Here is a 68102-nt window from a genome sequence, read left to right as displayed (position 1 = left end):
GAAAGTCGTTGTGTGAGAGACAGCCATATCTGTCAAGGTTGGGCAGAAGATGTTTCTACTGTGTACAGTAAGCGCACCCCATCACACGGTGAGATTAGCAGTCCGAACCGCGGAGCAATGCACTACGCGGCACTCTACAGGGGTCATTCCTGCAGCCTACCTTAAATTTACTGCCTCTTAATATTCTGTCATAGTTAAACATTTTATTGCTCTTTTTTTATGACCATATTCTTATGTCCCAAGCTTATGAACTTTTCTATGCAAATCACTGACTTCTCTCTCTGTCTCCACAAAAGTGGTGGTGGAAGTGTCTTCTGGCGTCCCTTTTGTTTAGGAAGGAAATTAGTCATTCTGTGAACGGAGCTGCTCTTCATACAAACATATCATTCTTTATTGTGTTTTCCCAAATCCAGTGGTGTAGTGCTGGTGTAAGCTGAGCAGAGCAGAGAGCTCTCCATTTAACCATGGGAAGTATACTGTGTGTTCCTGTTCCAACATATTACTGCTTTGGTGGAGTTCATTGCAGCCTACATAAATATCTCCACCTCATTTGTCAAACTAAGTCTTTCCTTTAACTTTGTCGATTTCCTCTTAACCCCTTGAATTAGAGGCAGCAAATGCCCTCACAGGAAGACAGAGGGAAGAAGGGACAGCTGTGGTCGGCTACAAATGACTGAAGAAACTGGTGCCTGCCTCAGCCATCAGGAATTCATGACCTCACGTCTCCACTGTGCCCGTGTGCCCTTTGTGTTGGCCACGGTCGGCTCAGAACAGGCAGAGGAGAGGAGCTGTTATGTGTAGACTACTGTAACGCTAGAACATTGTGGGGAGAAAAGAATCAGGAACTGATACTGTTATTCTAGCCCTGTTTTTATTTGTCTTGAGTTTTCCTTGTGATTCTACTGCACTGCACTGCTCTGGACTGTAACACACAGGGGACCTTGTTCTAAGAATGAGATCAACACTCACTTCACCGCTCTGTATTTTTACACTCCTCTTCCTCTAGTCCGCTTTCTCCATGTTTGTTTTCCTTTCTTATACCTCTGAGGCCAGACAAGCCAGTAGCGAGAGAGAGAATGGGGGAGAGAGGATGAGCAGGAGATGTACAAGTGTGAATCTGCCACTTTGGGGAGGGGTTTGTGAATACATTTAGATGTTGTCCTGTGAATTTGACTCCCAGTGCAGTGCTCTCCCAGAGCTACACAGAGAGAAGAGAGCGGGGCTACTTTTTAAGATGAAGCAGTCATGATCATTCCCAGCCATTTTTTGTCTACAGATGTATGGATCCTTTAGCGACAGGCTAGTGGGGGAGGGAGAAGCTCCATGGAGAGCAGAGAGCCTCCCTACAGGCTACCAGAGGACAGGAGAAGAGAGGACTGACCAGTGGCCAGGGGCCCGAGCTATTGTCCTGGTGCCATGGTGACTGTCTGGGAGTGATCAATATTATAGTACATTAGTGAAATCGGGCTATATGTATTCTACTATCTCTCTCCCTCTCTGCCCTCCCCCTCTCCCTCTCTGCCCTCCCCCTCTCCCTCTCTGCCCTCCCCCTCTCTCTCCCTGCTCTCCCCCTCTCCCTCTCTGCCCTCCCCCTCTCCCTCTCTGCCCTCCCCCTCTCTCTCCCTGCCCTCCCCCTCTCCTCTCTGCCCTCCCCCTCTCCCTCTCTGCCCTCCCCCTCTCCCTCTCTGCCCTCCCCCCCTCCCTCTCCCTCCCTGCTCTCCCCCTCTCCCTCTCTGCCCTCCCCCTCTCCCTCTCTGCCCTCCCCTCTCTCTTCCTGCTCTCCCCCTCCCTCTCTCTGCCCTCCCCCTCTCCCTCTCTACCCTCCCCCCTCTCCCTCTCTGCCCTCCCCCTCTCCCTCTCTGCCCTCCCCTCTCCCTCTCTGCCCTCCCCCTCTCCCTCTCTGCCCTCCCCCTCTCTCTCCCTGCTCTCCATCGCTCTCTGTCTCCTGCATGCTTTGTAACGGTAGTTATTTGATTGGGGAAGGTGCTTTCAGGAGAGAGCGGCCTGGAAGAGGTTGATGTGGGGAGGTGCAGGGTAAGTGTTCCTGAATGGTCCTAATGAAGGTGGCAAATGGAGACATAAAGAGGGAATGGGTACACTTTTCATTTTGCTCTGACACTGTCGCTGCCCCCCAAAGCCCTTGAGGGGGCATTTGGAGAGGGTGCGACCATGCTTAAAATTCCCTTCCTCCTCCTCAGACTCATTGTTGAGGATATTGACCTTGGAAAGGGGCGAGTATTGGAGTGGGGGTTGGGTGAGGGCCGGGGTAGAGGTGGCTCTCTAGGTAGAGAATATGCACAGGTTAGTTGACCTACAGAGAAGCCACCCCCTCATACAGTACAACATGCCTGCATGTGGCCAGTCTGAGCCTACACACGGACATCTCACACATGTTGCTCACACACAGGAAGTCAGAGGAGAAATCGAAAGGCAAGTCACACAAATCAAAAAGCGTCAATGAACATGGCATCATAACTGCTGGAATCAATCACTCCAATTTCAGGAGTCCATGGCCCAGAATATGGGGGTCTTATGCTCACCCCTTCCCAATGTCCCTCTCCCTGACCCCAATCTATGTTAGACAAGTTCACCATCCTGTTCTTTCTCAGGCCCCAGTCAATGGGTGTCAATATTGTGGATTGGCTCAGCGACAGAGGCTGGAATGGGAGTCGATGAGGTGCTGATAAGCAAGAGGCTGCTTTGTTTTAGTAATGACGGCTTAAACGAATGCCCCTGCCCCTTCCCTTAACCTGCAGCAACACCTCAAACATAACGGAGCATCAACAAAGGGCTGCTCGACACAAACCCTGATCTCTGTGTTCGATCAGGCATTCTGCATGTCCACAGAGCAAACTGTATTGGGAAAAGAATGCGTTTTTCAACTCTAAAGACTATACAATGGAGGTGATGGATAAGATACTGCATGGCTTGCAGGTTATTTTATTATTCTGTAGTTTATGGTGGTTATGGGACATGAGGCATCCTCAAAGGAATGTTTGTAGGATTCTGTTAAAAATGGTGCTGAGCGGAAATCCCAAGTGGGAGTAGTACTACAGAAGAATCTGCAGGGATTTATCCTGCAACACTCAGTGGAATGAAGAGGGTAAAAATGTATAGAATTTGGGGCTGTAAAATGGTTAATTTTATTTTTTTCACACTGATTAATTGCTAGGTTAATGATATTTTATAATGTTACATTAACACGATTTAATACTCTTGGTTCTGCACTGCAATATCCAAAGTTCATTAGAAATTAATCATATCATACTGCTGACGGTGCAGCAGTCATTACATTTGTTGTAAGTATGATCTACTTCTCGATAAGACAGTAAGTTTGGAAAAAATAGTGGTGCTTTGACTTTATTTTGGACACGCAGTCATGCGCACAAACACACACACTCAGACACACACACACACTCAGACACACACACACACACACACACACACACACACACACACACACACACACACACACACACACACACACACACACACACACACACACACACACACACACACACACACACACACACACACACACACACACACACACACACACACACACACACACACACGCACACGCACACACACATGCACACACACACACATGCACACGCGCACACACACAAACTCAGACACACACACACACATGCACACACATACACACACTATACTGTACACTAGAGACGGCACAGTACAAACTGAAATCCAAATAAATGTTTTGCTCTCCACAAGCATTGATTCACTCTGCTGCTTGTCTGGTCTGCTCAATCCCTTGTCCCCATAACCAACCAATCATATCTCGATATATTTCAATGTGGCCACAAGAGACCCACAGTGCATGCTGAAACCATGCAGACGACTATTGCTGCCCTCTTGGCCAAACATTCTTGATACAGTACCATACAGTCACCAGTGCTGCATGCTTCCTCTAGTGTTAGGGGACAGAAACGGCATTGTCTCTGCTGTTACTAAATAGGAGTATCTATGATTTCATTGGAAGATTCACACTATGGGTGCATGAATGATAATTGAGGAAATGTGTCCAGTATTTGATACAGGAGAACCATAGTATATTCGGTACACAAAAGACTGAGACAGTAGAAAAACACAAGGATCTTCTCAACGGCTCATTGGTTCTGTTAGCATTCTGCTGTAGGACGGATTCTCCCTTTGTCTAACCAGGTTCTTCAAACGGTGTTAACCTGCTAACAATACAGTCTAACAGTAGAGTCCTCCTCCTCTCCAATGTCAGGCCTTTCATGGCGTGACAGTTGCACTATACCTCTGCAATTACTTTTCAATTAGCACGATGAACATTTCCAACACTGCGGCACAATTATTTTATAGCCTAGTGTCTTTGCCCATTAATGGTGCTAGCAACAGCACGGGAGTGATAAACCATCTGGCCAGGCTCCCAAAGAGATAGAGCACACTTAATGGAGTGAAAAAGTAAAAGCAATTAATGTCACATTAATATAATGATAATAATGCCTTCCCTTGCAGCACTGGTGAGCAGGGGGCCTGGGACAGGGCTTCCACTGAGTCTGCTGCCCTGCTAAACAGAGGAGAGATGACCCATCCCACCAGACTGTTGGCCCCAAAACAGCTCTCACTATGGGTTCAAGGAGGCCAAACCAATCCCCCTTAAAGCTGAAAATGGGGCCAGTTTTGGGGGGGTTTACCTGTGTTATATTGCTGGTATGTTGGTGCTGAATTAATGGATGGCTGGTTGAATGGCTGAATGATTGCATTCAGAGTACATAAAGTAATGTATTTTAGAGTTTTGGGTGATCACACTGTATGTCCTCTCTGTGTGTTGTACGGCTAGTGAGTTCTGGAGTAGTGATTGTATGCAAGGCATACGTTCTTTAGGGACTTAATTGCTATCAGTCCTATGGGAGTGTGTGTGTACACCCGTACGTGCATATATGTGTGTCTGTGCGAGCGCATGTGTGTGCCGTACAGTATGTGCGTGCATGAGTATGTGTGTGTGTGTGTGTGTGTGTGTGTGTGTGTGTGTGTGTGTGTGTGTGTGTGTGTGTGTGTGTGTGTGTGTGTGTGTGTGTGTGTGTGTGTGTGTGTGTGTGTGTGTGTGTGTGTGTGTGTGTGTGTGTGTGTGTGTGTGTGTGTGTGTGTGTGTGTGTGTGTGTGTGTGTGTGTGTGTGTTTGGCAGCTCCTGTCTCCTGAGTGGCTCCCCTGTCCCCTCCTATCTCCTGACCCTTCTGTGTTCCCGCCGCCCTGCTCTGTTTGTGTTAATTCCTCTACATCTCCTGGGTGGCTTACATTAGAATATCTTAACCACTGGGCTGCATTAGCATAGCGTGATGGATGCCGCTGAATCTCCGTGCCAGATAATGTCCACATTTTGCATTTTAAACTAAGCTACGCCATGGACGTGCTATCCATTTTCACAGGGGGAAATTAGGCCCTGGTGGGAGAGCGCCTGGCACTCTGTCATCCCAGGTAAAGCTCCCTGCCCAGGTTTTATGACACCACTGGGGCACCATACTGAAACAGGTTGAGGGTCACTGACTGTCCAGAGCTGGACATCTATGATGTCAACAAAAAAAACATTGAATAAACTTTCAAATGATTGTTGTGAAGACTGAACAAAGTAAGAGACGCTGGGTCATTTCAGGTAGAGAGATTCTTTAGTTAGGTCTATGTGTGCTGAACTCCTATAGCAGTCTATAGCAGTCTATTGCAGTCTATAGCAGTCTATAGCAGTCTATTGCAGTCTATAGCAGTCTATTGCAGTCTATAGCAGTCTATAGCAGTCTATTGCAGTCTATAGCAGTCTATAGCAGTCTATAGCAGTCTATAGCAGTCTATTGCAGTCTATAGCAGTCTATAGCAGTCTATAGCAGTCCCATTCAACACTGAGCTGCCTACAAGCGAAGCGTCATGCATCATGCATCATGCTCTATTTAATCTGTATAATTCTCCAGGCATCACCTGTTCATAAGTCTCAATGCATTCAGACTCCATCTCCTGTGTGACTGTGAGAGGCTGGGTGTTGATTCTCGCTACAAGGCTGTCACGGCCCCCGGCAGCTGATCAATATGAAGAAATCAGCCCGCGTCTTTATGTGACATGAGATAGTTGTACATTTATAAGCCTCTTCATGAGATAAGACCGCGATGCTTGAGCTAACGTCATACACAGTGACACTCACCACCCCAGCAACAGCTGAAAGGCGCTGAGATGCTTATTAGGCAATAGAGTGGCAGAGTCTATATCCTCCGCTAAGGAGGAGGAATTGAATGTTAACGTACAAATAGTTTTTTTTTTATCGTACCAATGCCATTTTCAAGATACATTTTCGTCTTATTATTTTTTATTTTATTGTCTGAAACGACATAAATACTATATGTAGAAATCTTGCCTGGCAAATGTGAATGCATCAATTTTAAACACTACACTATAAGCATTATAGAATGAATGTGACTCTTGAGATTGATGAATTGCTTTCTCCTTATAGAAGCATGAAAGGCATTCCAAAACAGCCCAGTAATTCTGTAATGTTCCGCTAATTACGTTTGACTAATTACAATTCTTTTACGTGGCGATATTATATGCTGGGAGTTTCCCCCCCTCATAATGCTGTAGCCCCTCTTTCTGCTTCATTGATCATGATTGGATACGAGGGCCTCCGTTTTTTTGTTTATTCTCTAATTAAATATTAGCTTTGACCACTTTAGGGGTGATAATTACACTATTAATCCCCACTCATTGACCGCCCAGAATATGATCAAGTAAGACTTGGACATTAATGAGATGACTGGACATATTCGTTATTTTTCTTCCCGGTTAGGAAAACCCAGACAGGATGCTTTCAACGTTGAGGACATTGACTGGGATCAAATTACATCCGCTTCTAAGTACAAGATTGATCTGAAAGAAAAGCCTGTCTTTATGACCTAAGTGTTTCTGAATAAAGCACCACACATTGCTCCCCTCTGTCCTCTCACATGCCCCATAAAGACAGATCCTCTGGAATGGAGTGTGGGGTATGTGAAGAGAGAGAGAGAGAGAGAGAGAGAGAGAGAGAGAGAGAGAGAGAGAGAGAGAGAGAGAGAGAGAGAGAGAGAGAGAGAGAGAGAGAGAGAGAGAGAGAGAGAGAGAGAAAGGGAGAGAGAGGGAGAGAGAGTGGAATGGGAGGGAGAGGGGAGAGAGGGGGAGGGAGGGAGGAGGGGAGTGAAGAGAGCGCGACTGTGCTCTCCTCTGATGATGGATAGCAACAGTGGGGAGAACAAAACCAAGCATTCCTCATGCTGTCACCACAATGAAACAGGAACATAACAGGATTTGGTCACAATGCGAGCGGAGCACTTCAGAAAGATGCCAGGCCATCATGCCACTTCTACTGGAAGTCAAAGACTCCATCCATCACACTGCATGTCCTCAACATCTGACTTCTTGGTCTCGCCTCTCCACTCCTCACCACACTGTCTGTCTGGCTTTCCTGGGATTTCCCAGAGCTCCAGAGCCTGTGATTAATTCATTTGTGTGGCCATTGTTTCGCAGTTGTTGTTATTCCATTGAGGTTGAAGGCAGGCAGGGGGGAGAGGAGTGCTGGGTGTAATGTACTGTATGTGTATAGCTGGCTGTGGTCTGAAACAAAACACATCTGGATAGATTAGTTTTGATGGTTTAAGCTGCTCTCATCAGAGTCCCTTTTCCAGTACTGAGATCATATCTGTTTCTCTAATTCAGACAAATCATGCAGAACACGGCTGCTTTGCCTGCCTCATATTCAGACTAGCTCGGGCCAATCTATTCCTCATTCATCCAGAAGTTCTCAAACAAACAAGGCAACAGTAAACGTCGTCCCCCTTGGGCCAATAGATATATCTCATGTGACTAACAACTTTCAGTTAATTAATATAGCTCCCGCCTTGGGCCAATGAGTGTCATTCTGTAAATGCCAGATATTTTTGACAAGACTCATCATTTACCCAAGTTTAGTCCAAATCGGGCCAGGGATGTCTGAGATATCATGTGACTAATGTACTAACTGATGGAGACAAATCCACAGTCCCCTCCCCGATTTCAATGTGGGGACAAAAAAATGGGATAACTATCTTGAATCAATTGTTTTATTACATAAAATGTTTAATAATGTTATTTTATTGCATTTTTAACTTTAGTAAGAGCTGTAAAGAACATGTGTCACGTACAGTGCATCCAATGATTTGAATTGACTTGTGGACAATCCATCTGGAGAGCTTTGTGATAGCTGATTGACCCCTCAATGTCCCAAGGTAAGAGGTCAGCTCTATCAGTATAGAGGGTGAGATCCCCTCTGTGGGGTGTAGCCCCCTAGTCCTACCATAGCAGAGAACAACAGGGTAGGAATAACACTTCTTCACAGACCTGAATGGATGCTGGTTTGTGATAAACATAATTGAGTAATGCTCCTATGTGATATGTGAATATTGTGTTCAGGGTAGAAAATTAAGGATTGGGGAAGGGGGACATTCTCAAAATTAAAAGTTGTAGCCTATTAGTCTGTGTTTGGTAGCTGAGCACGCTCCCATGCCTAGCACAGCAGCTAATAGGAAAAGATGTGTGGAAGTGTATGATTTATGGTTGTACGCAGGCAGGGGTGGAATAATTTGGTGCAGAACGGGTACTTACTGAACGGCAACAACTCGGCTACTTATCCGTACTTTCTGGTGATAAATTAGCTCTTGTTTAAAGCAGCCAGAGACCCATTTTTCATTTTGATTACTACACTTGATATCTCTTTCTTTCTTACTCTTTCTTTGTCAGCAGTGGTCCTTTGCATTTTTTGTGTATTGAGGCAACGTGTTTCAGTAGCTCTGTGCGCAGCTCAGGGCTGGTTCTCAACCCTTCTCTGTCTGGAAGCTGCTGTGTGTTTAATTAGCTTTTCCCCGCATGCCATTTTTAAAAGCAGTAATTCTGTTAATTGTGAAGCGGTCCAACATGAGAATTAAGCAACATGGCTTCCCTCATTGACCGTGGGCTGTCCTGTCCTGCTGCCAGCTGGCGGCTGGGGTCCTGTCAGTCACTGGGCGACCCCTGTCAGGACCTTTCCCTGCTCAGACAAGGTTCCCATTGATCCCCCCATCGGCCCTCTGACAGGAAGCAGCTTCGGCAGGGGAAATAAGCAGGTGAAATATTAAGTTATAAGGCAGCTTCCAATCAATAAACAGGGCATGGACCGGGAGCGGCAAGGCCAGGTCCCACAGCAACAGCTCCAGTGGCCTGGTGTAATGCGATTGAGGACTGTGGATCACCCCAAAGACCTGCAGGCAGAGCCCCCCTTCACTGACTGGAACCATAACGCTCTGTCCATGGCCAATACTTTGTAGTATCCTGGCACCTGCTCCTATTGTCCTCTCCCTGGCATTGCCAGCCATGCCCAGGCCCAGCCTATTGCTGGCAGAGCTGAATACTCTACAGACAGCATAAATAAAACATATGAGAGCCGTAATGAGGACAAAGCTGCCAGGCCAACACAGCCAGAGAGCTGCAGGGACAGCCACAGACAGGTGCAGGGTCCACTGCAGGGCCAACACAGCCAGAGAGCAGCAAGGACAGCCACAGACAGGTGCAGGGTCCTCAAGTCCGTTGTCCAGTCGTGGCTTTGTGATTCAGTGTGGTTCTTGACCCCAGGGTGCTAGAGTTTGGCAGGTGTCATTACTTATCTTAGCCTTTACTCTTTGAACAGAACAGCTGAAGTGGGGGAATGCACCCTCCTGTCAGGCCTGTCTCCTGTCCCTGTTAGCCCCTGAGGGGGCAGGGGCCAGGCCTGCGAGGCAGGGCCGGCTCACTGAGAAGACCCTTGGTCCTGGAGCGCTGGGCCTCCGGGGTCTGTTCCTCCCACCCCTCTCCCTACCTCACTGCTGCTGACTGACAGTTATCTTCCAGCTGCGGGACACGCACCCCAGCAACCCAGCACTGATAAAATGTTAATGTAATTAACAGATAATGGCTGTTGTTTTTAGCTGTCAATACTCGGACCAGGAAGGGATAAAGGATTGGATCTCACAAAGTCACATTCAGATATCTGCCAGCCATTGTAGAATTCAATTATTTTGCCAACACTACCCCCACCTGTCTCCAGCCCCCCTCCACACCTCCACTGGTCTTTATCCTCTGCCTCCCACATGTAATCATCCTCACGTGATATTGACAGCATCTCAGGTCCAGAACAGTCAGACTGCTGTGGTTGTGTGGACAGTGGACAGCCTTCTCTCTGCTCTCTGCCCAGCACCTTTTGCCTGACGACTGAAACAGAATTCTTCCTGCTGCTCCACGTTCGCTACATACCTCAGTCAGACTGTCATCGTTGGAGTCGTTTGTGTGGTGATGTCAAAATGAGGGGTGTAGTACAAAACAAAGTCACCAGCGATTGGATCTTCTCTAACTAATTAGAGTATCAAAGCCAATGACAAATGTTCCAACCGCTGCTATACCCACGTGTATTATGGCTTTGGCCCAGCCCATCAGTTTCTGGCACCAATCAGACGGTCTAGAATTTCCATTCTAGAACTTGTCGGGGAGGTACTCAGATCCAGACTCATTGCGGAGAAGAAAGGTCTGAGGGCGTGGTGTAGAGTTTGGCCAGTGCAAGGAGTTTGGGTAGCCAGACAATAGCATCCTGCCCTGCCTCAGGAACTCTTTCATATCCAGCCACGTCTCAGAGCCAGAGTCAGTACAACTGGGATCATAAATCATGTGACTGAGGCAGGCATGCAGCCACTGAGCCCATCTCATCTCAGACACAATGGCGGGCGGACGGCAACGCTGCCAGCCACAAGACAAATATATTTACCTTAAACCAAAAACACAACGCCTATCAGGATGTGGGCAGTGCTGCTTTGGGCATCTGTTCCCTCACTATTCTCGTATTTTAATAAGTATCAAGCCTAAACAAGATTAGGCGCTTCCAGTTTATGAAATGTCAGGGAAGGCAGCGCTATCACTCATAATAAATAGGCTTATGCAAACAATGAGGTTTTTGCCATGTGCATAAGAGCTTGTTTGGTGCGAGCCGCGGTGATGCTGTGTGCTGATATGCAATTATTCTAAAGAGTATGAAAGTTCAGGTGTGAGTCTGCCGTCTTGATGGAGCAGCCAGGGATGTTCTGAGCAGCTACAGATTACCACAGGAATATTTTCATTTATAAAGAGGGCCAGGGGGAAATATCTGAGACGATAAGAAGAAACCTGATAGCCTGATAAAACACATTCCATAATGGATGATTCTCTGTGTATTCACAAATAGATTATGTTTTGGTAACATTTACTGTACAGTAGCTGATTGAACTGATTACAGCAATGTGTTTGTGTTAGATTGGATTACCCTTAATGACGGTAGACCTGAACTTTGATCAGTCCTCCTAAAGTGTTTGTGTGTCTGCTCTCTAATTAACCCAGTGTGTATGTGCTGCTAATGACACCTTAATTATCATTTGTGTAACAAGATTGCTCTCATTGCCATAATGAGAAAAACTCCTTCAAATGTTTGGCTGCTTATAACTGGCTTTCTTCACTTATTAGCAGATAATGGTTCATTGACATGTTAATTCAATCAGAAATACTATTTTGCTAAACAAAAATGTGAACACCACAAGTGCCAGGAGTTCTGTGTACATAAGAACCACTCGAACCGCCCAGTCACCCTCGTCTCCCTTCAACCTCATCACAGTGTACAGACCAGCTACCCTTCACCTAGCCTCCACCCTAGCATCCAGACCAGGGGGACTCAAACCACAAATCACAGCTGATTGGCCCTTTGACTGGCTACTGGAATCAGCTCTCTCCCTCCCACTGCTTCGGCGTTAATTGCCATGCAGGAGAGGCAGGAGAGTTGGGAGGGCCAGTGGCTCTTGACCTTGTCTCGCTCGTTAATAGCCCCGCAGTGCTGAATGAGAGGGATCTCAGGTGACGGTCTACACAAAACCAGAGGAATACAGGATACAGGAAGGAGACAAATATGGACCAGTCAGCAGTCAGACAGAATGGTTCTAAATGTACATTTTCCAGTTGCCATTTAGTGGGAGAACCTGGGAAGGTTGAACACCAGGCGGGCTGCAGCGTTCTGGATGAGTTGCAGGGGTTTGATGGCACAAGCAGGGAGCCCAGACAGCAGTAGTCCAGACAGAAGCAGACAGGATAATACAGACAGGATAGGCAGGATGCAGAATACAAGGAACAGGAAGAGGAAAATTGTGGATGATTAAGATGGGTCAGTCTTCGTTCAAAGAGATTTTCTCACATAGGCCAGGGTAATAACTGATGTTGTTTTCTCCCCATGTCAATAGGTTTGTGTCCTCATCTGGTATGGTTGAAATCATACATATTCCCCACTACCTCAGGAAGAGAAGCCCTTCCATCCCTCTCCTCCTCCTCTCAAGTCATTCTACAGTATTTATGTCTCTACCTCTCACACTCTGCTCCTGAAGAACCCCCTTGGTCTTGATTCATCTTCTGCATTTTGACTTTATGAGAGGTCATTTACATACCTGGTCACAGTGGTTACATTAATCAATTATGGATGAACAATTAGCAGAAATACTACGGGGGTGCTAAAAAAAACTGGATTGATATCGTCTGCTTACTGTATAATAGTGTGCAGAAAGTTATATTTTATATGAACATAGCATGAGTGCGAATCTATACCATTTGGATTCCATGTACAATACTTAGCAGTCAGGGCTGACTGAGTTGGAGAGGTAAGGTGAACCCAATGACTGAGATAGTGTGCCTGTGTGTGTAACGTAAATTCTATAAACACGTGATAGGTCATTCAGTAATACTTTCATCACACACACACACACACACACACACACACACACACACACACACACACACACACACACACACACACACACACACACACACACACACACACACACACACACACACACACACACACACACACACACACACACACACACACACACACACACACACACACACAGTCGATAGAGAGGCACAGCATACACACACCAGTACACACGAAAAGAAAAACCTTCAGTTAGGAATTTATGAATTGATTTCTTCCGCCCTATAAAGCCGATGTCTTCTTCCCTGAATGCCGTAATGTGTCCACTTGACCTTTCTTTGCGGGATCCTTTCTGTGGAATTGACTCCTAAGTGTTTGGCCCTGGCCTTTTCTGCACCATGCTGTCCTCCATCTGCAGTGTGGCCTGCCTGGCAGACATCAGCAGCCTGTCAGCACATCTCACTGCTGGACTAGAGATCCACACAATATAGTACATACACTGTAGCTTTACCATAGAGAGGCTTCTCACAACACGGAGATGCAGAAATTCACAGAAACACTGTATGAAACATTGCTTTTGACTGTAATATGTTTAAGATCTTATACCATGTGTATAAAGTCCGTACAAATACTGTATATTCCTGTGACAATTTGTCACAGTGATTTGTAAAATTATTGACTCTGTGGAATTAAATGTAATTTACTTTCTATCTTTTTAAATGATCTCATTTCTGGAGCATGTTGAGAGAGAGGGCTGGTCTGTGCCACCCGGGTCTTGGGCATCTGAACTGGCATCTGCTGCAGCCGGGAGCAGCTCAGCAGCGGCCCTGTCTTCACCATTGGTCCAACACCACCCTGCACTCTCAACTGTCTGTCACACCCAGCATCCTGCACAGTTCATTTCGAATTAGACTGCGCTGGCCAAGCCCCTCTCGGTAAGCAGCCCCTAATGACAGGCAGAGAGACAGCTACACATGTTCTCCCCTCTCCCTCTGGATGAGGCCACAGATAGCAGGCCAGGCAGACACTGTGACAAACCTGTCAGCAGACAACCTGTCAGGCAACAACACAGCCCAGGCCCAGCAAGTGGGCCCTATCCCAGGTGCACCAGTGTCAATCCCTCTCTCCCTCCCATTACCTCCACCCTGCTTTGCTCTGTCTCCTGCTCTGCCAAGCCTTCTGCAAGGATTCATTAACACTTCATTGTAATGCCTCACTGTGGCCAGTTCATTATCAACACACCAAAGAGACATGGGGACACAGATAAACAACATAGGCTACATACTTCATGACTGTCGTTGTTAAAACTAAACCCTAGTTGTAAAATAGGAAAATAAGGGAGGGCATGAACGTTCATGTAAAGAATCATGTGTATTCACAATTGAATCAGCTGGTAGAGTCTAATCAAGAATCATACCAAAATTCCGCCAAAATCAACTCACATGTTTAGATTCAGGAAATCCAGCAATCCCCCCCAGCCACAAGACATGAACTAAGGATTGATTTGACCAGTTCAGTTGTTAGTCTGTATACTACTCCAACGTTGAATAGTCCACAGAAACAACTTCCACATGTATTATAGGCCTTAGAAAAGCCTTTCGCACTTTGTTTCTTGGAAGTCAGTAGTCCACACAACGGTAACTTCTGTTGGCGATCAACACAATATCCCTTTGAAAAAGTTCTTACCTGTTTGGAGTGAGAAAGCTATGCTTTTAAAGCAGTTTCCTAGTTACCAAACACTTCTGACCACAACATAAAGATGGCTTCTGCACTTCCTGACACACCCACTACCTATTTCACTCAAACCAGGAAGTGACTATTGTGTGGCTACTGAGTAAGCTGGGTCGGAGGAGCCCACAGCCTATACACATATTAAGGAAGCATGGAACCTTGTGGGTTACAGATGATAAATAATCATTGTGAACTGAAAGCACATGGGCTCAATGATGTGTGACCTATTCAGTATTCTTGCACCTCAGTGGAGTACAGATGTAGGATCTTAATTTAAGGCAGTTTGCTACAGCAGGAAAATAATCCTGCAGAAACAGGAAATGTGAATTATCATGTGGATTATAATTCATGGATATTTTTGTAAAATCAAGTCAAAATGTCAGTGGTAAAATTTCAGAAGCCTTTTTAAGCCTCAAATACGCTACAAATGGATAATGTCCCTGCATGGGTGATCAAATGAAGACCCTACAGACTGTATGTATATGAAGGATTCTCCTGCTATTGTAATAGACCTGAACACAGACGTACGGAACACGTGCTAATATCTCCTCATAGGAGTCAGAATGAGCCAGAATCTGAGAGGCACAATCCATTCAGCACCCCATCTGCCAGCCCTGTCTCTAGGTGGCGCTTGCTAGGTGTCTCCTGAACACAGCACTGCCCTACAGGGACTCATCCACTGACCATAGATAGATTGAATGGAGAGGGAAGAGGACTGTGGAGAGGCAGTGAGATGATACAAGAAGAGAGCAGCCAACACCAACTGGAGAAAGGTCAGGTAAGGTCAAGCTTTTAACAGAGTCGCCCAACACTAACCCTAACATTATTGAATTGATTCATTTGTCTGCCCAACCTCTATTGTTGGTATTGTAAGCAGATGGTGGTAACACGTCCACCACAGAGATACACCGGTAAACCTCCTGGCCCCTCTCATGCTCTTCTCTCCCGCTACCACTGTTATCTCCTAACTCTATCCCACCCTCACTAACCAGGGGGAGGAAAGGGAGAGAACAAAGGGGTGATAGGGAGGGAGAGAAACAGGTTCGGCTGCAGGCCGTCTACCTCTGGGGAAAGAAGACATTAATGGTATCCTTTAACATCTGCTTAACCCCAATCCCCCTAGCCCGTAGCCCTACCCCTCTCCACCCCGCTGCCATCCACCCCACCCGCCTAGGCGCTTCTCCCCGGGGGCCTGTTTGTTTCCCTGCCAGGGGCACAGGCGGCGGAACACTGATGAGGTGCTCAGGCCACCGTGAAATGCGCCATAACCTGCCAGCGCGGGGGCCTGGTGAGATTGCTGTATTTACTTTTTAATCTGGCCGCCTTAATACATGCGATAAAAACTTTGTCACATTAGATGGTGACAGATGGGCCTGGAGATGTTATTACAGGTCTGGGGGGGTGGGAGGAGTGTGACTGGGAGCGGAGGGGAGAGAATCAATGCCCCAATCACGATAATTTTTCATCACCCCAATTACATTGTTGAGTGCGTCTCGGCAGCAGCACGTGCACACCCAGTCCTGCTGCTGGGAAGAGTGAGGGAGAGACATAAATAAAGATAAAATGAGGTGCCCTAAGACTCTCATCCTGCTGACTATTCCTCTGCCATCTCTCCAAACTGATGGAGGCCTGCCTTGTTTAAATTAAGTCTAAATCTTATTTAGATAAGAGAACTGAACTGCTGCCCAGCCGGGACTCAAGTATCAGTGTTTGTTACAGATGGCAGGGCGGTTCTGGGGGCAGTGACTGGAGTTCATTTGCTTTATTTAACATATGTGATTGAATTACCTGTGTGTGTGTGTGTGTGTGTGTGTGTGTGTGTGTGTGTGTGTGTGTGTGTGTGTGTGTGTGTGTGTGTGTGTGTGTGTGTGTGTGAGAGTGTGTGTGTGTGTGTGTGTGTGTGTGTGAGAGTGTGTGTGTGTGTGTGTGTGAGAGAGAGAGAGAGAGAGAGAGAGAGAGAGAGAGAGAGAGAGAGAGAGAGAGAGAGAGAGAGAGAGAGAGAGAGAGAGAGAGAGAGAGAGAGAGAGAGAGAGAGAGAGAGAGAGAGAGAGAGAGAGAGAGAGAGAGAGAGAGAGAGAGAGAGAGAGAGAGAGAGAGAGAGAGAGAGAGAGAGAGAGAGAGAGAGAGAGAGAGAGAGAGAGAGAGAGAGAGAGAGAGAGAGAGAGAGAGAGAGAGAGAGAGAGAGAGAGAGAGAGAGAGAGAGAGAGAGAGAGAGAGAGAGAGAGAGAGAGAGAGAGAGAGAGAGAGAGAGAGAGAGAGAGAGAGAGAGAGAGAGAGAGAGAGAGAGAGAGAGAGAGAGAGAGAGAGAGAGAGAGAGAGAGAGAGAGAGAGAGAGAGAGAGAGAGAGAGAGAGCTATTCCGATCACATGCAAAGCATATCTATCATTGTATTTATTAATTAGAGTTAGAGTTGAGAAATGACCAAATGAAAGGATTCACCTAGTAATGTGATTTTATTTCAATCATTTTATTTGTGGGTGCACATGCATGTGTGTGTAGGTCTACATACCCACTGTGTGTTACACAAAACCCAACCCCCATCAAGCAGGACAAGTTAACCAACTTTGCTTTCCGCCTTTATTATTGTCGAAATTAAATGAGTGTTTGTGACATGAATATTGGTGGTAATGAGGGAGTCTAAGAGGAGAGCAGCTGCCTGCCGAGGCTGTGGGCCCGCGTTCCGCTCTGCTCGCGTCATTAGGAGCTCAGCGCCTCCATCCCTGCCTCCACACTAGCATAAACTGCTAATGAAAAGAATGTAGTCACAGATCTCATTTTTCAGGCAATTCTTGTGTAAACTGGAGATTTTCCAGTATATGCACTGTGGAACAGGGGCTACTCCATAAATCACCCAGCTCCGCCGCTCTGTCGTGTGCTGCCTCCTCTGGGAGGGGGTTCTGAGCACATGCTAGCCATACAAACATATGCTGTAGCAAAGCAGAATCTGCACAGGCACAGTGAGAGAAGGGCCACTCACAGCACCTACACCTGTCTCACACACACCCTACCCACCCCTCTGTCCACATCCTCCCCCTTTCTATCCATCTCAACCATGTTGTCCAACTGCCCAAACCCCATCCTCTCTCCTTATCCCCCTCCTCTCAAACATTCCCTCCTACCCCCAGGCAAAGCAGCAAGCGACGCCTGCCTGCAAGCCACTAAAATGGGTCATTTTTTAATTAAATACAATATTAATTACTGCGAGCATCATTAACGATATGTGAGATTTGACTAATTAGTGTAATAGTTTTGGAGTCACGCTCATTAAATATGAAAATTACAGCAGTAGAAAGGATTGTTTCCGTGATCAATCTTGTATGGACAGAGAGGAAATGATTTAGAGAATAGCTTTTATTGTACAATTAACTCCATTACAACCTGGCAGACAAGAATAAAGAGAGCAGGGAATTTGGTCTGCCTTGAGAGTTTCACAGAAGTGGTGCCTTTGGCTGGTGGCTCTCCCTCCCTTTCAAATGCAATCTTTTCCTTTTAACCAGATGAGACACTTGCCAAAGCACACAGTCCTCTCCAGAGAAGGCCCAGCCCATCATCCAGTCAATTAAGACAGCTGCTAAATGGAACTGACTTGTTGATTGTTTCACCTGACACTTTTAGAGTTCATTGGACTTTAGTTCAGGTTTGTTCGAAATGCATTTTCAAGGTGTTTCATTCTGTAAAGTAAAGTAGAACAAATACATGTATATCATCTTACAATACAATAAAGTATTATATTAACTAAGATTAATATGATACAATAAAATGTCTTTAGGTATTATGGCTTGAAGGAAAATATCCATAGGACCTTTGGGTAAGTTAATTGAGAGAGCCAAGCCAAAGAGATAACAGCGAGGAATAGCCAAAGGAGAGATTTCTACCCATCTGCAACTCATCAGCCTCTGTTTGCCCAGGCTGGAGAAGGAGGAAAGGAGCTGTCCATTCAGCACCACTCTCCACCACATTGCAAGTACATGATCATTTCACAACTCTCTGAAATGAGACTGTGAAATATTACTGGAGTATGGATGGCCTCCAAGGTGTGTCACTGGCCAGTGAGCTCCATGCCTTGTTTGTCCGGATCAGGTTGTCTGTCATATGCTCTGGTAAACAGGCTGGCTAGGACCATGGCCAGGCAGGCCCATGTATGAGTGCTAGGGACCCTGGGCTGTTTAGATTGCCTGGCCCTGTACTGGGCTAGCAGTGGAAATTGGCCCTACTTTCAGAGTGTGTTGGTTTAGCATTTGAAAGCTGTGAAAATAAACGTGTTTGTTGTGCATCCAGTCTGTCCAGGTGTTCTATCATATTTGGAGCCTGATGCTGGAAGGTATACACTCTGTTTGTGTTGATCACTATGGCATCTGAGAGCAGGAAGCACCCGTGGCAACATGACTGTGTGTGGGCTACTGACACAACTGATGACAGTCCAGAAAAACAAACAATTAAGACATAATCCCTCTTCAACCGATAATGTTTTTTTTTTATTCGGACTCTAAAAAATGTATTTAGTTTAGCCATCTCATGCTTTAATGTTCATGCAAGGACTTGGGATCCATATTTGGGATGGACAGTTAAATAGAGTTCAATGTGTTGAGATTTGGTGTAGTTGTAACTTTTGAACATACAGACTCGGCCCTGATAATCATGTCTCCGTAAAATGAGACGGCATTGTTCATGACCTTGTAGATCTGAGGAGCCTTTGACGGCCTCCTCGTGCACATATACCATAAACATTTCCTCCTCTTTGAATATATGCAATAATACTATCTCTAGTCTCTTGAATACCAGGCCTCCATATTATTGTAATGCTAACCTCCAGACTTCATGCCTCATAGCCAATACTTTATCACATTTGTTCTTTTTTTATGGGTCCGGTGTCTGTTTAAAATGATTGCCCGTGTTTTGATCTGATTAATTTAGTGTGAGCACAAACAATTACTTTTCATCTTTATCAGTTAAAGGAATCGTCCCTTTTTATGGGTATCATTTATTACAAGTGGACAGCTCCTTGTTTATTAGAATTTCAAGCAGCATATCGCAGCACTGATCTCCCGCGGTCTATATTTACATTTCAACTTCAGCTAAACAGGCATGACAAACACACATAGCAGAAGCCGGTCTCGGCAAGACTTCGTTTTCTTTCCGGCTCTGTAGGCCAGACAGAAAGTAGAGTTTATGCATAAAGTTCCAGGGCCAGTGGCAGAAGGAGCTGACCAAGGAGAGTGGGAGGAAGAGGAAAGGAGGGAGGAAGGGGGAGTTTGACTGGGCTGAGAGTGTCTGTGTTTCAGCTTTCAGGTGAGCGTCCATCATTCAGTGAGAGAGGATGGGTTCATGGCCTCTGAAATCCGTCCATGGCACTGGGGTGTTCTCAGTGAATCTAAATGTATGTGTGTGTGCCACGGCCAGGGCCACTCTTGACAAGCCAACAGCTGTTAATTATGAATTGGCCTGTGGAGAGGGAGACAGGCTGGTGAATATGCAGAGCTGAAGGAGCGGGCAGAACCCACAGTACACAAGTGTCAGACCCCCACTGCACCCGGAGTGGCAGGGGCTGCCCTGTGTGTCAATCATCGGACCTGACCCAGCCACCAGGGACAGCTTGGACTGGACCCAGAAAAATACACTCATGGTAACATTTAAACTACCTTTTCTAATTTCCTCTTGGTCCATATTTATGGGAAAAGTATATCTAAACAGACAATGGTATTTTTATCTGGCAACCTTTGACTTCTATCTGGCAAATGTTGAAGTGCGGAGTCCTTGGGACAGACCTAGATGATATGCTGAAGACAGTAGTCCTTCTAGTGTCTGGGTCATCAGTCCTCCTAGTGTCTGGGACAGCAGTCATCCTAGTTTCTGGGACAGCAGTCTTCCTAGTGTCTGGCACAACAGTCCTCCTAGTGTCTGGGACAGCAGTCCTCCTAGTTTCTGGGATATCATTCGTCCTAGTGTCTGGGACCGCAGTCCTCCTAGTGTCTGGGACAGCAGTCCTCCTAGTGTCTGGGTCATCAGTCCTCCTAGTGTCTAGGACCGCAGTCCTCCTGGTGTCTGGGACAGCAGTCCTCCTAGTTTCTGGGACATCAGTCTTCCTAGTGTCTGGGACAGCAGTCCTCCTAGTTTCTGGGACATCAGTCCTCCTAGTGTCTAGGACCGCAGTCCTCCTGGTGTCTGGGACAGCAGTCCTCCTAGTTTCTGGGACATCAGTCTTCCTAGTGTCTGGGACAGCAGTCCTCCTAGTTTCTGGGACATCAGTCTTCCTAGTGTCTGGGACAGCAGTCCTCCTAGTGTCTGGGTCATCAGTCCTCCTAGTGTCTAGGACCGCAGTCCTCCTGGTGTCTGGGACAGCAGTCCTCCTAGTTTCTGGGACATCAGTCTTCCTAGTGTCTGGGACAGCAGTCCTCCTAGTTTCTGGGACATCAGTCTTCCTAGTGTCTGGGACAGCAGTCCTCCTAGTTTCTGGGACATCAATCCTCCTAGTGTCTGGGACAGCAGTCCTCCTAGTGTCTGGGACATCAGTCCTCCTAGTGTCTGGGACCGCAGTCCTCCTAGTGTCTGGGACAGCAGTCCTCCTAGTGTCTGGGACATCAGTCCTCCTAGTGTCTGGGACAGCAGTCCTCCTAGTGTCTGGGTCATCAGTCCTCCTAGTGTCTGGGACAGCAGTCCTCCTAGTTTCTGGGACATCAATCCTCCTAGTGTCTGGGACAACAGTCCTCCTAGTGTCTGGGACAACAGTCCTCCTAGTGTCTGGGACAACAGTCCTCCTAGTGTCTGGGACAACAGTCCTCCTAGTGTCTGGGACAACAGTCCTCCTAGTGTCTGGGACATCAGTCCTCCTAGTGTCTCGGATAGCAGTCCTCCTAGTGTCTGGGACATCAGTCCTCCTAGTGTCTGGGACAGCAGTCCTCCTAGTGTCTGGGTCATCAGTCCTCCTAGTGTCTGGGACAGCAGTCCTCCTAGTTTCTGGGACATCAATCCTCCTAGTGTCTGGGACAACAGTCCTCCTAGTGTCTGGGACAACAGTCCTCCTAGTGTCTGGGACAACAGTCCTCCTAGTGTCTGGGACAACAGTCCTCCTAGTGTCTGGGACAACAGTCCTCCTAGTGTCTGGGACATCAGTCCTCCTAGTGTCTCGGATAGCAGTCCTCCTAGTGTCTGGGACATCAGTCCTCCTAGTGTCTGGGACAGCAGTTCTGCTTGTGTCTGGGACATCAGTTCTCCTAGTGTCTAGGACAGCAGTCCTCCTAGTGTCGGACATTGGTCCTCCTAGTATCTGGCACATCAGTCCTCCTAGTGTCTGGGACATCAGTCCTCCTAGTGTCTAGGACAGCAGTCCTCCTAGTGTCAGACATTGGTCCTCCTAGTATCTGGCACATCATCCCTCCTAGTGTCTGGGACAGCAATTCCCCTAGTGTCTGGGACATCAGTTCTCCTAGTGTCTGGGACAGCAGTCCTCCTAGTGTCTGGGACAACAGTCCTCCTAGTGTCTGGGACAACAGTCCTCCTAGTGTCTGGGACAACAGTCCTCCTAGTGTCTGGGACATCAGTCCTCCTAGTGTCTCGGATAGCAGTCCTCCTAGTGTCTGGGACATCAGTCCTCCTAGTGTCTGGGACAGCAGTCCTCCTAGTGTCTGGGACATCAGTTCTGCTTGTGTCTGGGACATCAGTTCTCCTAGTGTCTAGGACAGCAGTCCTCCTAGTGTCGGACATTGGTCCTCCTAGTATCTGGCACATCAGTCCTCCTAGTGTCTGGGACATCAGTCCTCCTAGTGTCAGACATTGGTCCTCCTAGTATCTGGCACATCATCCCTCCTAGTGTCTGGGACAGCAATTCCCCTAGTGTCTGGGACATCAGTTCTCCTAGTGTCTGGGACAGCAGTCCTCCTAGTGTCTGGGACAGCAGTCCTCCTAGTTTCTGGGACAGCAGTCCTCCTAGTGTCTGGGGCAGCAGTCCTCCTAGTGTCTGGGACATCAGTTCTCCTAGTGTCTGGGACAGCAGTCCTCCTAGTGTCTGGGACCGCAGTCCTCTGAGTGTCTGGGACATCAGTCCTCCTAGTGTCTAGGACAGCAGTCATCCTAGTGTCTGGGACAGTAGTCCTTCTAGTGTCTGGGACAGCTGTCCTTCTAGTGTCTGGGACAGCAGTCCTCCTAGTGTCTGGGACCGCAGTCCTCTGAGTGTCTGGGACATCAGTCCTCCTAGTGTCTAGGACAGCAGTCATCCTAGTGTCTGGGACAGTAGTCCTTCTAGTGTCTGGGACAGCAGTCCTTTTAGTGTCTGGGACATCAGTCCTTCTAGTGTCTGGGGCAGCAGTCCTCCTAGTGTCTGGGACAGCAGTCATCCTAGTGTCTGGGACAGTAGTCCTTCTAGTGTCTGGGACAGCAGTCCTCCTAGTGCCTGGGACAGCAGTCCTTTTAGTGTCTGGGACATCAGTCCTCCTAGTGTCTGGGACATCAGTCCTCCTAGTGTCTGGGACATCAGTCCTCCTAGTGTCTGGGACATCAGTCCTCCTAGTGTCTGGGACATCAGTCCTTTTAGTGTCTGGGACATCAGTCCTCCTAGTGTCTGGGACAGCTGTTCACCAGGGATGAGTTTAGAGAATGGGGGATAATTTGCTCCTTGCTGATTGGTGTAGTGGTCAGCCAATCATCACAGTTATTCAACCCTTTGCGATAGCACCATTAATCTAGGGAACCTCAACAGCCTTTATTTGTCACCACTTAAAACCCCATATTTCTCAACATAGCAGCTAATGCCTGGTGGTACAGTACAGCCATTCTCATGCCCAGGGTTAACGAGGGGCCTGTGCCTTTAACTTGAAGAATATCTCCGGGAATTTTAATTAATTTTTCACTCTTAGCAGCTGAATCTGCGTTAACCCCCTCCCATGGACTTTTATAAATTTCATCATTAATAAAATCAGACATTCAATTAGTCCCGAAATCCAGATTGCCGACTGTTTCAGAACAGTCCTGGTCAGGATCCTTTTTTTGGGGGGTGTTATTAAGGTGGGTATAAAGAAAGTTAAAACTAATTTCATTAATCTAATTGTCATCACTTCAAACCATCGCTTAATTAGTACAAATTAATATGATTAATCAAAATAATGACAAAAACTCATTCAATTACAGGTTTTCAATGGCAAGTGGATGTGTTGAATGTGATAGGGGTATAAAGGATTAGGGCGGGGGGCAGAGACGGCTGTCTGGGACGGGATTGGTCCTGATTATTCCCGTGACTGACATGTTATCAATCACGTCACACTTTTAATAACGGCTGGTGAAACTTCAAAGGGGAGGCTGCTCTTTGTTGCTTTCCTTCTTGTTTAAGTTTTTATCAGAATTCTAAGAATCTACATTCTGCTATGAAATATGGTCTTTCTTGCAAGGTAAAAAGATATAACCTGCATATTGTAATATTAAAACAGCAGTGTGCATAAAAAAATGTGAAGACATTGGCAAACATAACTACTGTGTTTCATCTGTGTGCTCATCTGTGTGCTCATCTTCGCCATCTCATATTAATTAGTTGAAACTTGGTTTTACAACAACAGACATATTTTCTTATAAATAAAGCAATATTCACCACAGCTCTAGGCAGCACTTTTCCCCTCTTCACTCCACTCCCACTCCCACTCCCTCTTCCTCTTCCTCTTCCTCTCCATCTCTCTCCATCTCTCTCTCTCTCTCTCTCTCTCTCTCTCTCTCTCTCTCTCTCTCTCTCTCTCTCTCTCTCTCTCTCTCTCTCTCTCTATCTCTCTATCTATCTATCTCTCTCCCTCTGCCTCTATCTCTCTCCCTCTTCGTCTTCCTTTCTATCTGAGACACAAGGATCTGAATGTCGCCTGCTGTTTCAATATCCATCAAGACCTCTGATCTAACCAAGCAGGAGAGCAGAAACATGTCACCATTTGTCACATGCCACTGGGGCAGAAGCCGAGCAGCAGGTATACCCTGGGGTGTGTGGGCCAGGGAGCTGATGCAGGGGTACAGCTGCCAGTCCCAACCGGGTCCATTGTCTCCTGGGACCAGCGTCCAGGATGTACCCTGTGAGGCGTCTGGGATGGACTGACCTGTGTTCCACCCATCTGGAGAGAAGGGCAAAAAAGGTCTCTCCCACCCCAGGGAAGGGGGCTGATCAGCAGGCCCATCTGGGGGTCCCAAGAGTCACTGGACAGAGTTCCCCAGGAAGGATGTTCCACTGTGCTCCTCAAGCTTACACCTCCTCACCCTAGGATGTTCACAAAGAGAACTCCCATGGTACCTGGGCTCATAATCTGGTCCTTCTTGGTGAGGTGGTGATTTCCACTGCAGGGAATACAACTCCCAGCCCCTGTAGAATCAGTATGGTCATTTAGCATTGCTTTAGCATAGATACATGCATAATATCTCTAAATCACACTGCTTATCACACAACATACTGGCTCTCATACTGTAGAATACCCATTAGACATATCTCACAGCCGATTCATGTCTCATACTTATCTTCTGTATTTAATGCTTAAGTTGACAGGCCTGTTGAAGGTCTGCAACATGCTACACAACACATGTTCAAGTATACATGGCATGTCCCATATGTGTTCAGGTACTGTATGTCTTTCCATTGTCCTTCACTCCATTATTCACAGCTTCAATAATACTAATAATATTTTTTTCATGATAAACACTATATATACAAAAGTATGTGGACACCCCTTTCAAATTAGTGGATTCGGCTATTTCAGCCACACTCGTTGCTGACAGGTGTATAAAACCGAGCCATGCAATCTCCATAGACAAACAGTGGCAGTATAATGGCCTTACTAAGGAGCTCAGTGACTTTCAACGTGGCAGTGTCATCGGATGCCACCTATCCAACAAGTCAGTTTGTAAATGCTGTTATTGTGAAGTGGAAACTCACAGAAGCTCACAGAACGGGACCGAGAGTACTGAAGCGCATAGCATGTAAAAATCGTCTGTCCTTGGTTGCAACACTCACTACAGAGTTCCAAACTGCCTCTGGAAGCAACATCAGCACAATAACTGTTAGTCGAGAGCTTCATGAAATGGGTTTCCATGACCGAGCAGCCGCACACAAGCCTAAGATCACCATGCGAAATTTCAAGCGCCCGCTGTAGTGGTGTAAAGCTTGTCGCTATTGAACTCTGGAGCAGTGGAAAGCTGTTCTCTGGAGTCATGAATCACGCTTCACCATCTGGCATTCCGACGGATGAATCTGGGTTTGGCAGATGCCAGGAGAATGCTACCTGCCCGAATGCATGGTGCCAACTATAAAGTTTAATAATGGTCTGGGCTGTTTTTCTGCCGTTGACTGGCCTGCCCTGACCTCAACCCCATCATACACCTTTGGGATGAATTGGAATGCAAACTGTGAGCCAGGTCTAATCACCCAACATCAGTGCCCGACCTCACTAATGCTCTTGTTCCAACATCTAGTGGAAAGCCTTCCCAGGAGAGTGGAGGCTGTTATAGCAGCAAAGGGGGACCAACTGTATGTTAATGTCCATGATTTTGGAATGAGATGTTCGACGAGCAGGTGTCCACACACTGTATTTTGAAACTCTTAGGTCAACAGTCCACTATAAGTAATGCATAGCCAGTCAACAGCGCCATACTCAGGGGATGCTGCGGCCACATGGGAAGCCATATGGAGCTATCTCCTCCACTCTCCCCAGCCCTGTTCAGACTTGTCAGCTGGGTCCTAATCATGCATTTTTCTGCATGATGAGAGAGCTGGAGTATCTGTGCCGAGCCAACCACTGTGCCCTGGGGTGCTCCCCACTCTACAGACAACCAACCCGGGGATGAATAGGGCATTTATCAAGGACTAAACCCACCCTTGCCCCACACACAGTCACCTCTCTCACCCACCCCGAGAGGACAGTAAAAGTCTCCCATGTGCATAGAGTAGAAATAAACTGCAGTCCATATTTTCATTGGGGGAAAGTGAACCCAATTTACACGCTGCTCCATTTGAGATGAACGCTTCACTATTCCCCCACCAGGAATCTTCCCCAGATTTCTCCTTTGTGTCCTGCATTATTGTTGAAATAAATAACCGTTCAGTACAATCAGTGTGGGGATCTTCACTTGAATTATCGGCCTGTAGATAGCTCACTCATGATCTGCTTCTAGATCCATTAACTATCCTGGGAAGTGATTTATTGGCGAAGGGGAAGAAAAAATAGTTGGAGAAGAGGGAGCAAAACAGTGGATTCAGAAAGACAATAGTGCCCTCTACTGGTTAGTAATGTTAACATCACTTCTTACATGGGGATACACAGCAGTTGGAAATGATCGTATCTCAATTTGTGTCTGTAAAAAATAATTTAAACCTCTTATTTCTGTATAAATACAAGCTGTTCTCACCCCATAATGTTTATTTACTGAAAGGAACCAACCCAAAAGAGTAACTTCTCAGAGGGGACTCTCATTCCCTCTCACTGAACAACCATCATCTTGGATATAGGCTACAGACAGATTTGAGAAAGAGACATGAGTGGTTATGCAAAATCCTAATGAAAAACAGTCTCTCTGCGTTTCTCACAAGCGCTTCAGAGATCAATATTTGACTGAGGAATCCTCCCAGTTGGCCACATCAGTGTGGCCTGATGGCCCAGTCAACACCAGGACCTGCGTGGTATTATGGTGGGAAGAACAGAGCACTCAATGACGGGCAGGGGCATGCGCTAGCCCCACCGCCCTCCCCCTCTCTTCCCAGTCCCTTCTTCCCCACACTCCTGTGATGTGTCGTTACACGCCTGGCTGGCTCCTCTTCCATGACAGACTGTTACTTCCTGGAGCGTAAACGCATTTGATTGTTAACATCTGGGCCATTACAATTGCAAACTAGGACTCTGTACATCAATCAGGAAGTGATTTCAAAACAAAGAGACCGTCCTCCAATCCATCTATTGGGAAGCGGGGGCATTACATGCTCCTGTAATCCCGGCTAATTAGCGGGATAATGGGAATGAGATTTATGAATCTGCCGAGGAGAGTGGAGGTGCGAGGGCACACTCAAATTAGCAGGGATGCACGCCAGAGCCGCAATAAACTGGGTGAGCTTTTTGCAGTGTTGTTTTTTTTTATTTTATCAACTTCACTCGGTCTGTCAATCTCTCTGTGTCTATTTTGTGAAACCTCATGCTGGTGGGACCAAGTTAAATGTGTTAATTAACATAAAATAACCATGGTTATATGACAAACCACTTCAAATGGAAAGTGTCTACGATGAATTTACATCCTTCCATCTTGAGGTGGATTATCATATAACCATTTGAAACCTCCGTTATTACCATGTCCCACTGCAGGCCTTTGTTATCTAACACTGTATGTATGGTGATCATCCTGACAAAGAGAGAAGAGCCCAATACTTATTCCACTCATAACGAATCCATTGAGTTATCCGTGAAGCTATTATTCACAACTCACAAGCAGTGGCTCTCGGCTGTAGAGGGGGTGAGGAACAGAGAACCCTTACATATGGTGTTTTCTCAGATGGATAAACAGATGAAGAGAGAGATAGGGCTACAGTATCTCCCTCTCTCTCTGATCCTGAGCCTTGGTTTGTTTACCCTAAAACAGGTGGGGCAGAGGACATGACCTTCAACCCCTATTGTCTGCTAGGCTTTCTCAAAGGATGAGAGGTGGGAGGTCAAGTAGGACACAATCACACCATGTAGGGGGTAATGTTCTTCCATACCAGAAGTTACTACAACAATTGTCAACATTTCAGAACACCAAACCAGAGAGCAGTTTGCTATTATTTTGTCATTTCCCTCAGTAACTAATCCAGCTGTCATGCTAATCCAAGTGCAGTCCAGTTCTCTCAGGGCTGTATAACTTTGTGAGGGAGAGAGTGAGTGAGGCAGAGCATTGTCCCTGGTGCCACTCTGCAGGCTGCCCTCCCTCCCCAGTGGCCACAGAGCCCTGACCTTGCCTGGCGGCGGGGTACATCAACCATTAAAGCTCGGCATTCTGATAAGGCCATTTCTTTTCCTTCAGCATCTCTTTAATGTCATCCCTGAAATATGAAGTCATTAGACGATATTAAAACAGTGCTGACAAACTAATTAACAGAAGACATTATACGGGATGGGCTCGATTAATCCGCGTTAATTGCTCTTTTAAATGGGGGCTCCAATTAAAATTAATAAAGATTTACCGGTGATCACACAAAACTATGCCAAGGAGTGGCTGTCTGAAGGGCAGCCTAAAGTCAGCCTCTTCCATTCTCAAGTTTGCCTTCCTGTGCTCTCTATGCCCTCCCAGTGTGAGCGTGCCAAAGAGCCCATATCTTGGAGTAAGAAATGGAAGATGAAGCATAATAACCATCCCAGTGACACCGCTTTGCTCCCATTGTCTTCAGCTCTCTGGTGTTTTGCTCCCGGCTTTGTCTACCAGACCCAGCTGAGGCTAGATGTGCTTGCAGTGTTTACTGTAATATCAAAAGGACGTTGCACCACACATTCATCAATGCATTTATATAAAACTGTTGTTACTTCATCACGGTACCTGAACATTTATATAAAACTGTTGTTACTTCATCACGGTACCTGAACATTTATATACAACTGTTGTTACTTCATCACGGTACCTGAACATTTATATAAAACTGTTGTTACTTCATCACGGTACCTGAACATTTATATAAAACTGTTGTTACTTCATCACGGTACCTGACAATTTATATAAAACTGTTGTTACTTCATCACGGTACCTGAACATTTATATAAAACTGTTGTTACTTCATCACGGTACCTGAACATTTATATAAAACTGTTGTTACTTCATCACGGTACCTGAACATTTATATAAAACTGTTGTTACTTCATCACGGTACCTGAACATTTATATACAACTGTTTATATACAACTGTTACTTCATCACGGTACCTGAACATTTATATAAAACTGTTGTTACTTCATCACGGTACCTGAACATTTATATAAAACTGTTGTTACTTCATCACGGTACCTGAACATTTATATAAAACTGTTGTTACTTCATCACGGTACCTGAACATTTATATAAAACTGTTGTTACTTCATCACGGTACCTGAACATTTATATAAAACTGTTGTTACTTCATCACGGTACCTGAACATTTATATAAAACTGTTACTTCATCACGGTACCTGAACATTTATATAAAAGTGTTTACTTCATCACGGTACCTGAACATTTATATAAAACTGTTGTTACTTCATCACGGTACCTGAACATTTATATAAAACTGTTGTTACTTCATCACGGTACCTGAACATTTATATAAAACTGGTGTTACTTCATCACGGTACCTGAACATTTATATAAAAGTGGTGTTACTTCATCACGGTACCTGAACATTTATATACAACTGTTGTTACTTCATCACGGTACCTGAACATTTATATAAAAGTGGTGTTACTTCATCACGGTACCTGAACATCTTTCGGGGGGGGGGGGGGGGGGGTTCTTTTCTTACGTTTATGGAACCTGGCACAAAATTACCGACAGTAAGTCAGTGTTGAATTATGGAATCCATAATAATGGTTGCTACTATGATCATTTCAAGGTGAAGAAGCATCCACATGGACGACTGTTTAAGTCACATTCATATTTGTATCTGTTGTGAAAATCAAAAAGTTTGGAGGATCGGCTCAGGTCCAGTGTTGTTACAGTAACCAGGGCAAACCTTTGTGGAGACTTTTACAACATGACTGTGTCACTGTATAACGTTTTGTTTGATTGCTAAATGATAAAAGAAAACAAATCATGTTGGGAGAATAACACGGTGTGCATGCTATGAACTAGCACATCAAAGGCCATGCATCAAATAATAGAAGGGAGATCTTGGTCAGTACCCTAATTGAGCCGAGACCTCTCAATCTTACTTCAGTGATCCACTAGATGGCACTGTTTCTCTTTTGAATTATCCTTTACTATGTCCCTCTGTGAGATTCCCTCTATTCACGTTCTGTTTTTAAAGATATATACACATATCTTCACAAATCTCCATGAAGATACTACCATGACAATTTTACAATATGTAAATGTAGGGGCATTTAAAAAAAATTGCTTTTCGTTATTGCTTCTTGATTAGAGGGTGTTTCTTAATTAACAAACAAGCACAGCTAGCTCTACCCACATGGTTCCTCCTCTCTAAAAATCTCTTTCTAAAATTTGGGGTAACAGTGTTCAAATAAGTAGCGATATTTACATTATATAAACCTTAGAATTATACTAAAATTCAACTCGTTTTCTTTTCTCATTTAGAATGTTCTTGCTTTTCCCCTCCCCTATATATTTTCTATTCCTTTGCGGTCACACTGGGAGCTTCAGCACAGTAAGCCCTGGAGGCAGTTGGACATTTGAGACAATTCTCTTTGTTTTCTTTCATCGTATCAGGCACCAAGTCTTATACTGAAAATGTCATAACAAATTAATTTGAACAAAGTACTTTAGCTCAACCGGTGGCTTTTTAATTGAGTTGAAATGTTAAATCAATTTACGGAAGAAGATTGATCTAATTGAAAATAAATGTCTATTAAATGATTACCTAGGTTGGTATACTCCACTCCTTCTCATAAAGCTAATCAAACAAATGTTTTAATTTCTTAAATGTTATCATTTCAGATGTAATTGGTGCTTGGGTGCCTAACAGGTTTTCCAATTAAATGTTTGTTTTGTGAAGTGCCAAAATGATTTAATGCATTAACATGAAACAGTCTACTTTAATGAAGAGCTTCTACTTTCACAGTGTATGCAGACTCCTTTGTTTTTCTTTCTTTTCAATTGTGTTTATAAGAAGTCAAAGCCTTACTGTATTTTTACAGCATGTTTTTTCAGACATTTAAGGGTATCGTATTGATAGTCTTTTGATAGATTTCTAATAAATGATGGCTGAATATCAAGTCAGGTTTGAAGTTGACAGGCTTCCATTGAGCTAACCACAGGAGGCCCTCTATCAGATAGCAGGGAGAGGAATCACGCCATTCATAGTTGTGGTGTCACCGTGTGTGTATATCTGTGGGTCAGCGTGTGTGTGTCTTTGTGAAGTGATTAACACGCTTTGAGCAAGCCGGTGCCTGGAAGAAAAAGTCAACGGTTTTGTGGAATTTTGCTTTGGTGGCACAACTCTGATATGAGGTCACATTGGGCATTACTCATTAGGAGGGAATGCATTGTGTCTGTTTTTAAGACAAGGCAGTTGTTGGCATCCACGCTGCCCACACAATTAGTCTGTCGGACTTTAAACAGATGTCTTTATGACATGGATTAGTGGCACCTTAGCGGCTCGGAATTGAGGCAGAATACTTTCAATGTGGTGTTACAAACAGTAGTAGTAAAAATATTAACAACATTTACTAAATGTTTGGTGATGTCTGAAATGAATTGTGAAATAATTCAATAAAATAAAATAGTGATTATTTCCATCTATTTATATTTAAGTAATTTCAGACAACCTCATCCAGAGTGACTTACAATCGGTGATATAAAAGACGTCTCAAGATGAAGTAAGTGCATCTTTATTCTATCAGCAGAACTATCAAATAACCACTCAGAAAATGGTGTCTCTGGAATTGAGTTGACAATAGGCAGTAGACTAGGCACAAAACATCTAAACATAACTTTGTACTTTTTTGTACATAACATTTTTTTCTCAAACAATTGGTTCTTTGTGGTCACTTGCAATATTTACATGCTATTAGGTGAATACATTTAGCGTATTCACATTTACATATAACACTTGCTACAAAATCATCCAAAACCGCATGTCCATTAGGAACCATAAGTCAAATATGTATAGAAAGTACCATTTTGTTCACATTTGTAAGTCTATCAGACCTAGCAAGTACACTACAGTACTAAACCACTGCCCTTAAATATCACTACATCTACAAACATGCAACTACATCCTGTCTTAATTGAATCCGTATGGAGATGCACAGAAACACTACGATCTGCTGTCAGCTAAGTTTTTTTTGAACTCCTAGGAGAGAGCTGGAGCAGTGCTATAAAGCTCACTGAGACTGTAAAAAGCTGTAAGTGCAGTAAGTAGGCTCCTATACTGCAGTAAGTAGGCTCCTATACTGCAGTGTATAATATGTCATTGACAACATAATCCATTTGTTCCTTGATTCTCTCACTAAAATCCAATTTATTGGCAAGATGTGTTAATAATTAGCACTTATTGTCATTGTATGACTGCAAAATGTCCTTCCTTCCTCGAGCATGGCTATTGTTTGCTCTGTCTATAGGCAGGTGGATGACTTGAACTCATCTGGTACATCACTGTCCAGTTTACAGATGACCTTGTAGATTGCCTTCTTCCAAGAGGGGTCAGAATCTTTGGCAGTTGAAATGGCGTTGAAAAACTCTTGGAGAGTAATTTCAGCAACCTCAAGGAATCTCTCAGGAACCTGTTGGTAGAGGGATCAAACACGATGTTGTGCTTAAAGCCACGTCTCAATGAATTACCTGCACTGAAACCAAGCAAAATCTAAACCAACAGCTGCTTTGATGTGAGTGACAAACCAACAGAGTGGATGGGAGGTGTGTTGTCTCGTTGTTAACATAACTCTTTTGTACAGTGCTCTGAATCAACACTGTGCAACCTGGACCTACAAGCAGGGCCAGATTAAAACAAGGGTTTACCGGGAGTGAAGCCCCTGGGCCCAGGCTAATCAATAATAATAATAACAATAATACTGTGTATATATACAGTACCAGTCAAATGTTTGGGCACACCTACTCATTCCAGATTTGTCTTTATTTTTACTATTTTCTCAATTGTAGAATAATAGTAAAGACATCAAAACTATGAAATAACACATATGGAACCATGTAGTAACCAAAAAAGTATTAAACAAATCAAAATATATTTTATATTTCAGATTCTTCAAAGTAGCCTCCCTTTGCCTTGATGGTACCTTTGCACACTCTTGGCATTCTCTCAACCAGCTTCATGAGGTAGTCACCTGGAATGCATTTCAATTAACAGGTGTGCCTTGTTAAAAGTTACTTTTAACTTTTAGGAGGTGTGATGGTGTGGGGGTGCTTTGCTGTTGATACTGTCGGTGATTTATTTAGAATTCAAGGAACATCTAACCAGCAAGGCTACCACAGCATTCTGCAGTGATATACCATCCCACCTGGTTTGCACTTAGTGGGTCTATCATTTGTTTTTCAACAGGACAATGACTCAAAACACACTTCCAGGCTGTGACTACATGGAACTCTATTCCACATCAAGTAACTCATGCAAGCAGTAAAAATAGATTTTTTTTAAACCAGATAAAAAAAACACCTTATGGAACAACACAAACATAGGTGCATACACACACACACACAGACACGATAACATGCACACTATACACACACGTACACATGTATTTTGTACTGTATATATGTGGTAGTGGTGGAGTAGGGGCCTGAGGGCACACAGTCTGAATGTAATGTAATGTTTTTAAAATTGTATTAATTGCCTTAATTTTGCTGGACTCCAGGAAGAAGGTCTACACTCCGCCATTTTGTATTTATTATGGGGATCCGTAATAAATACAAATACAAAAATGGAGTGCTGCATCAAATGATCTGGCCTCCACAATCACTCGACCTCAACCCGATAGAGATGGTTTGGGATGAGTTGGACCGCAGAGTGAAGGAAAAGAAGCCAAGATCGTTGTAAAAGCATTCCTCATGAAGCTGGTTGAGAAAATGCCAAGAGTGTGCAAAGCTGTCATCAAGGCAAAGGGTAGCTACTTTGAAGAATCTAAAATGTAACATATATTTTGATTTGTTTTTTGGTTATTACATGATTCCATATGTGTTATTTCTTAGTTACAATGCAATGTAGAAAATAGTTTTAAAAATAAAGAAAAACCCTTGAATGTGTACAGTTGAAGTCGGAAGTTCACATACAGCTTAGCCATACACATTTAAACTCAGTATTTCACAATTCCTGGCATTTAATCCTAATAAAAATTCCCTGTTTTAGGTCAGTTAGGATCACCACTTTATTTTAAGAATGTGAAATGTCAGAATAATATTAGAGAGAATGATTTATTTCCGCTTTTATTTCTTCCATCACATTCCCAGTGAGTCAGAAGTTTACATACATTCAATTCGTATTTGGTAGCATTGCCTTTAAAATGTTTAACTTGGGTCAAATCTTTTGGGTAGCCTTTTACAAGCTTTACACAATAAGTTGGGTGAATTTTGGCCCATTCCTCCTGACAGAGCAGGTGTAACTGAGTCAGGTGTGTAGGCCAACTTGCTCGCAATACCTTGACTTTGTTGTCCTTAAGCCATTTTGCCACAACTTTGGAAGTATGCTTGGGGTCATTGTCCATTTGGAAGACCCATTTACGACCAAGCTTTAACTTCCTGTCTGATGTCTTGAGATGTTGCTTCAATATATCCACATAATTATCCCTCCTCATGAAGCCATCTATTTTGTGAAGTGCACCAGTTCCTCCTGCAGCAAAGCACCCCCACAACATGATGCTGCCACCCCCATGCTTCACGGTTGGGATGCTGTTCTTCGGCTTGAAAGCCTCCCCCTTTTTCCTCCAAATATAACGATGGTCATTATGGCAAAACAATTATATTTTTGTTTCATCAGACCAGAGGACATTTCTCCAAAAAGTACGATCTTTGTCCCCATGTGCAGTTGCAAACCGTAGTCTGGCATTTTTATGGCGGTTTTGGAGCAGTGGCTTCTTCCTTGCTGAGCGGCCTTTCAGGTTATGTTGATATAGGACTCGTTTTACTGTGGATATAGATACTTTTGTACCTGTTTCCTCCAGCATCTTCACAAGGTCCTTGCTGTTGTTCTGGGATTGTTTTGCACTTTCGCACCAAAGTACATTCATCTCCAGGAGACAGTACACGTCTCCTTCCTGAGCAATATGACAGCTGTGTGGTCCCATGGTGTTAATACTTGCGTACTATTCGTTGTACAGATGAACGTGGTACTTTCAGGCGTTTGTAAATTGCTCCCAAGGATGAATCAGACTTGTGGAGGTCTACATTTTTTTCTGAGGTCTTGGCTGATTTATTTTGATTTCCACATGATGTCAAGCAGAGGCAGTGCGGTTGAAGGTAGGCCTTGAAATACATCAACAGGTACACCTCCAATTGACTCAAATTATGTCAATTAGCCTATCAGAAGCTTCTAAAGCCATAACATCATTTTCTGGAATTTTCCAAGCAGTTTAAAGGCACAGCCAACTTAGTGTATGTAAACTTCTGACTAGAGGTCGACCAAATAATTGGAATGGCCGATTCATTAGGGCCGATTTCAAGGTTTCATAACAATCGGAAATCGGTATTTTTGGGCGCCGATTTGACAATTTTTTATTTTAATTTGTATTTTTCATACCTTTATTTAACTAGGCAAGTCAGTTAAGAACACATTCTTATTTTCAATGACAGCCTAGGAACGGTGGATGGCAGATTTTCACCTTGTCAGCTCGGGGGATCCAATCTTGCAACCTTACAGTTAACTAGTCCAACGCAATAACGACCTGCCTCTCTCTCATTGTACTCCACAAGGAGACTGCCTGTTACGCAAATGCAGTAAGCCAAGGTAAGTTGCTAGCTAGCATTAAACTTATCTTATAAAAAACAATCAATCATAATCACTAGTTAACTACACATGGTTGATGATATTACTAGATATTATCTAGTGTGTCCTGCGTTGCATATAATCTGACTGAGCATACAAGCATACAAATATCTAACTATCTGACTGAGCGGTGGAAGGCAGAAGCAGGCGTGTAAACATTCATTCAAACAGCACTTTTGCGCGTTTTGCCAGCAGCTCTTCGTTGTGTGTCAAGCATTGTGCTGTTTATGACATCAAGCCTATCAACTCCCGAGATGAGGCTGGTGTAACCGAAGTGAAATGGCTGGCTAGTTAGCGTGCACTAATAGCGTTTCAAATGTCACTCGCTCTGAGCCTTCTAGTAGTTGTTCCCCTTGCTCTGCATGGGTAACGTTGCTTCGATGGTGGCTGTTGTCGTTGTGTTGCTGGTTCGAGCCCAGGGATGAGCGAGGAGAGGGACGGAAGCTATACTGTTACACTGGCAATACTAAAGTGCCTATAAGAACATCCAATAGTCAAATGGTATAGAGGGAAATAGTCCTATAATTCCTTTAATAACTACAACCTAAAACTTCTTACCTGGGAATATTGAAGACTCATGTTAAAAGGAACCACCAGCTTTCATATGTTCTCATGTTCTGAGCAAGGAACTTAAACGTTAGCTGTCTTACATAGCACATATTGCACTTTTACTTTCTTCTCCAACACTTTGTTTTTGCATTATTTAAACCAAATTGAACATTTTTCATTATTTACTTGAGGCTAAATTGATTTTATTGATGTATTATATTAAGTTAAAATAAGTGTTCATTCAATATTGTTTTAATTGTCATTATTACAAATATATATATATTTTTTTAAATCGGTCGATTAATTGGAATCGCCTTTTTTGGTCCTCCAATAATCGGTATCGGTATCGGCGTTGAAAAATCATAATTGGTCGACCTCTACTTCTGACCCACTGCAATTGTGATACAGTGAACTATAAGTGAAATAATGTGTCTGTAAACAATTGTTGGAAAAATTACTTGTGTCATGCACAAAGTAGATGTCCTAACTGACTTGCCAAAATTATAGTTTGTTAACAAGAAATTTGTGGAGTGGTTGAAAAACGAGTTTTAATGACTCCAACCTAAGTGTATGTAAACTTCCGACTTCAATTGTAGGTTTGTCCAAACTTTTGACTGGTACTGTATATACTGTATATATTATATATGTGGTATATATATATATATATATATATATATATATATATATATATATATATATATATATATATATATATATATTTTTTTTTTTTTTTACTGCAACCATCAACCACAGGAATAACCCGTTCTCAATGAGTGTAGACAGCCTTATCACAGGAACATACAGGTATCTGCCAATAAAAGGAAACACCAACATAGAGTGTCTGAAAAGGTTGAAGATTGAAGGAATTGTCCATAGAGCTCCCAGACAGGATTGCATCATTTCTGATACAATGAAAGTCCCCAAGAACACAGTGGCCTCCATCATTCTTAAATACAAGAAGCTTGGAACCACCAAGACTCTTCCTAGAGCTGTCCGCCTGGCCAAACTGAGCAATCGGGGGAGAAAGGCCTTGGTCAGGGAGGTGACCAAGAACCTGATGGTCACTTTGACAGAGCTCCAGAGATCGTCTGTGGAGATGGGAGAACCTTCCAGAACGACAACCATCTCCGCAGCACTCCACCAGTCAGGCCTTTATGGTAGAGTGGCCAGACGGAAACCACTACTCAGTAAATGGCACATGACAGCCCGCTTGGAGTTTGCCAAAAGGCATCTAAAGGACTCTTAGACCATGAGAAACAAGAATCTCTGGTCTGATGAAACCAAGATTGAACTCTTTGGCCTGAATGCCAAGCTTCACGTCTGGAGGAAACTTGGCACCATCCCTACAGTGAAGCATGGTGGTGGCAGCATCATGCTGTGGGGATGTTTTTCAGCTGCAGGGACTGGGAGTCTAGTCAGGATTGTGGGAACAATGAACCGAGCAAAGTACAGAGAGACCCTGATGAGAACCTGCCCCAGAGCGGGTTGGGGCGAAGGTTCACCTTCCAACAGGACAACGGCCCTAAGCACCCATCCAAGACAATGCAGGTGGCTTCGGGACAAGTTCCTGAATGTCCTTGAGTCTCCCAACCAGAACTCGGACTTGAACCAGATCGAACATCTCTGGAGAGACCTGAAAATAGCTGTGTAGCGACACTCCCCATCCAACATGACAGGGCTTGAGAGGATCGGCAGAGAAGAATGGGAGAAACTCCCCAAATACAGTTGTGTCAAGCTGGTAGCGTCATACCCAAGAAGACTCGAGGCTGTCATCGCTGCCAAAGGTGCTTCAACAAAGTACTGAGTAAAGGGCCTGTATACTTATGTAAATGTGATATTTAACTTTTTTAATAACTGTTTTTGCTTTGTCATTATGGGGTATAGTGTGTAGATTGATGAGGGAAATAAACTATAGTGTGTAGATTGATGAGGGAAATAAACTATTGAATACATTTTAGAATAAAGCTGTAATGTAACAAATGTGGGGGAAAATCAGGGGGTCTGAATACTTTCAGAATGCACTGTATAATTTATATGCCTCATTGACTTAAGTGTTTCCTTTATTTTGGCAGTTACCAGTATGTCTACAGTTTGAAGAGTGCCGTTTGGGCAGCATGCGCTAAATATACAGCTTGTTGCATTGTGGCCATAGACATATAATCCATAGAAGGGTTTAGTAACTTCTTACCCTGGCAATTTGACTGTTAAACTCATGGGTACAGTAGCAATGGATACCAGTCCTGACTTGAATGGGAACTGCCATCTATGGATTATTGTTCTATGGTTGGTTGCGGCTTTCGGATTGCCTTGCAGATTTCAAAATATAATCGCGGGTAAAACGTGCAGTTTGGAAAGCAAAGTTTGGGGTGCCTATAAAAAAAACAAAGCCCCGGGGCCTATGATTTCTTAATCCGGCCCTGCCTACAAGGACATTTTTAACACCCTTACTCACTTCAAAACAGACAGCTCCTTCACACTTTGCTCTCTATGCTCATAAAACAAATACAATGACAGAATCATTAGCTGTCTGTAGTGGGATTCTCCTTTGACTTTGTAGCCTTGTTGCCTTGAATTTAGCTGTTCGGAAAGAGAGAAAGCACCAAGCCTTCCCAGGAATTTCACCCTGTTCTCAACACAGATCAACACAGATCAGGCTTGGATGCTGGGACAAGAATCTATTCGGTGCCATTATTTCCCATAGACCCGCTAACAGTCCAGTTGTTGGCATAACTTTTTTTTTTCTCATCTCCCGACACAAAGCATCCCTGGGAAAGGAATGTCTTAGTCCCAAGGTAAAGAAAACGGTCTTGGTTCTTTCCCACCAATCAGCCTTCTCCCTCGGAATTCACAGCATCTTTCTCAGCATTCCGCATCAGTAGCAATCTGAGCCTCGATCAGGCGTACTGGTCCTCTAATCCAGAGTTGTTTTAGTGGGATTCTGCAGCTTCCTCTTCCCACAGTTTGATAAAGCATTGCTCTAGAGTTTAGATAATGGCTGCAAAGGCTGTGCAGCCACAGGTGCAGTGACACATGGGTCAGGGCAAGGACACAGTCATACGTGACCACAACTAGGAGATAGCTGACCAGACCAGAACCACAGAGGAAGGAGATTCCTGACCAGACCAGATCAGGAACAGGTTACTAGGAGGAGAATTCTCTGATATGTTAATGAAGGAGTATTGCCCTAACACTACATCAATGTGTAATTTATCACATTCATGCCTAAACAACTTCATTGTTTTCCTCACTTTATGACTCATTTTAGTTTCAGGGCAAAAAGCACAGCATTGGCTGCATCAACTGAGGAGTGCTGATGAAAGCAGAATGAACACACTGTTCCCATACATAAAGATAATTCAGTCAGCATTGACCATATTTTCTTTGAATACGTGCTGCAATTTACTTTGGAAAGGGAGGATGTTAATCTAATATGTAATAATCTAAACTCATGGAAAAACATTGACAAGCTTACATACAGTATATAGTTACATTGGATACCAGGGGAGGAACTGACCATACATATGGTAAGATAAACACATTTTGACTTACCTGGAAGTCATTGGCTTTGTTGTAGTGCATGTTGAGGGCTCTGAACAGCTCAGAGTCTCTGCTGATAGACATGTCTTTCACATCCGTGACCCCGTCCACTATGGCCTGGCGGGCAAACTTCTCCATCTGGATGTAGTAAAACTCCCGGAAGTTACTGAACCACTTGATGAGCTGAGAGGTGATGCAGCGATTGAACTAGAGACACAAGGGGACAACAAGTTGAGAAAAATTGACTGACATCGTTTACTCAGACTACGTGTCTTTATCGACCAAATAATCAAGTTGATGCAAGATGATCGAGAACCTACTCTGTGTCAAAAACCGTGTATTTTCTCTTTTTCATATCAATTTACAAATCTGAGCTGGAATATAAATGTGTTGTTTTGGGTAAAACCTTCCACAAGTGAATAAAGATCTATATTCAGTATGTACATAGTCTACAATCACCCAACCTCAACCCAATGGAGATGGTTTGGGATGAGTTGGACCGCAGAGTGAAGGAAACGCAGCCAACAAGTGCTCAGCATATGTGGGAACTCCTTCAAAACTGTTGGAAAAGCATTCCTCGTGAAGCTGTTTGAGAGAATGCCAAGATTGTGCAAAGCTGTCATCAAGGCAAAGGTTGGCTACTTTGAGAATCTAAAATCTAAAATATATTTTTGGGTTACTACGTGATTTCATGTGTTATTTAATTGTTTTGATGTCTTCACTGTCTTCACTCTACAACGTAGAGAATAGTACAAATAAAGTAAAACCCTTGAATGAGTAGGTGTGTCCACAGTTTTGACTGGTATTGTATGTAAGCAATATGGATTGTGTTGGTCTGTCATTTTATTCAACGTTAATTGCTCTGATCTTTTCCCACCAACTTACTGAATAAAAAAACATCTGTCAAAGCCGTGTGTTTCTAAACTCAGTCTTGACATTAGCCTGGTTATTCTATCTCTTCATCCAGAAAGAAAGAAAAAAATGCCCAAGGGCTGGGCAGGCATCAAAGACGTTTATTTTCTCTGCTGCTATCGGACGGTGAGAAAGCCACAGTGCAGCGCAAGGACAGAAGGAAGCTTCCCTCTCAGTGACTCTGCCTGATAGGATGGAATCGGACACCAGGATTAGAACTGTCTTTTGTTCAGTGCCACTTCCCACCACAGGGTCGTGGGCAAGGAGGAGACGCAGTAGGCTGCTGGCTGCAGGCCTCCCTTCTGAACCTAGGGTCAGATAGAGTAGTGTGGAGGCCAGGCCTGGGCCCCAGACACAGACTGGCCCTAAGCAGGACATGTCCCGGCCACGGTGGAAGGAGAGGGGACAGGAGAGGAAACACACAGGGCACACAGAAATACAGGATGCTGTGGTTAGGCCCCGTGCTCGCCTCACAGCCTGCCTGCATGCATGTCTAAAACCTGCCCTGTATTGACGCAGAACGACAGTGGCTTTATTACAGTCTTTTGTCAGTCCATTTGCTGACTAGAGTGGCTTTTTAAAGAAAGAATGCCCCTCTATCTCCCTGGTCTATGCCCCAGGACATGCTACTGGCTTAACAGCTTTGTTGTTCTAAGCCATGTGTTCTTTTGTTTCCTTCCTCCGACCATTCTGTCCCAAAAATACATCAACAAGTATTCTGCAGGCAAATATGGTGAACATAGAACAAACCCATTAACATTAAATAACCTAATGTGAATTCATATTGTGTTAGCTTACCTTGACATCTGGAAAGAAGGTTTTCAGCACATTGGAGCTGGGATAACGGGTGTAGAAGAACATCAGCTTAGCTTTCTTCAGATGGTTGGGGGTTAGGCCTTCCTGAATGTGTCAATGTGTTAAGGCCACACGTTCTGTCAGGCGATCACAATTAATTACAGTTCACATACACTGTACAAAGTGTTAATAGATTAGAATACTGAATTGCCTCTGTCTCCAGTTAAAATGAATGACACTAAATAACAGCTCTGTCGTAACCAGGAAGTCAATAATGACCCTACAACATTGTAAACTAGATTTGGGATTTCAATTAGTCACTGCGGCTCTTACACCTAATGCCTAGCGGTGGTGATGGGGATTGTTTGGAAAATACTTTGAATAGTAACTAGTTACTTGGTCATTTGAAGACATCTTCCAGCTAGAAACGATGATTGAAGTATGATTTTTTTTGTATTAATCTGCTTCATCATGTTCCAAATAAAATCATACCTCAAGCAGAGTTTCTATTCAACTAGATCTTCAGAGGTCTTTCTTTCTGTAGCCCACGGCCACGCCTTAGGTAATACTTCCTCATCAGCAGGTCACAGCACACTATACATTTATTAGGGAATACAACCTTTGAAATAAGGAAGTTGGAATGAAAGATTGATGAAAAATTGTTCAAAGAGAACCACAGCTCTTTGTACAGTAAAGATAAAGCATATCCTCAGAGAGCCTAATACAATTCTTCTCCAAATCCTTACAACTAAGGACAATGACCACTTCTGACCACGGGCACAATCTTCACATCACTTAGAGTTGTTCAGGAGAGGTGAAAAAGAAATATGGCACAGGAGTTGGCTTACAACAGGAGTTGGCTTACAACAGGAGTTGGCTTACAACAGGAGTTGGCTTACAACAGGAGTTGGCTTACAACAGGAGTTGGCTTACAACAGGAGTTGGCTTACAACAGGAGTTGGCTTACAACAGGAGTTGGCTTACAACAGGAGTTGGCTTACAACAGGAGTTGGTTTACAACAGGAGTTGGCTTACAACAGGAGTTGGTTTACAACAGGAGTTGGCTTACAACAGGAGTTGGCTTACAACAGGAGTTGGCTTACAACAGGAGTTGGCTTACAACTTACAACAGGAGTTGGCTTACAACAGGAGTTGGCTTACAACAGGAGTTGGTTTACAACAGGAGTTGGCTTACAACAGGAGTTGGCTTACAACAGGAGTTGGCTTACAACAGGAGTTGGCTTACAACAGGAGTTGGTTTACAACAGGAGTTGACTTACAACAGGAGTTGGCTTACAACAGGAGTTGACTTACAACAGGAGTTGGCTTACAACAGGAGTTGGCTTACAACAGGAGTTGGCTTACAACAGGAGTTGACTTACAACAGGAGTTGGCTTACAACAGGAGTTGACTTACAACAGGAGTTGGCTTACAACAGGAGTTGGCTTACAACAGGAGTTGGTTTACAACAGGAGTTGGCTTACAACAGGAGTTGGCTTACAAGAGGAGTTGGCTTACAACAGGAGTTGGCTTACAACAGGAGTTGGCTTACCACAGGAGTTGGTTTACAACAGGAGTTGGTTTACAACAGGAGTTGGCTTACAACAGGAGTTGGCTTACAACAGGAGTTGGTTTACAACAGGAGTTGGCTTACAACAGGAGTTGGTTTACAACAGGAGTTGGTTTACAACAGGAGTTGGCTTACAACAGGAGTTGGTTTACAACAGGAGTTGACTTACAACAGGAGTTGGTTTACAACAGGAGTTGGTTTACAACAGGAGTTGGCTTACAACAGGAGTTGGCTTACAACAGGAGTTGGTTTACAACAGGAGTTGGCTTACAACAGGAGTTGGTTTACAACAGGAGTTGGCTTACAACAGGAATAGGTTTACAACAGGAGTTGAATTACAACAGGAGTTGGTTTACAACAGGAGTTGGCTTACAACAGGAGTTGGCTTACAACAGGAGTTGGTTTACAACAGGAGTTGGCTTACAACAGGAGTTGGCTTACAACAGGAGTTGGTTTACAACAGGAGTTGGCTTACAACAGGAGTTGGCTTACAACAGGAGTTGGTTTACAACAGTTTACCTGTGATGTGCCGTTAACATATCCAGTGATCAAACAATGCTTAACAACAGCAGCAGGGGACTATTAGCCTGTTTCTATCATAATGATTATGAAAATAATGATTCATGTTTCGTTTGACAATGTGATTATATTAATTTATGATTAAAGTGATCATAATCATGATAAAATGCAGAGTGGTGTCATTGAATATACTCTCACTGGATTATATTTATTGTTGGAATGTTTTTTTGTGTGTATAAACACATCTTTTGATGGCTGTGTATGTATCCAATATATACTCAAGAAGACAAGTGTTCTGGTAGGGAGGCACTTCTGCTTTCCACAGGCACTCAGCTCTGACCTTTCAGATGCACTCCTATCACACTGATGATAGAGAAATATATTCTGCACCTTTTCAAGTCTGAAAAAACACTGTTTCCTGGACAGAAACAGAAGCTTTCTCTGCCTTTGAAAATTGGCTTTTGTTCCTGACAATTCTTATCAAAGCCTTGTATTCCTTTTTATTTGTCTTTTTCTAGACTTAAAGTCATTACTCTGCTCAGATTAAAGAAGATGCTATAATTTTATTTTGGGTTATCGAGATGAAAGAAAGAATGATCCTTGAAGTCTGTATTAATGGAACTGCTGCATCGAACCTCAACAAATCATTGTTCAACTGGGAAGGCAAAACAGAGGGAGTTTGTATAGTGGATTTTATAATGAATGTAGATACATAATATCAGATAAATCAATATTAGTAAACACATCTAGGATTATTAATACAGTGTACATAATGCTCTATGTCATTATGTTTTTTTTATATTCTATGAAACATTTAATAAATACATCCATAGACTATATACTTGTAAATGCAATTCTACATTACTAAATCTATATGCTGACAAATGTTAGCTGGAACACTACCACACTATGAGATTTTTTAGGCCAGTAAAAGGATATATTCAGAGACATGTAGGAGTTTCTCTCTGCCATGCTCTGCATGTCCCCACACTCCATCTTGACGTGAGGGAGACACAGACTGTCCACGGTCACTGGTCCTAGGCCTGATGTGCGAGGGTGGTGGGTCAGGTGGCTGGATGTCACTTTGGACCTCATGGCGATGGCATCCCAGGGCAGCTCCACAGAGTCTGGGGAGGTTCTGTCCATGGATGGGGTCACGCATGGGAGACCTCCAAAATTAGTGTGGGGCCCGTATTTGAGGAGGTGTTCCAGGATTTGACTGTCATGGAGAGGTGTGCTGTAGTTAAACTGGAATGGAGAATGGTGTAAGGGGTAAGGCCTCTTCACCGTCGGGGTAACTGAGCTAAGCTGGCTTAGGAGCGGCTTACGGACCACAAGAGACAGAGCCTCAGTCTGATCCTCAGGGCTGCAAGGCTCAGTGCTCTCGTAGTACTCTAGAGCCTGGGGTTTGACTGGCTCCTCAGTGTGTGATTGCTCCTGGGTACAGGCTACCTGGCCCTTCCTCCCAACTCCCAAGTCGATGTTCTCTGGGGTGTGACACATGCGCTGATAGGATGACTGGTTGAGCCCCGTGGAGGAGAGTTTCTTGAACACCATATCTACACTCTCACTCACCGCTTTGGAGAGCTCATGCTTCAGAGTCTCCTGTAGGTTCTTGCCTTCCTTTTGATGTGTCAGATAACTTCCATCTTTCTTCACTCTGTCCTTACAGTCCCCTTTAGCTCCGTCATGCTCCCTCTCTAACTCGTCATCCATGTTTTACGGAACCCAGTCTCTTTGCTTGGTGTGGTGTCATCATGTTTTGCGGTGCTGGCTGTGCCTGTGCCATCTCTGTCCTCACGCTCAGTGTCTTCCTGGTTATAAACCTGCAAGAACTTCTCCTGGAGCTGTCTCAGGAGCCTTTGCATGCTCTGGAGCTGCTCCTTGAGCTTGTTGCACTCTTCATCCTTACTGCTGCTGCCACAGCTGCTACTGCTGCCTCTGTTAGCAAGAGCAGCAGCATTGAGACTGTGCTCCTGATGCTGTGGGAGCCTCTGTTTACGTTTGTTCTCCCTGTAGGCCTCTCTAGCCTCCCTGGTGTCTGACACGGCCCTCTCACTGTCCCCATGGAGCCTGCTGTTGGGAGACCCCGCCATGCCTCGGATTATGTTCTCCACACGGGCACGCTTGGCCTGGAGGTGATCACTCAGTGGCCTGTCCCCCTCAGGGCTGGCTCCGTTTGAGAGGTGACTGCCTGGGGATGCAAATTCCGCCGTGCTGTCCTTGGAGGAGACACTGCTCTGGTCCTCCTGACTGGAGTCAGCCATGGTGGAGCTGGACACAGCAGAGGTCGGTAGGTAGAAGTGGCTTTCGTCCAGAGCCCTCTTGTTTTGGACGGTTTTGCGCAGGAGGTGGGAAATGATGGATCCATTGGAGTATGAGGTTAGAGGCTCATCGTACATGTTTCTGCGGAAGCAGGGGATCATGAGCTCAGCCTTGTCATCCTCCACACCGCCGTCACTGGGGTTGTGCATGTTCTGGTCAGGAAGGCTTAGGTTCATGCCCACTGTGAACCTTTTTATTGCTGTGTCGGAACACCTTAGAGTGAGTCACAATGAGATGAATGGACCACAGACTGCTCTGGAAATGCAGGTATCTGAAAAGCAAAGGATAAAACCTGAATACACCATAAATCTCTTATTCAGTACAGCATCTATAGCACGGGGTATATCTGTGAACAGTATGCAACACTTAACAATATTTGGGGTTCAAATTATTATGTTTTGGGGAAAGTAGAACGCACGAGTACAAGTTAAACAGAACATAGAGCAGAGGGCTTGCACCAGAACACTTTGGTTACTAAATGTTAGTCGACAGTGCTCACTCATTTCTCTATTACATGCCACTTCAATTATATTCAACAGAGTTGATTGAATGTATATAATCATGGTGGGAAACAATAATCTGCTTCTTCCATTATGCTTCTGACATCTTAAAGTGGTGATGCACAGAAATAAACTGCTACTCAAAATAATTGAAAATATAACGCAATAGCCTCACATGTGATCCTGCCATTTCATATTTAGAAGTTGACATTTCATCTGTGATCTTGTACTCACTACATCGGTTAACAAACTTGTTACTACATATTCATAGCATGGAATGTCAAAGGCCACTCGTTATTAGATCATTATTTAGAGATCCTCAGATGTATAAGAGAAATCTCTAAGAACTCAAGGCACAGGGGAGTGCACAGATGTGTCTCCCTTTCATCTTGGGTTGGACATAGTCAATATGAATGATAAAAAGAATAACAGTTTTACTCATGAAAGGTATTATTTAATCAGAATATGAAAGGCAAGAAAAGATTCTGAAAAAACACACAAAGGATCAATCTACAGTACCAGTCAAAAGTTGACACACCTACTCATTCGAGGGTTTTTCATCATTTGTACTATTTTCTACATTGTCGAATAATCGTGAAGACATCAACACTATGAAATAACACATATGGAATCATGAAGTAACCAAAAAAGTATTAAACAAATATATTTGATATTTGGGATTCCCATTCCCATTTGGGATTCCCATTGCCTTGGTGACAGCATTGCACACTCTTGGCATTCTCTCAACCAGATTAATGAGGTAGTCACCTGGAATGCATTTCAATTAACAGGAGAGCCTTGTTAAAAGTTAATTTGTGGAATTTCTTTCCTTCTGAACGCGTTTGAGCCAATCAGTTGTGTTGTAACAAGGTAGGGGTGGTATACAGAAGATAGCGTTATTTGGTAAAAGACCAAGTCCATATTATGGCAAGAACAGCTCAAATAAGCAAAGAGAAACGACAGTCCATCATTACTTCAAGACATGAAGGTCAGTCAATACAGAAAATGTCGGTAAATTCAAGAACTTTTAAAGTTTCTTCAAGTGCAGTCGCAAAAACCATCAAGCGCTATGATGAAACTGGCTCTCATGAGGACTGCCACGGGAAAGGAAGACCCAGAGTTACCTCTGCTGCAGAGGATAAGTTCATTAGAGTTAACTGCACCTCAGATTGCAGCCCAAATAAATGTTTCACAGTGTTCAAGTAACAGACACATCTCAACATCAACTGTTCAGAGGAGACTGCGGGAATCAGGCGTTCATGGTCAAATTGCTGCAAAGAAACCATTACTAAAGGACACCAATAAGAAGAAGAGACTTGCTTGGGCCAAAAAACATGAGCAATGGACATTAGACTGGTGGAAATTTGTCCTTAGGACAAAGATTGTGAGTTTTTTGGTTCCAACCACCGTGTCTTTGTGAGACGTAGACTAGGTGAACAGATGATCTCTGCATGTGTGGTTCCCACCGTGAAGCATGGAGGAGGAGGTGTGATGGTGTGGGGATGCTTTGCTAGTGACACTGTCTGTGATTTATTTAGAATTCAAGGCACACTTAACCAGCATGGCTACCACAGCATTCTGCAGCGACACGCCATCCCATCTGGTTTGCGCTTAGTGGGACTATTGTTTGTTTTTCAACAGGACAATGATCCAAAACACACCTCCAGGCTGTCTTAGGGCTATTAGATCTTGAAGGAGAGTGATGGAGTGCTGCATCAGATGACCTGGCCTCCACAATCACCCAACCTCAACCCAATTGAGATGGTTTGGGATGAATTGGACCACAGAGTGAAGGAAACGCAGCCAACAAGTGCTCAGCATATGTGGAAACTCCTTCAAGAATGTTAGAAAAGCATTCCTCATGAAGCTGATGGAGAGAATGCAGAGAGTGTGCAAAGCTGTCATCAAGGCAAAGGGTGGTTACTTTGAAGAATTTGATATGTTTAACACTTTTTTGGTTACTACATGATTCCATATGTGTTATTTCATCATTTTGATGTCTTCACTATTATTCTACTATGTAGAAAATAGTAAAAATAAAGAGTAGGTGTCTCCAAACTTTTGACGGATACTGTATATTATTAAGGGGAAAATAAATTAATTCATGTTTTTATCTCTCATTTGCATTCAATTGTAGTTTCTTTGTAAATTGATTTATTCCAATGTGTGTATCATGTTATTGCATATTTTTTAATCTCTGTAATAACAGCATGTTAAGATAGCTAGTAAAAATGTCTCCTGGTAAAAACATGCATCGATCAAATTTACCACAATCACTATTAATTACACATTACAAATGACAGGATTGCATTCTATAAAGACAACACACAATGAATGTATATTTCACCAAACCCTCATGTGATACATCTTTTGTTTTACATAAGTGAGTAAATAGCCTTATAGCCAGTATGGACATTTTCTTTGCAATAACTTTTTTTGGAGGGAGAAACACAACAAAATCAAAATACAAATAATCTTATGACCACTATGACTACAGAAAGTTGGAAAAATAGACATCCTCAATAAATTCAGTGAAGTCATTCATATTCCACTTACAGCACGACTTTAATGTATAATTTACAACACATTGCACATTGTGTAGGCTACCTGGTGTATGGCAGTGACTGAAGAACTGGTAGTCTCTATACTTGATTTACAATTTGAGGATGGATTATTTTCTCTTTACTGGATGGAAACGCTTTCTGCCGTTTGTTGAATCATTCTTACCACTTTTTTTAGTCTGGTTATCTAATAGGAGAGTCTTTTTCTTTAGGCAATTAATGATTATCAAGTACATTTATTTGGATCAATCACAAACGTGGCATGATATTCTAACATAATAGTAAATGTAGCCCATAGCCTACGTCCATCTGCATGGAAATGACAGAACTATCCATAAAGATATAGTTCATCAATTATAGAGTTATTCATATATTTTTAAACAAGACAAACATAACAACATGTTACAGTGCAGCTTGTAATCTGTAGTGAAAAGTAGTCTATTAGTGCTCATTGAGAGTTTTTGTCAAATGTCAAATGTTTAATCAATAAGCCTAAAGTGTGCCTAAGATTTGCTTAAAAATAAAAAACAAACGTGCCTTTATTTACTGAATTAATGATATACACAAAACAAACGTAAAGAATTCAACATAGCTGAAATCATAAGCAACCAATTCATTTGCATGTGGACAATGCTGACATCAACTAACAATAAGGTCAACAATCATAGCATTTAGTTGTGAAACTAAGGATGTAGCTGCGAAATGTAGGCTTAGTTGTCATCCTGAGAATGTCCCAAAGTAAACGAGCACACAGAACGCGCACCTTACCTGTTGCGTGGAGTAGGGTCGAGTTGATACACTGGTAGATACACTGAACATGAATGTGACGAGAGCTGGAGCTACTGTCAATGCATCAAAAAGAAACAGAGGCGTGGCCTCGGAGTTGACTCAACTCTGAGGCCAAGGATGCTTTTTTAAATTTCATTTCCACGTTATTTAACTAGGCAAGTCAGTTAAGAACAAATTATTATTTACATTTACATTTACATTTAAGTCATTTAGCAGACGCTCAATGACGGCCTTCCCCATCATTCAAAACAAATCCCCAATAGAACTAATTAGTTGAGCTCATATTAGTTGTTTAATAGATATTATTTTGTCATTTTCAACAAATCTATGTATTGGTATAATGTGGCAATATTTCAGAGTGGTGAGTTTGAGGACAATTTGCAAGAAAACTGATTATGAAATGAGAAGAAACTGTATGCTACAATTTGTGTTGAACTGATAGGCACTCACTTTATTGAGTGTAGGCTAGATATCACATTATCAGTGATTTACATTTAATGGCCCTACCATTTTTTTAAAGCTATATTACACATTAATAAACTGACATAAAATACAAATGAATAATCTTATTATGTAATTATCCAATCCTAATTAGGAATATGTATTGTAAGTTATTTTCACTCACTGAGCCACTAGCTTTTCCACAGTGGATCCTTTTTTGGGACATCCCTTTGATCAATCCCCTCTTTAGTTGTGGCTCTTGGTTCCTCCCACACTGCTTCCGCCTTTAGCAGGTTTTGGCGTACTACAGGGGAGGAGATTCCCTCCCGCCGACAGGTTGCTGTCATTACAGACACCATGTTATCCTACTCCCGGTGTCTCACCCGGAACTTCGGTCGTTCTCTCTTGGTCTTTCGTCAGGTAGGCATTAGATAAATGGAAAACTTTCACGCGGAGCTTCATCATGCTGCTGCCAACGTTGAGGTCTAGGTTAGCGAGAGGTGTAGAAGCGCCGCCGGTTGAGCAGTAGGCCTTCACATTGCAAGCCAAGGACAGCATGACACCCGATTCCCCGGCAAGACATTGGTTCAACCCGGTTTTGAATTCTAAAGCAATATCTCCCATATCATTTGATTATAGCTAACATTTTATTTGGTTTCACGAAGTTGGCTAGTTAGCCAACCATTGGTTTATTTATCTAACGTTACCAAGCTACGATATGTTGAGGTCATTTGAGAGGTTTGGCTAGCACACAGCTATTTTTTTGTGATGATAGACTGTTGTATTTTGCCTAGTTAGCTAGCTATAGTTTGAACAAGCTATGTTCTTTTTTAAATTCAGATTTGACATCATATTGACTGACCAATCTTTGCACAACTGGATTAAACAAACCAGTCGAACTCTCAAATACACAGATGACAGCCCTCTATCAATCTATTTTCACTTGGTTATATATTTAGTCATAGTAGCTAGTTATCCCCTAGCAGTCTGTTTGTATAATAGTGTATGCCTACATTGCTTCCATGGTTTGAAGTCACGGATTGGTACAACACGCATGCATTAATGGCGCTTTCAAGACAATTGTGAACTCGGTGAAACGAGGTCAAATCATCACGTCGGTGATGTTCAGGTCGCAGGTCTGAGTTCTCGAAAGATGCCCGAGTTTCCGACTTGGAGTTCCGATTTGGATGAACAATCAACTATTTTTCCAAGTCGGAGGATGTTTTTCTCCTTGTTCCCAGTTGACTTGAACGCTAGGAAGTCGGAGAGTTCCGAGTTCCCCAGTTTTTTTCAACGTGGCAGTAGCCCTCCCCCACTACTGACCTTTGACTGGGGAGATAGACTGTTCATGTGAAAATTTTAAACATGGTCCTTGGTAACAAACACCTGTTGATTTTATGCATTTTCACTCCCTCGTTTTAGAAGGGGGGGATATAACATATGCATATAATATATATTTTGAGTTGTTTAATGATGACTTTATATTGATAGCTAACAGGTTACTGTTCTCTTTGACAGGGAATCAATGTGTCTGCACGGCGGGCTGTGCCAGGTGAGTGTTTTGAAACTGCATGTTAATTACAGTAGTTGAACCCAACTCTTTATACTGAACAAAAATATAAATGCAACATGTAAAGTGTTGGTTCCATGAGCTGAAATAAAATATACCAGAAATGTTCCATATGCACAAAAAGCTTATGTCTTTAGAATTTTGTGCACAAATTTGTTTACATTCCTGTCAGTTAGCATTTCTCCTTTTCCAAGATCCACCTTAAAGGTGTAGCATATGAAGAAGCTGAATAAACAGCATGGTCACTACACAGGTGCACCTTATGCTGGGGACAATAAAAGGCCACTCTAAAATGTGTAGTTTTGTCACAACACAATGCCACAGATGTCTCAAATTTTGAGGGAGAGTGCAATTGGCATGCTGACTACAGGAATGTCCAACAGAGCTGTTGTTAGATAATGTAATGTTAATTTCTTTACTATACGTCGTTTTAGCGACATGTAACCACGCCAGCCCAGGACCTCCATCTGGCTTTTTCACCTGCTGGATCATCTGAGACCAGCCACCCGGACAGCTGATTAAACTGTGGGTTGAAGCTGAAAATTTCTCAGTTCCATGGCCTGCATACTCACCAAACATGTCACCCATTGAGCATGTTTGGGATGCTCTGGGTCGATATGTACAACAGCGTGTTCCAGTTTCTGCCAATATCCAGCAACTTTGCACGGCCATTGAAGAGGAGTGGGACAACATTCCACAGGCCACAATCAACAGCTTGATCAACTCTATGCAATGAAGATGTGTCACAGTGCGTGAGGCAAATGGTGGTCACAACAGATATAGACTTGTTTTCTGATCCACCGCCCTACTTTTTTTAAAGGTATCTGTGACCAACTGATGCATATCTGTATCATCAGTCATGTGAAATCCATAGCCTAATGAATTTGACTAATTTCTTTATTTAAATTAATTTGTGTTTTTTAATGTAAACTTTATTTAACTAGTCAAGTCCAGTTAAGAACAAATTCTTATTTACAATGATGGCCTACACTGGCCAAACCTGGACGATGCTGGGCAAATTGTGCACCGCCCTATGGGACTCCCAATCAGGGCCAGTTGTGATACAGCCTGGATTCGAACCAGGGTGTCTAGTGACACCTCTAGCACTGAGATGCAGTGCCTTAGACTGCCGCACCACTCGGGAGCCCTATATGAACTGTAGCTCAGGAAAATATTTGAAATTGTTGCATGTTGCCTATTTATATTTTTGTTCAGTGACTTTTGAGATTCTGCGCTAGAACTGAGTACTGCTGTCATCTGTCCTGCAGGATTGTCAGCTAGCTGTAGTGTCACTGTCAATAACCCTACGTAAGTATTATAGCTACACCATTGACCTGTCTTCTCATTGAAACATTGCTTTAGCTGTGTTTTAGCCTTGCATTATGCAGTTATACTTTCTGTATTGACTGTATTTTATTTGTAGGACATGTGAAGCCAGGTCCAGCATCTTCCAAATCAGATACTTCAAGACATCTGTAGCTTGCAGTATGTATTAGCCTGGACTCCCATCTGTTTATTTGACCCTTGTGATCTAAGCAGTAATGTGATTCTGTGTAACACCACAAGAGTTGCATTAAGTCAGTATTGTATTGTCTCCGTCTTTTAGGGAATGAAGTCATCACAGTAAAGACACCTGCATTTGCAGAGTCTGTCACGGAGGGGGATGTGAGGTGGGAGAAAGGTACAGTAACTTATGTTTCTCTCTGATTCTTGTGCTCATTCAGATCTACCTGGTTGCAGCCAGGTAGATCCTTCTGTTTGCCACGCTTAATGCAACTCTCTCTTTACAGCGGTTGGTGATTCCGTCAAAGAGGATGAGGTGGTTTGCGAAATTGAGACCGACAAGGTATTTAATGGTCGCTGAATCAACCTTTGAACTGCCATTTTCACAACAGCCTTTTATAGTAAACTAACAGTTTTCTGTAGATGGTTAGAATAACAGACCCACGGAAAGTTTGTGTCATGCATGGTCCTTGATGTTTTGTCTCGCTCCACAGACATCCGTGCAGGTGGCGTCTCCTGCTGCTGGGGTGATTGAGGAGCTGCTGGTCCCTGATGGGGAGAAGGTCGAGGGAGGGCAGGTTCTCTTCAAACTCCGGAAAGGAGGTCAGTACCACTGAGTTTACCATGTCTATGGTAGGACCACATAAAAAATATTCTAAATTAAAGACTCATGGGAGATGTTGTTTACAGAGCTATTAGATTATACTTACAAATTATACTTACCTACAAAGTAAACACATTGCTATTGCCTAATGCATTCTTATACCTTTCTCTCCTCAGCTGTTGCTGCCCAAGCTGCAGAGGCCCCAGCAGCAGCAGTAGTAGCCGCTCCTCCACCCCCCCATGATGCAGCCACAACGCCCTCTCCTGCTCCCTCTGCAGTGGGCCCCATCCCTACCACTATGCCCCCAGTGCCACCCGTCCCAGGAGCTGCCATCTTTGCCACACCAGGTTAGTCTGTCAGCCACTCAATGAACTCAATGTCAAGTGAGAAGTATTTAACCTGTCCAGTGTTTACTGTTGATTATGGAAATAGGATAAATCACTTGGCCCTTGCCTGTTGACAGTGACACTTGGTAATGGCTAAGAAGAGGTGGCGTGGCACTAACAACTCCTGTTCACCTGTCTGTTCGGTACAGTTTCAGCCATCAAACCCACTGCTGCTCGTGCTGCCCCAGCCGCTGTCACAGATGGAGGGGGTAAACCAGTCAGGACAGAGCACAGGGTGAGGCATCATAATCAGGAATACTGCAGTAAAGGAACATTATTCTTAATATTCACAATGGCTCAGACCATAGTGTTGGTATACAAAAACAATGTCTGATAGAATGCATAGCTGTTGTGTTGTTTTCTCTTAAGGTAAAATATTTCTGTGAAAATTCTTTAAATATATTTGTTTTCTTTTTTTTCTGTCTCAGGTGAAGATGAACCGTATGCGTCTGAGAATCGCCCAGAGACTGAAGGAAGCCCAGAACACCTGCGCTATGTTGACAACATTTAATGAGGTCGACATGAGGTAGGCAATAACAGAATAGCTGTCCTACATAATCAAGCCCTATTTCTAGTAACATAATTAGATAGGAAATGGGTCTTAAAGGAGCTGATAACTCATCCAGAACATTTTAAACATTACCACTACACTTTCAGTACAACAGATTCACTTATATAAATGTATACATTTATATTAGGGATTATATGTCCTGTCTAAAGTAAAGGTGTCTAGATAAAGTAAAGTCAGAAGTAAAGAAATGCTATTCAAGCTGAGGCCATAAAGATAATGATTAGAGATTGGAATCTGCTCAATGGGATACGCTTTTTGAAGCCAGATCTCCTCTTAAACAATGGAATGTAAATATTTGGTCCTAATATTGGTGAAAACAAAGATAAGATAAGATAAACAGGGGCTTTATTTATTTACAAGGAAATGACCCCTGTACTAAAGATTACACTTTGAGGATGTATTTTCATTTGCAAATGTGGGGTGTCAGCTTTCAGCTATTCAGGGGTTTCTCTGCATCCTATTTGAATTGGCATTGATGGTCTGGAAGAAGACTTCCAGGCCTGGGCTCATCTATAGCTGAAGGAGCAGTCAGACCAGGAGACCAGAGCTTCTACTGGGGCCCACAGAGACCTGCGCTCCGAGTGGACGAGCTGCCCCAACCGATATGGGTTTTTATGACAGGCCAGTAAGATTTAGAGGGTTTTGGAAAGTGAAGATTTTTATCGCTTCTTCTCTCCTTTCTCAGTGCCTTGGGAGAGGCTAATGCCGTTAGCGAAGAAACTTTAGAGTTTAAACCAGATTAGAGACGGGAAAACAAACAAATAAAAAGAGATACAAGAGGCCTTTTTCATCATACAGAGGCGAAATGAGCGATGGTGAAACATTAGCCCAGTGTCAATAGCACTCGATCACCCTGACCTGGAGAAGCTGAACTTTTACTGAAAAAATTAGTATAGTTTTTTAAAGTTTGGTTGAAAAGATTGAGTGTAATGCATGTTTGTGATCGATATGAGAGCCTAATTCTCTCCACAGCAACATCAGTGAGATGAGGAAGGCCTACAAAGACGCTTTCCTGAAGAAACACAACATCAAGCTGGGCTTCATGTCTGCATTTGTCAAGGCTTCAGCATATGCTCTGATGGAACAGCCTGCCGTCAACGGAGGTGGGCTCTTCTTTCTGAGAAGTTGCTTTACTTGTCGTATCAGTCTGAATAAGGCAACACACATTTTGTATCCACTGGTATCAGGCGTATGTGGTTAAATTGGTTAAGAACAGGAACGAGATTTACATAGACAACCGTGCTTAGTGTGTACTCCACCAATGCCTCTCTGGCCTATTTAAACTAGCCACAGTCAAGAAGTGGTTAATTTTCACTCGTAAAATTGTCTGTGGGCCACCTCTCCACAGACACAAAAACGCTGTATGCTTCAAGGAAGTGAATCATAGAAGCCAAAGCAGACTGTACTCTCAAATGGCCACCTGGCAAATGATACCGGAGCGCCAGGTCTAGGTTCAATAGCCTTCTTAACAGCTTCGACCCCCAAGCCAAAAGACAGCTGAACAATTAATCAAATGCCACCCCCCCCCCCCCCTGTTTTTACACTGCTCCTACTCAGTTTTATTATCTATGCATAGTCACTTTACCTCTACCTACATGTACAAATGACCTCGACTAACCTGTACCCCCGCACATTGACTCGGTACCAGTAGCCCCTGTAGTTTTATTGTGTTACTTTTTATTTAGAAAATGACTAGTTTATTTAGTAAATATTTTCTTAACTATTTCTTGAACCTCATTGTTGGTTAAGGACTTGTAAGCATTTCACCTGTTGTATTCGCAGCATGTGACAAATAAAATGAGATTTGATTTAATGTTTATTAGTATTTAAAATGTCCAAATCACTTTCATACCGTTTATATTTTTAGTCATTGACGACACCACCAAGGAGATTGTGTACAGGGACTACGTGGACATCAGTGTGGCTGTAGCAACACCAAAGGTAATGCCGATGGTTGGCTACTCACATTGAACACTTTTACAACAGGGCTAATATACAGTACCAGTCAAAAGTTTGGACACAACTACTCATTCAATGGCTTTTCTTTATTTGTACTATTTTCTATATTGTGGAATTATATTGAAGACATCAAAACTATGAAGTAACACATTTGGAATCATGTAGTAACCATAAGTGTTAAACAAATCAAAATATGGAATGCTGCATCAGATGACCGGACTTCCACAATCCCCCGACCTCAACCCAAATGAGATGGTTTGGGATGAGTTGGACCGCAGAGTGAAGGAAAAGCAGCCAACGTGTGCTCAGCATATGTGGGACCTCCTTCAATACTGTTGAAAAGCATTCCTCATGAAGGTGGTTGAGAGAATGCCAAGAGTGTGCAAAGCTGTCATCAAGGCTAAAGGTGGCTACATTGAAGAATCTCAAATATAAAATATTATAATTTAACACTTATTTTTGTTTACTACATGATTCAAATGTGTTATTTCATAGTATTGATGTCGTCACTATAATTCCACAATGTAGAAAATAGTAAAAAATTATGAAAAACCCTTGAATGAATAGGTGTGTCCAAACTTGACTGGTACTGTACATGAACCAAAACTCAGAATATCTAATGTGTCCTGTCTCCCAGGGCTTGGTGGTGCCTGTCATCCGTGGAGTGGAGGGAATGAACTTCGCTGACATTGAGAAGACCATCAACGAGCTGGGGGAGAAGGTAGGATAACATGGATTTCGCTGTACTTTATGTTTGGACTTTGTGCATTCTCTAAGTTGATGATGTTGATTGCAGGCTCGTAAGAATGAGCTGGCCGTGGAGGACATGGATGGAGGAACCTTCACCATCAGCAACGGTGGCGTGTTTGGATCCATGTTTGGCACGCCCATCATCAACCCTCCACAGTCTGCCATCCTGGGAATGCATGGTATCTTCGAGAGGCCAGTGGCCATCGAGGGCAAGGTTGGCACTGTTCTGTAGACTTTGATTTTACTCCATATATTGTAGATTCATATCTCAGGGTAACTCCTTATCATAAACTCAGCAAAAAAAGAAACGTCCCTTTTTCAGGACCCTGTCTTTCAAAGATAACTTCACAGATCTTCATTGTAAAGGGTTTAAACACTGTTTCCCATGCTTGTTCAATGAACCATAAACAATTAATGAACATGCACCTGTGGAACGGTCGTTAATAACAGCTTACAGACGGTAGGCAATTAAGGTGACAGTTATGAAAACTTAGGACACTAAAGAGGCCTTTCTACTGACTCTGAAAAATGCCAAAAGAAAGATGCCTAGGGTCCCTGCTCATCTGCGTGAACGTGCCTTAGGCATGCTGCAAGGAGGCATGAGGACTGCAGATGTGGCCAGGGCAATACATTGCAATGTCTGTACTGTGAGACGCCTAAGACAGCACTACAGGGAGACAGGATGGACAGCTGATCATCCTCACAGTGGCAGACCACGTGTAACAACACCTGCAGAGGATCGGTACATCTGAACATCACACCTGCGGGACAGGTACAGGATGACAACAACAACTTCCCGAGTTACACCAGGAACACGCACAATCTCCATCAGTGCTCAGACTGTCCGCAATAGGCTGAGAGAGGCTGGACTGAGGGCGTGTAGGCCTGTTGTAAGGCAGGTTGTCACCAGACATTACCGGCAATAACATCGCTGGACCAGACAGGACTGGCAAAAAGTGCTCTTCAGTGACGAGTCGTGGTTTTGTCTCACCAGGGGTGATGGTCGGATTCGCGTTTATCATCGAAGGAATGAGCGTTACACCGAGGCCTGTACTCTGGAGCGGGATTGATTTGGAGGTGGAGGGTCCGTCATGGTCTGGGGGCGGTGTGTCACAGCATCATCGGACTGAGCTTGTTGTCATTGCAGATAATCTCAACACTGTGCGTTACAGGGAAGACATCCTCCCTCACGTGGTACCTTTCCTGCGGGCTCATCCTGACATGACCCTCCAGCATGACAATGCCACACCATACTGCTTCTTCTGTATGTGATTTCCTGCAAGACAGGAATGTCAGTGTTCTGCCATAGCCAGGAAGAGCCCGGATCTCAATCCCAGTGAGCACGTCTGGGTGAGCCCCCCCCCCCAGAGATGTCCGGGAACTTGCAGGTGCCTTGGTGGAAGAGTGGGGTAACATCTCACAGCAAGAACTGGCAAATCTGGTGCAGTCCATGAGGAGGAGATGCACTGCCGTATTTAATGCAGCTGGTGGCCACACCAGATACTGACTGTTACTTTTGACCCCCCCCTTTGTTCAGGGACACATTCCATTTCTGTTAGTCATATGTCTGTGGAACTTGTTCTGTTTATGTCTCAGTTGTTGAATCTTATGTTAATAAAAATATTTAAACATGTTAAGTTTGCTGAAAATAAATGCAGTTGACCGTGAGAGGACTTTAGTTTATGTGGAATAGAGACAGGAAGCAGTGTCTCTGAAGCTCCTCTTCCTCTGCTGCAGGTGGAGATCCGCCCCATGATGTACGTGGCTCTGACGTACGACCATCGCCTCATCGACGGCAGAGAGGCGGTCACCTTCCTGCGTAAGATCAAGACTGTGGTAGAAGATCCCAGAGTGCTGCTACTGGACATGTGAGCCAGCCTCCCCAGTCAATGGCTAAACAAACCAATCTACCGACCTTCACACGCAGCAGCTATACCTGCCTGATTAACTAGGAAAAGGGATACTTGAATAGACAAAGGTGCATTGAAATTGTGAAATAATTTATGCTAAATGTTGTGTGTCTGGGGCAGGGAGTGGGTGTTGTACATCTCAAAGCACCATTTGCTATTTTCTACCTACAATAATTGTAATATAAATGGCAAAAAGTTGCATTAAGTATTTTTCATGTACAATAACAATTGTAGCCTATCAGAAGATATACTGTTCATGGTACAGGTTGATGCTTTGTTACACTGAAATGTTAGGACCCAGTCATCTCATTCACGCACACTCTTAAATTCTGCTTATGCTGTGTAAAAAAAACTATTTAAAGACCAGATTAAGGTTTAAAAACGATGCTTTTTGTTTTGTTTACACAGACACTTGCCTTTTTTACAGAATGCTCTCAATGACTGACGATAAGAACAATTCAGAAACCAAGTGGCTGGTGTGTAGTGTAAAATAGATATTGCCAGGCCTTGGAAGCTTTAAAAGAAATGGAAACATTAAAGAGACTGAGAACACACCACATCACTTACAAGTCAGGAAGTGACTGTCTGAGCTGTGGTAGAAAGTCATAGGTTTCTGCCCTAGCACTACACAGCTGATTCAAATAACCAACTGATCAAGCTTTGATTATTTGAAACAGTTGTAGTGCTAGGCCAGAAACCAAAATGTGCTCCCAGGTAGGGCCCCAGGACTGAGCTTGAGAAACCCTGATATAGGCTATGTACAGATGACCAGAAAAAAGGCTGACCATGAGTATATTAAAGACTAACACAGCACAGATGCATTGCTTCATTTTACTAACGTTATTGTCAACGTTGTTTATCACAGCCATTGGCTGACCAAAAAGTATTTGTAGTAAGTGTTTGACAATGAAAAACATCCATTTCCATACTTGGTGATGCTATGCATGGATATTAACAGTAGCATTGCATGTCATTTGTACAACAAATACCCCAAAAGTCACCCAGGAGTACATTTTGCCCTACTATGTTTACACTAGCCTCTATTATTCAAACATGGAGGTTACAAAGACAACACTGCAGGCAGAGTTTGGTTGTTGCAGGGCTGACATGTGGCTGTGTGCTCTGAATTACCCTTCTAATCTATCATTCTTTGGGAATAACAAAATGCTCAGGAAATAGCTCCAGAGCTGGGGTTTCAATTATTTTAGCCACAAGGGGGCAGTGGCTGCCCAACTTCACTTGGCTGCAGATAACTGTTCAGGCTACAGACAGTGGCTGCCCAACTTCACTTGGCTGCAGATAACTGTTCATGCTACAGACAGTCTGTTGACCTTCTAACTGCTCAGTGCCTTCCAGGAGACACCATTGAAGAAGGGGTGACACTTGATGTCACTCACTCCACCGCCTCCAGAGCCCAAACGATAACCAGCGTCAAACTGCAGAAGCTGTGAAACACACAATAGTCACTCATTCAGAAAGCCAATTTGAGTTTGTACAATGTGTGTGGCTGTGTGTATCTGTGGTTGCAGGCTAGAAGCATGTGTGTATATGTCTACGGTATTTACACTACCAGTCATGTGTGTAATGGGACTCAGGCCTTACCTCAGTGAGCAGGGAGGCAGCTGCAGTACTCAGCTGGTCTGGGATCAGAAGCTGGGTGTGAGAATGTACCCCGGCTGGGTGGAACTGCCACAGGGGCTGGAGGCACAGGAACAGGCATACCATTTCAACAAGGACTTGATAATGGTACCAACACAGATACACTATCAACAGATCAGTTGGCAGCACTCTAATCAATATACATACACACGTTTGGATTTTTTTAAACTTTACTATGACGGAGGGCAAGATTCTGGCCTTTTTTTTTCTTCAAAGGATTATTCAATACAAATGTTATTTACCATTCCTGTAAGAAGTTCAAATAGCAATGCCCCCAGACTCCACCAATCACAAGCCTCTTATTTTGGACACACCTCCAATCTCTATTGGCAAACAACAAACAGAACTGTTATTAACAGGTTTCTTGTTGGATCAAACTAAATGTCTGATATATAATAACACTAGAAGGCACTTTAGGGTAGCAGCCATATGTGGAACTGTTGTTTCTCCACCTGGGGCACAGTACATCTGGTCCATAGCTTCAGAGTTGGTTTCTGACTGAACTTCACTCCACTGGCCAAAGAATGTCAGGCAGACCTTTCCTGTTGAGAAACATGACAATATGTCAATCAAAGTTGGTTGAGTTTTCAAGACTCAACTCATGCCAAAAACGGAGACCGTACGGAGTTAAAGTGATTTAGGTGACTAACCGATGCTGGTAAGCAGGATGTTCTTTGGGTTGAGGTCACGGCACATGACACCTTGCTGGTGAAGACTCTCCAGGGCCAGGAGGATCTGAGCTCCCAACAGACGCACCTCTGCCTCTGGCAGCCCCCAACAGCCCTGCCTGACCCCATCTCTTCCTCTGGAGGCCTTGGCTGGGAACTTGGGCTGGTGGCACCAGCCCTCTACCTCAATGATCTGATCCTGACCCTGTCCATCTGATCCATTTGACTTCAGGAAAGCATTCATGTCCTCCTTCCGACACTGTGGGGAGGCCCCTGTGGGGCCAGTGGTGTTGGGGTCACACAGTGATCCTTTCCCTTGGGGGATGTCCTTACTCAAAGGGCTCAGCTCCCAGCCCTCCTCCACCTCCTCCCCTGGCTCTCTGCAAGGAGGCCCCACATGATACTTTGCCCCTGTGAGGGCCAGGGAGATGCCTTCCTGGTTCCCCTGCTGTGTCCCAGCACTGAGACCGTGAGGCAGGGAAGGGGGGTGAGAGATCCCTGAGGATGTCCTCATGACCTTCAGCTCATCTACTGTAGAGGGACACACAGCTCTGCCAGGCTGGGAAGTCTCTGTGTCCCTGCTTACTAAGTTCACAATGCTCTTTTCAGTAGTGTGACGGTTTACCTGTTCTTCCTGCCCTCTCCCCTGGTGTGTGGATAGCTCTACACCCACAGTGTTCTCAAGGTCTCCACCTGAAACACTGACTTGGTGAGAGCCATAGGAGGTCAAAGTTGCCATCTCACTAGCCTGGCTTTGATTATGGAGGGGAACATAACTTTTCCGTGAATACAAACTGATAGAATGATTCTTCAAGTTCACTGTTGACCCTGTCCCACCAGAAGAGGTCTGAGTTGTTTGAGGTACAGGTTTACCTGCAGCTATATCGGAGTCACTCTCACAATTCTGTGTCAGATCAGCAGCCTTCCACACCACGTCAAAATCCAAACTGGATTCAATTTTTTCTGTTCCAGTGGCCTTCCCAGAAGGCTCAGAGGTGACATCAGGAACCTGATCGATGCACAGATGACTAGGAAGAGCAGGGTTGTCCTGAGTTTCAGAGTGCAAACACTGACTGTGGCCTGCTGGATGGATATGGGGACTGATGTCTGTCCTCATTGGCCCAGATAAAGAGGGCTGTAGCGCTGTAGACCTTGAGTTGTTCTGCAGGCAGCCTGTCTCCTCGCAGTAGGAGTGGGTCCTACAGCCTTCCAGACGATGCTGAGCCTCATGCCAAGATGCAGGGGAGTCTGTGTCTGGGCTCTCCTCGTTCTCCCTCTCCAGGAGAGGGGTTGTCCCTGTGTCCCCTCTGTCATTCTGCTGGTAGTCTGAGCTGATGGTAGGGGAGGTGTAGCTGTTCTTCAGTTTGATCGTGTGCAGGCTGGGAATGTAGCATTCTGGGTGCTCCTTGGCTCGGTCGTTCCTCACCTTGGACAGTTTGGAGAAAAGCTTCCCACCTACAGAGCATAGAAAAGTCAATACATCATAACACAATAGTAGTTTTTCTTTATTTTAATTCAGCTATTTTTTCTAATCTCCTTGGCATCCTTGACCCAAAATGGCTGAAGAGTGCAACCATCAAAAAAAAAAATGTAGCCTGTAGGTCCACTGCTATGCCATGGACATAAATCTCCCTTTGCATGGCGATAGGCTAGGAAAGAGCATCCGCTACATCTCACATACTGCAGGGCTGGCAGGCAGAGGCTGTGTTCAGCTCACCTTGAACATGCTCCAGATGCAGGTACACAGCATCCTCACTGACATAGTACCTCAGCAGCTTCACCATATAGGGAACGCCCTGGGGGATGATAGTGGGCTGGTCCCGGCTCTCCCAGCTCGACTTGGGCAGGCTCTGAGAGGACACGGCGCAATAGAACATTACATGTATTACTATGCTGTTACTATTACCTTGGTCAAAATACAACTTCTCTACTGTAATACACATTGTTCTCTTGTCTAGTCTGTGTCTATAGTTAATTGATAAAAACAGAAATCTAAAAACTCATCTCTACAAAAGCGGGCTCTTCTCTAGCACTGTTTATACCTGGTTCTAACACGCGTCCTTTGTCCTGATCTTGTCCACATTCTGATTGTTAAGACAGGTGTAGACGATTAAAACACATTGTGATCAGATCTTCCTGACCACTTACGGAGGTAGTCAGGCATGCATTGTGTCTGGATATCGTTAGTGTAAACAGATCTGGATAGTGAAACCATTTAAATCCTCATTATCCCACCCTGTAAAATCATTGACAGGTGGCACTACTGACTTATGGCATCAATGTGTGTCTTAAAATAATAAATAAATATTATTTTGAAAAAAATATCCATAAAATAATTTATATACAGGGAGAGACCAGGAAATCTGGTCACAATGTGGAAACAGTGGTCGTATAAAAAGATACATTTTAATATCATATGTAGACACATTTCTCAAGATCTGGGCACAATCAGAATGTGGACAAGATCAAGACACATGATGCATGATAGTGCCAGGTGTAAACGAGACTACTGAGACCTGCGCCTTAGAGACCCTGCTACAGTATTTTCCAATAACAACTCTCTGGTTACGGAAATCAGAGGTGCATTTCCACTAAGAGGGTCAGAGTGGAGGGCTTTTAGCCAAATCAATGGTGAAGGATACTCAAGACAGAGTATTCCCATTGACTGGGCTGCCACAGAATGGCTGGCAGGGGTCCAGACAGTACAACAGCCATCTGTGCACTGGATATGCATCTACACAGATAGACAGCTGCACTGTTTCTACTACACGTCTGCCACTCTGTCCTCTGACATACTGTATTGGTAGTGTTAAGTTCAGACGTAACTACTTACTTTAACAACACATTTCTCCTTTGTAATCAGGCTTTGGACAATCAGGACCTTGGGGAGAAGACGTACATTTTATTTTAGTTTAAATAGAACATAGTATGTTATTAGACGGTTGTGACATTTTAGGACAAGGTACTATTTGCTTAGGTAAGCATCATGGTTGTCACTGGATCTATAAGACATGTGTATGTGACCAATAAAATGTAATTTGGTTAATAAAGGGTTAACTACAGCCAGGATGTCTGTTCAAGAGAGTATCATCAGTCTAACAAAACGTTATAGTACCCATGTCTGGTTGAGAGCAGTGAGTGTAAAAACGTCCTTACCTTATCGATGATCCCCACCACTTTACACATGTCCAGATCCTCCACTGGGCAGCTCAGGTGTCTGATTGGCCGGAATCTCAGACTACTGTAACCCTGGTGATAAAAAGAGATTACAAATCAGTACAGGACAGATAACAGCGATGTGGACACGTGTCTTTGTATTTAATTCAGATCTGAAATGTTGCTTCTACTCAAGGATTAGTTACAATCTTCGAACAGATATTAGCATGTTGCATAAGAGAGAGGGGGAGAGAGAGCGCCCAGCCGGCCAGTGCGAGGCATCCTGGCAGATGTGATCTTCTCGCCCGGGTCGGGTGTAGTGTAACAGAGGGAGATGGAGTTGTTGTGCTGTTCTGTAGCCCATCTCTAGAGAGAGGCTATAAGCAGCACATACTGGTTGCTTTGAGGATGTGACTCAGGCTTTCCCAGAAGGAAATGATTCAGAGAGGTGCTAACTGGAAGATTAGCACTTAACCACCTCTTCAATAAACAGACGAGACATATAAATCAACACAGGAGTAAAAAGCTGGAAAATGAGTGTCCAGTTCCCTGAGTAACATGGATGATCAGAGTGGGTTGATTTCCATCAATAAGATCTGCACAGTATTATGGAATGTTCATCTTGTCAAAATGAGGGTTCAAAGGTCATCTTCTTACCCCTAAGTGAGAGTTCCCCTTCCCCAGGTTGTCCTGCAGGTGGGAGATAAAGATTTCCTCGGCCCTCTTCAGATACTGAGTAGTCTTCCTCTTCACTGCCTCCCGGCGCTCCTTGTTAGGGTCCACTGGAAGACAGACCAACTACATCAGACCTCAGTTCTCTCCCTCTCACACAATGGAGAAACCTCACTCCACTAAACTGAAACTGAAATAACCTTTTTGAATATAGCTGACATACTTCACTAGCACAGTAGAGAGAATATCCGGCATGCTTTACCAGTATGGATATCATTCTCTGACCTTGGCTTCCTGACTTCCTGTTTTTCACAGGAATTATTTAATTCTGCTTTACAATGGATGAATCATGAGCAGATAAATCCACACGTTCCTGTTTCATGTCACATGACTTATTCTCACTGTGTTGAGTAGCTAAAGTCTGTAGCGCCTTAACCTGCTCTATTCAATATCACCCTAACCAGAACCCTGCACGTTGACAGAATACTCTAGAGTACAGTAGATTACCACTGTACCTTGAACTCCATTGAGCAGCAGGTCAACCCCATTCTTGTAGTAGCTGAAGGCAGCTTCATAGTCTTCACTGACCTCCCTGTCCAGAGCCATTCGGATCTGCTTGGCTGCCTCCACCAGGTAGTCTCTCTTGGCCATTGCTGTCCTGGCTCGGCACTGTGGAGGTCCAGACGGGCCTAGCAGCCACACAACAGAGTGTACCGAGCTATATGGAATCACACAGACCTGTATGTCCTAGGAGGAGTCATAACACGACCAGCCACCGCTAAGATGTTCCTCTCTTTAAGGGAAGTTCCTAAGAATAATCCTTACGATGGCAGAGAATAATTGATCAAATCTTCCAGAGATGGTTAACTACCAAAAGCCAAGATTTCCCCAGAGCTACAGTAAATCCCTTAACTAGTCACTTGTCTGAGAAAAACATGACGGCAAAGCATGAAACTGAGAGTAAAGTGAAAGTAATGTGACCAATAATAGACTGTTTCTGTTCCTCTCCCCTTACAGGCAGCTGGTGGCACTGTATTGGGGAGGGAGGAAGGGAAAGGGGGATACCTAGTCAGTTGTATGACGGGCTCATAATAATGGCTGGAAAGGATTACATGGAATGGTGTCAAACATTGGAAACCATCTGTTTGATACCATTCCAGTCGCCCCATTCCAGCCATTATTATGAGCCATTCTCCCCTCACCAGCCTCCTCGTCAGATCATAAGCATGTGGAGTGTCTCACCTTTTCTCCCTGGTCCTATCAGCAGTGGGACTCATCTCTGGCAGCAGTTAGTCGGCTCACTGGGGGGTTATCCTCCTCCACTCGAAGGTTAAAGTCTTTGTTTTCAAGCATGATGATACGAACCTGGGTCATCAGAGTTCAGTTTTTACTTCAGTAGAGCACAGGAAGTGAGTATGAGTGTGCAGCTCTGGTACTATTGCTGATGAATAAACACTGTCAGTGCTGCAGGGGTGGTGAGGAGGAAGGATGACTCAAAGTACTTACAGTGCCTTCAGAAAGTATTCAGACCCCTTGACTTTTTCAACATTTTTTACTTTGCAGCCTTATTCTAAAATTGATTAAATTGTTTTTTTTTCTTCTCATCAATCTACACACACCCTTTAGTGACAAAAGCAAAAACAGGATTTAAGAAATGTTTGCTTATTGATAAAAAATAAAAAAATTAACAAAATAACATTTACATAGATATTCAGACCCTTTAATGAGCACTGTGTTGAAGCACCTTTGGCAGCAATTACAGCATTGAGTCTTCTTGGGTATGATGCTACCAGCTTGGCACACCTGAATTTGGGGAGTTTCTCCCATTTTTCTCTGCAGATCCTCTTAAGCTCGGTCAGGTTGGATGGGGAGCATTGCTTTTTTCAGGACTCTCCAGAGACATTCGATCGGGTTCAAGTCCAGGCTCTGGCTGGGCCACTCAAGGACATTCAAAGACTTGTCCCAAAGCCACTCCTGCGTTGTCTTGACTGTGTGCTTAGGGTTGTTGTCCTGTTGGAAGGTGAACCTTCGCCCCCAGAGTGAGGTCCTGAGCGCTCTGGAGCAGATTTTAATCAAGGATCTCTGTACTTTGCTCCGT

The 68102-nt window shown here is 43.9% G+C and overlaps 1 protein-coding gene and 2 pseudogenes across 2 annotated transcripts; 1 reads left to right on the top strand and 2 right to left on the bottom strand.

Moving 5' to 3' along the window:
* Window positions 1-31967: 31967 nt before the first annotated feature.
* LOC124046453 lies at window positions 31968-50242 on the bottom strand (annotated as a pseudogene).
* Window positions 50243-50867: 625 nt separating this feature from the next.
* On the top strand, window positions 50868-59888 carry dlst (dihydrolipoamide S-succinyltransferase). Of its 2 annotated transcripts, none has more exons than XM_046366831.1 (15): window positions 50868-51016; window positions 52115-52148; window positions 53435-53474; window positions 53590-53651; window positions 53773-53847; window positions 53957-54012; window positions 54164-54272; window positions 54450-54620; window positions 54809-54894; window positions 55088-55185; window positions 56203-56333; window positions 57098-57171; window positions 57827-57910; window positions 57986-58153; window positions 59677-59888. In XM_046366831.1, the coding sequence occupies exons 1-15, from the start codon at window positions 50954-50956 to the stop codon at window positions 59809-59811; spliced, it is 1386 nt and encodes a 461-aa protein (XP_046222787.1). In that variant the 5' UTR covers window positions 50868-50953; the 3' UTR covers window positions 59812-59888. The 2 variants fall into 2 exon arrangements, with proteins under 2 accessions (XP_046222787.1, XP_046222788.1); XM_046366832.1 differs by lacking the exon at window positions 50868-51016 and adding an exon at window positions 51079-51170.
* A 778-nt stretch (window positions 59889-60666) lies between these two features.
* On the bottom strand, window positions 60667-67553 carry LOC124046451 (annotated as a pseudogene).
* Window positions 67554-68102: the final 549 nt, after the last annotated feature.

Source organism: Oncorhynchus gorbuscha, linkage group LG10, assembly GCF_021184085.1.
Source record: "Oncorhynchus gorbuscha isolate QuinsamMale2020 ecotype Even-year linkage group LG10, OgorEven_v1.0, whole genome shotgun sequence".
NCBI lineage: Eukaryota > Metazoa > Chordata > Actinopteri > Salmoniformes > Salmonidae > Oncorhynchus > Oncorhynchus gorbuscha.
Note: the sequence above shows the minus strand (reverse complement) of the source record. Positions and strands in the feature narration are given on the sequence as shown.

Bases quoted from the DNA above. Each gene is read 5' to 3' on its own strand.
- dlst (XM_046366831.1), top strand. From the start codon at position 50,954: ATGTTATCCTACTCCCGGTGTCTCACCCGGAACTTCGGTCGTTCTCTC. The intron at 51,017-52,114 runs GTAGGCATTAGA...TCTCTTTGACAG, and splicing joins CTCTCTTGGTCTTTCGTCAG to GGAATCAATGTGTCTGCACG. The intron at 54,013-54,163 runs GTATTTAATGGT...CTCGCTCCACAG, and splicing joins GCGAAATTGAGACCGACAAG to ACATCCGTGCAGGTGGCGTC.